Genomic DNA, 72,089 nt, shown 5'->3' with positions numbered 1-72,089 from the left:
CCTCGGGGTGTATTTTGAGCAAGTTAATTGAAACTGCTAAAAATATGTGTGTATCTTGAGCGAATTAATTAAAACTGCTAAAAAAACACTTAGAATAAATGGTAATAAAGAAGCAAATACATGCATTACGTGAATTGGAGTGTTATTTGGAACAAATCCTCTTTTGAATGGTTTAAGATACGATAATACCACAAATTAACACAACGAACTTTTTCGAAAATATAAAAAAATAAATGAAATCCTTATAACAAGCAATCAGTTTCATAGTTTGGCATGAATGAAAAAAATAATAAAAGGGTAGTTAAAGTTTTGGTATTTTGCTTACCTAAAATCCAATCATGCAAATTTCATACCTTATAATATGATTATTTTAAGAATAAAATGAGGCTTATTTTCTGATAGATTCTTGGTCCACAAAATGAGTGTTATATTAGTTAGTTACAGCTCATCAACTCTGGGGAAATATAACTGTTTAAATTAATGTAGGTTATGTAATAATCAACCAAATGGCATGAACAAAGACATGCCGTAAAAAGCACCTCTATTTTGGTTCAACAGTTCAATTTCCATCAGTTAACGTAACTTCAATTGACTTAAATTTGAAAAATTGTGCTTCATTTTAGTTATAGTTAAGTAGCTTATGACATGCATGACTTGAGTTCCCTTCTTTCTTCCAAAGTCAAATTAGAAGAAGACCTTTTTTGCTTTTTTTCCCCTATAAAAAACAATTGCTTGGAGTTTTTCCTTTCTTGTTTCACCTTCACTTGATTATATATATGGGCATAATTAAACCTCAAACGTTATGAACTTTATTTGAATTGTAGGCTAATAATAACAAGTAAATAAAGGAGGGGACCACCACAGGATATGGTGCAACGGATGGGGCTGTTCTTTCCTTAAACATAGTTTCCGATTTCGATTTCTGAGTATAGAAAATCCTTGATAGGGAACTCTTCTCCTGAATGGTGCCCTACGCGGCACAAATCATGATATAATCGGGCTCCAATGCGGGTACCGAACACCGAATAAGAAACAAAAAAAATAAAGGTGGGGAGAGTAGAGATTGGCTGCAAATTAAAGATTGGACATTTTGAGAGTTTATAGGTAACCTCTAAGTATTAAAATGCAATATCAGCCTTATAGCTACACGAGAAAGTAAAATAAACGAAAAAAATGCAATTAAGTGGCATTAAAAATTTACAGGTATGCTGATCAATATAATCTTGGGTTATTTTAATATTTGTATGAATTTATTTTCAATACATGATGGTAATTTATTTCTATTTCGTCATGTAAGGTTATCCATAAAAGCTTATAATAGTTCTGAATAATTTTTATTCAGTGTCGTACATTTTTAAAATTAAATGTTTAAATTCTTTCACAAAATATCAAAGCTATATTTTGGTAACCCTAGATTTTATCATTCTAACCTCCTCCCTCCCCAAAAATTAGCTCTAACTCATAGGTTAGAGATACCAGAGTAGAAGTGGGAACTAGCGTATTACTATGGACTTTGTGGTATTACTCTAAATTTTTCTCTCTCACAGTTTTGTTCATTGAGCTGCTAGCTTTACAAAAGTACACCTCGTGGGGGTGGTGGTATAGTGGTTGTAGGTAGGGGTGTTCATAAAAACCCGAAAAACCGAACCAAACCGAAAATCAAACCAAACCGACCAAAACAATCGATACTTTTTGGTTTGGTTTGGTTTTGATTTTGAATTTTAAAAACCGATCAACTTTGGTTTTGTTTTGGCTTTAATTAAAAAATAACCGAAAAAATCTAACCAAATCGACTGTAGGAATAGCTATTTCAAATTTATTATTACACCTATTTATATGTATATTTTTATACAAAGTTTCAAAAAATTTATGGTGAATGTTAATTGTTTGCACTTTTAGTATAGTTCTTACCTTTATATGCTAGTTTGATTGGTAGTTTTCTTTTGTTAAGTGTAAGAATCTATTTCATGTTAAAAAAAATATATTTTTAATTGAGTACTTAAATTATTCGTCACTATTTGATTCGATTATCATTAATATATTTTAGTAAATAATAGATTTCTCAAAGGGCAATTGATTTGATAGTGTTATGTTGAAAATGTGGTAGCCGGAATATGTGTTTGGTAGTGTATGTCTTATATTTAAGAAAAAACCAACAAATAACCGAAAAACCCAAAAAACTGACAAAACCCGACATAAACCGAATCGAGAAAAAACTGACTTAATTTGTTTGGTTTGATTCTATTATTTGAAAAATTGACTTACTTGATTTGATTTCTTTTTAGGGAAAAATCGATCCAAACCGAACCATGAACGATCGTGAACGCTTGTACGGGTGGGGGTCTGATCCAAAAGAACACCTGGGGTCACCAAAGTTGTGGTGTAGATAGTGATTACATGGTTAAATTCAACTCCATGAGTTAAAATGATTGCTCCTTTTTTCTTTTTGAAAGTCAAATGCAACTAACTATTCATTATTTTATTACCAGTATATGTTATTTCCTCGTTTCGATAGCGAAAAAACTGAACATGAAAGGAGGTAAAGGACGAGAAATTTGGAATTATGAAAATAAATTTAAAAACATTAAATTCTTAATTTTTTATGTTTTTTAAGGGAGAAAGAAAAAAAGGAAAAACCAATGGGAAGATGTACTATTAATTGTAAAGAAAACAAAAAAAAAATTAAAAAATGATTAAGTTCCAAGAGACAAATAGGTGGTACTACTTACTATCTAATTTGGAGGGCAGAATTAGAGCTCCTACTCCAAGTACGAACATAATTAGAGTTAAAAACTTTGAAGTAATTGGTTTCGATAGGTTGCCAAACTTATTTAAGTCCCTTTTAATTCTTGTCGACTCCTCTCTACCCTAGCAACCTTTGTTGGGAGGTGCACCAAAAACAAAAGGATGGTATAGATCAATGCAGAGATTGCAATAATAAGAAATTAAGCATAATTATTACATGTAATTAGAATCTAATCAGTCAACAAGATAATGTTGCGAAAATTTCACACAAAAAAGATCACCTAATATGTGTTATATTTTTATTATATATAATTCATTTCACCGTACAAGTTCGAAAAAATGTTGGATACTTGTTTCTGGAATAAAATATGTTGAAGGTGAGCCTTGGAGCAACAATGAACTTGTCTTTGTATGACTTGTAGGTTGGGTTCGAGTCGTGGAATCAGCCACTTATTTTTGTATTAGGGTAGGTTGTCTACGTTACACCCCTTGATATGCGGTTATTTCATGGACCCTGTGTGAACGCGGGATGCTTTGTGCAATATTTTTTTTTTTTTGGAGAGGGTAGATCTTTGAATAAGAAAAAGAAGAAGCAAGGAAAGGGAAAATGGCACGGCAGATTTTGAATGTCGCACCAATCGAGTGTAAAATGAAATTTCAATTATTAAATTGGAACATTAGTTTCCAATTTGAACTATAGATTGAATCCAAATTGCAAGTAAAATCCTATTTTCTTTGAAGATGATACATTATATTGATGCAACAAAGCCAGAAGAACCTTCCGAAATAAAAGCAAAAACAGTTCGTTAAAAGTTACATTGAAAAATTTATAGATTAGGGAAAATAGGACGACAAAGAAATGAAGTGCCTTAAATGTTGGGGCCAATTTGAATAGAATGCAAAGTGGTGGGGTTCTACCCGTATCTATCCTAATCCACTTTACAATAAAATTTGCTGCTATTTTTTGTTATAATTTGGATATGAATGAATACCTGGACTCCTCTTTTATTAAAACTAAAAAGACTAAAGAGGAAAGTAGAGTATGGGTTGGAAGTTCTTGTCTCCTTATGAAAACTATTCCTCTTTTTCTTCTGTTAATTATTACTCTTTGTCTAAAAGGACAATGAGTTCGGATTGAGGGTCCATGCATTTAATTTTAGTATGATTCGGAAATTAAAATGTTAATTTTTTAATAAGAATGTACATATTTAAGAATTACATAAGAATATCACACATTCGTACCAAACATGGTTAAACATTTATTGAGAATTTAATTTGAAAATATATTGCTACTACAGAAAAGAAAAAAGAAATATTAGACTTCACAAATAACAATGTTGTAAAATTTAAATGAGATGTACGCATGATGTACATATTAGGGAAAAGGTCCAAATTTATTATTTGTACTATATGAAATAGAACAATTTTGTTCTCGGTTAAATTTCTGGTTCATTCATATCTTTGGTATAAGCAAATTATCTCGTATTTGCCATGTGATGATAGGCTATAATTACGTATTTTAGTCGTTTATCACATTTTAATTTACTGCACTTTAATTGAGTTTGAACTTTAATTGCTAGTGTTTTGCACTAATTATGTATTTTATGTCTTGTAGGAGTGATTCCGAGCTATGCAGATATTATGGAATGAATTCAAGCGATTTGGAGCTTTGGAGTTTGAGTAAAAGACCAAGGAATCAAGCGGGATCGTGTTCGGGGATCAACGGATGATAGTTAAGAACGAAACGAAGAATCGAGCGGGTATACGATGTATTGTCTAGTAAAATACACATAACTTTTTGCTCAGAACTCCGTTTTGGCTCCACAATATATCGTTGCAAAGCTATTCAAAAGGGCTACAATTTTCATGTTTTGTATTTTTGCGAATTCCCCACTACCACACCGCACAGTGTGCCGCAGCGTGCGCCGCATCTGTGCAATTTTCCAACAGTATGTCAGAAAACAGCTCTCTGAACTTCCCCACTGCCGCGCCGCACAATGCGTCGCCCCATGCGGCGCGCCTGTACAAATTTTACAGAGTGATTGTCCTATTTCACGCAGGAGAAGATGTTTTAGTCTAGGCCCCACCCTACTTGGTATATATACCTGGAAAAACGTTATTTAGGTGACTCTTGACACAATTTAGACCTAGGAAGAGCACGGAGCCGTCGTGGAGACCGGAGATTCGACCTAAGGAGGCAAGAACACACTAGCAAGGGGGAGAATTCTACTAGGAGTTTTTCACTTCCTTCTTCTTACTTTCCATTATTGGTTATGAATTCTAGTATTGTATTTATGCATATTATTATGAATAGCTTATTTGTTATCTAGTGTTTTGATGGAACCTATTAGAGGATGATTTTTCTATTACGTTAATATAAATTTGTTGTAGTATTTTCTCTATTTGTTCAACTACGTTATTATTGTGGTTGGTTGAATAGCTCTCAATCGACTGTGCCTATTTAGTGTGTATTACTCGGGAGAGAGTGCATATTTAGGTAGTTGTTGAACAACATTATTCCTAACGTATATGAGGGATCAATACAAAAGGGTGTAAAAGTGGGGTTGGGTATAACAAAATCTTGGGTTCGATCCGAGTGAGTCGTACTTAATGCCAGCTAGCGTAATTGCGGGAGAATATGTCTAGTAAATTGTGGTAACACTACAACAAATGTGATATTTAGCTACAAAACTGTTGGCCACAACACAAAATTCGTCACTAATAATTCACTTTTCGTGACGCAAATTGTGTTTCGTATTTAAATACATAAGCCGCATACTTTTGGTGATGAAACATAAAATTTTGTAGCAAATGTTTTGTCCGCTAAAATTCCCACCAAAAACAAAAGTTGGCACCATTGTTGAATAACATTAGCCACGAATTTTATATCATCGGTGACATATTATTTTGTCACTAATGATATACCCAATTTATGACAAATTATAATTTGTCTTAAAAGTGGTAAAACTTTGGACACGAAAAAGTTTCGTCACAAAAAAATGATATTACAATAGTGACAAATTAAAATGTATAGTTAAACATTGTAAACTTTAGCTACCAAAGTTTATATTTAATTATGACCTTACTTTTTGTCACTAATTGTGCAAATAATTAGTGACAATTATTTAATCGTCTCTGTTTAACCTACAATTTAGTCATAACAAAATTTGTGTCACGAAAAATATGATTTTAAATGGCTGCGACTTAAATTTTGTAGTTGAACAGTACAATTATTAGCGACAAAAAAGATTCATAGTTAAAAACTAAACGACATACATTTGTTCATGCATGATACATAAAATTACTTTAGGACTAATTAACCTTACAACTGAAGCACCCATATTGAAAAATTATCAAGTTCAAAAAGCTTGGATCCCATTTTTGTAAAGTTGTACTATGAAGTCTATATGGCCTGCAAAATTGGAAAAAAATCAAATTAAAATCGTACTTATTTTGATTCAATTGTCATTTCTAATTTTAGAAAATAGAAAACCAAAAAACCAATTAAATTTTAATAGAACTGGCACAACCAAGGAACACGTACCTTGTTGCTACAAAAATTTAGCTTCCACTTCACAATTTTGGGAGAGAGTTACGATAGTCAGAGCGCTAATGATCGGTAGAGAATATTTAGGCGAATTTATAGAAAACGTAGCAGGAAGGATTCCGATAATAGGGGAAATCATAACTCTAGACCTCCTTAATCTTTTCTCTAACCCGTAGTATCTTTAGTTGTTAATCTACTACTTCAATTATTTAGTTAATTAGATATAAGAATCTTAATATTTATTATTTAGGAATTGTTCGAGCTTGTCTTCTTAGCAATATTAAACAGTTGTAGCTAAGTCTTAGTTCTCTGTGGGATTCGACTGCGGACTCGTAAACCGGATTATATTTTCAATGACCGCATAGTCCTTTTTATAAGGCATAGTTGGATGTGATCAAATTTTGGCCCTGTCTTTTTGGTGTGGTCGCGTCGTTGCCTTGTCTTTTTCTCTCAATCTCACCCTTTATTATTATTAAATTATTTTATTTTATCATTTACCCTATCTTTTTATATAATAATTTTACCTTGCATCATAATTTTTCTTTATAATATTGCAAGTTTATTCTTCATAATACTGGTGCGTGATATCATGAAACAATGGCAAACGACACAATCTATCCAAACATTATATTTATTGAACGATACAATACAATATAATACAGTACGATACGATACATTATTGAACGATGCGTAACAATCATCCAAACAAGCTGTAAGGGTCAAGCGCAAATCGAGAGTTTTCTCAACGACATAGGCAATATTAACCAAAAGTATAATAAATATATACAACAGCGCTTTATTATAGAAGCCAAAAAAATATCCGAGAATGTTATCGAAAAGTTTGATTATACTACCCTAATCGTTGGATATTGTTTTGTCTCCCCGTAATTAGTTCTGCAAAAAGCTCTTACAGCTGAATAAACACAATGATTTTTAACTAACCAGGAAGGTGACGTTATAAGTACCCATTACTTTGCTCTAAAGCAATTCTGCTCTTAATAAATTTTGTTTTATTATTAAATTTACTCGAGAATAAAATATAAAAAAGCTTGATAATTGATAGTCAAATATATAAGTTTCTAACTTTAAGCGGCGCAAAAAGATTCCATCTGTTTTACGTATTTGGCCAAAATTATATTAGTAGTACTTCTTTAATTAAGGATAAAAGTTTTGAAAATGATACAGTTGAATATAATGATTGTGAAAGATTGATCAAGTAATCAGTCGTGGTTGGTCTAATAAACAATTATTATTCTAATTGAAAGGTATCGTCGAGGGTGCATTAATTTAATCCATAATTAGTTAAATAAGACGAATTTTGTTCACCAAATGCTTTGTCATGGGGCCTTCTTCAATTAACTATAAATCTATAAATAAATTTTGTATTCTAATTTGTCTGTTACACTTATTGGTTTGATACGTTTTTGGAGGTCGTATTAGACACTGTATTAGATAATGACGTGTTTGGTATTCCCATTGACACTTCAAATTTGGCTGTATCAATAAAACATCATACTATACACTTAACAGTTTTTACAATATAGTATAATTTAATTCGTTGTATCAAGTTGATTGCCTTATATTTCAAGATACCAATATTACGTATTCTGGATAATTATATGCAATTATGTTTTAGGTGATATGATAGTGCAACTTTTTTTTTAAAATAAATAATTTAATATTATTAGCTTATATGAGTTTAGCTCTATTACTCATACACATCAAACGGTATGAAGCTATCAACTGATTTTGATGTTACGACACGAGGAAACACATTTAATTCTAAAATTGGAAAAAGAATTACGTTACTTGCGGAGCTAACGTACGTAGAATTATATTAAAGTTCGCATATTTATTGTTTTTAGTACAATGAATGAACACTTGGCTACAATTCATATTTTATCAATTCATAATTCGTGTATGATTTAATCTACTTAATTATGCCATCATATTATCCTATCTGCATATCAGACTACCATAAACGCCATACTGTATTGTCCATGCCATCCAGAGAAAAATACTAAATATAGTATCTAATTGGTGGTGATGATTGCCCCAATTAAGCAATTGGTAAGATGTTTAATTAGCACAATAATCAATGTACTGACAAACAACAACATACACAGTGTATTCTCACATGCGAGGTTTATATTAGGAGGGTAAGGTGTACGCAACTTAGCCTTATCCGTATTTGAAGCAGATAAAGAGACTGTTTTCGGTAGACCATTTGCTTATGGTACACATAATCAAAGCAGTAAGAAAGTAATACAAGGTACTTTATATTATTTTGTTTGCATAATTTGGTATCTTGACCCAGCTTGCACGTACCTCCCCTAATTCTATAGAGCATCTGTTACTTTCTACCAACGCAAGTATTTGGTAACTTTGTAGTACTTAGACAATGTATTTCATAGTTAGTTCTCAATTCAACCCCTTTTTATTTTTGTGTGGATCTTTTTGTTTTTTACTATTTCCTTATACATAATTAACATGAGCAGCAGTATTTTTTTTGTACTTGTAGCTATTTGCTGCATCACCAGCACTAGGTGTGATAGTGGGACTGCACATGTAATGTAAGTGTTACGTTACCCTTACCAATTGCAACTTGCAAAGAAGTGGTTGGATCCCACAAGCACTTTTGGTTCACCTTCCAATTAGTTTAACGTACTAATAATGACCATCTTTTACCGTAAAAGTAGCACGGTATAGCTAGTTTTCGGACTGATCATTCAAAAATAGTCAGTATTTACCAAGTCAATGAAAAATAGCCCCTATTTTGCGGCAACAAAGACCGGTCCATCATAATATACTGGAGTTCGGTGCACCTATGTATGAACTCCAGCATATTATGTTGGACAAAATACTTTGCTAGGTCCAGTATAATATACTGGAGACTGGAGCACTGGTGCTCCAAACTCCAGTATATTATGCTGGACCGATATACTTGCTGGAACTCCGGTATATTATGCTGGAGTTCGAGCATACTTATCCTGGAACTCCAGTATAATATGTTGTAGTTCAAGTATACTTATGCTAACTCCAGCATAATATACTGTCGTATTTTTTGGGGTTTTGAACAGTGTTTTCGCTCAGATTTATTTTGACATGAAAAATGGCTAATTTCAATTACTTTTGAAACTGAGCTATTTTTGAACGACCGATTGTAAATCTGATTATTTTTTAATTTCTCCCTCTTTTACCTGGGTCGAGCTCCGAGCATGAAAAAATCCTGCATGAAATGCTTTGTCTTTAATTTGATGGATTTTATGTAGTACGAATTTGAATTAGTAGGAACTCCAATTTGAATAATGGACATCGCGTCGAAAAATCCCCAAAAAAAAACCATCTTTATTTTTTCATTTCAGAAAGAGTAGTATTCGTATTAAGCTTTCAAGCACAAGTGGATCTTGAATTTAGATTAAAAGATGTAAAATATCACTATTCTTTTTCCCACTGTTAGTTTTAATTAAGTTTAATTGGAAAACAATGAGTTTGTCACAGTTCAAGATGCTTTAAAACAGAGTAGCTTATTATATAAGATCGGATATTTTATGCAAGTTCACAAAAATACTAGTCATTAAAGAGAGTCACTGCATTAGTAAATATCATTGAAACTATTCAATAATTCTAGCTCATATTAAATTTCGAATATTTAATTCTCTAGCCTTTTAGCATCTTTGTTTTGTCAGAGAGTCTTTCTACGTGTTTCTTTTTCCTTTTATTATATATATTTTTCAAGTATAGTTAATTTTAAAGGAATACGTACACAAATAATTGTGGTATTTCTTTTTTCCAGATTCCTGAAATCAACGAATGGATGATGTGGGGCCTCTTAAAAGAACAAATTGCAAACAACGAGGGTCCTAAATAGTAGAAATACATACAGTGGGGTCCTCAGTTTGTTGAAAATACATGAAGCTGGTGGCAAATGCAGATGCAGTTAGCACCAAATTTTTCTTGCCCCTCAACACCCCCTCCCCATTTTTTTTTTTTTTTTTGAGGAAACCTATGGGTCATAAATTCGAATACAAATAATCATTAATATTTGTATTAGATTAGACTGTACATATCATATTCCTTTAAATGCGGACCCTTTACTGTATTTTACGTGAATGCAGGATGCTTTATACACCCGTGACTCTTTTTTTGGATCTCCTTTTTCAGTACATGTGTGTGCGCGCGCCATGTAAGCATTGAAATATCTACCGATTAATCATCACATTTTATTACGACAGTTATCTATATATTAATAGTAATTTATATTAATATATGTTTGCATAGGCGAAAGGCTAATCACATGTTATTTCATACATATATGATAAAAATAAGAAGTCACAAAAGAAAAGGAACAATTTTATGAAAGAGTGATGTCATTTATATGTATAAAAAATCATAACCTAATACTTGTAATTTTTACTCTACACCTTAATGGTGCAGGGTTTGCACTGTTCATAAGTCCTTTCTTTTTCCTTTTAATCTTTTATTTAAGGGCACATCACAACCCAAAAGGTAGTACAAGAAGGAAAAAGGTAGGGATTGTGGTTTAAGGGTGTAGTACACAAAATAGTCCTCAAAGTGGATAATCTTGAATTATCTTATTGCTAGAACTTTAACTTTAACAAGTGTTGTTCCTTGCATGCTCAATGGGTTACATTTTTAACTAAATTTTGACCTTAAAATTTTACTCATAAAGCAAGCAGATGTCAAAAGCTAAAGATCACCCGAAAAAAGTGTCATATTTTTGCAGGTGGTTTAATGCCATGGGGCACTTGAAAAGCCAGAAGACACTAGTGATGATTTGGGTTGGATTTCAAATGGGCTTGTCTTGCTTGAAAGAGCAATGAGCCCACTTCATAATGATATTCCTAAGGGAAATTTTCGTTCCTATACCATATAGGAAATTATATTACCAAATATGTTCATAGTTTGCATATTACCCTTCATGCTAATAGTATTTCTACAAAATATAGATCATGCATTAAATAAGGAATCATTGTAGCTGTAGGCTTCCTTATTTAGGCGCGCTAAAATTGGGGGATTAAATATTCTTCTAGATCTTCTAAACGCAAATCACGCACATTAATCTTCTTCGTCAGTTTCGTTTCAAATTTAACGTCTCTACATCAAATGCAATTATTCTTCTACAATTCAAAAACGAATTGATTATTCTTCTACAATTCAAAAACGAATTGATTATTTCTCTACAATTCACAAATCAAAAACGATTAAATCTTCTACATCAAACACAATTATGTCCAAATTTCAGTAATACAAAGCAAAGGAAAAGAGAGCAGCAATTCCATCATTGACAACCATTAAAAAACTTTGAAGCTTTAAATTCAAATTTGGGTTTTTATTGTTTGGATTGGGTGTTGTTGCAAATAATTGAAAATATGGTTTGGAGTTTATATCTCAATTTTGAGGGGTTTTGGTGAAGATTAGACTTGGTTTTGGCTGAATTTCGGATTTAAACTCGAAGAAGAAGAAAAAACCATATTCCCAATTATTTACAATAACACCCAATCCAAATAAATAATGATTTTTGAAAACCCAAATTTAAATTCAAAGCTTCAAAACTTTTTAATGGATGTCAATGATGGAATTGCTGCTCTCTTTTCCTTCCCTCTTATATTACTGAAGGAATCCGAAATCATAACCATCAAAAGTTATTGTTGTGTATAAACTTTGAAGATTTTGACTGGTTGTAGAAGAAAAAACCTTGATATTGGACGTTAATGGTGTTGATACCCAATTTTTTCCTAGGTAATTTTATACCCAAAATATTTCCAAAATAGCATATACGTGCATATGTAAGCACACCCAACAGTTTTGGCATTTTTAATGATTTTAAAACCTACCTACTGCCTATTTTTACACCACAAAAATGCAATAATTATTCCAAAATTATAATTTTGGTGAATAACTCATTTCATTCTCACGCTTACGCCAAAATATAATTAAGGTAATTTTTGTATATTTTACAAATTTATTTGGCATTTTTAAAGCTAAATTGTATGTAATTGCAATTATAGCCTATTTTATGATTTACAACATTTTATAATTATTAAATTAATTTAAGCATTTTTAATTTAATATTTGTATATTATTTATTAATTTAGTACCTTCAATTGGTTTCAGAAAAAACCTTTTACTATTTTTTATAAAATAAAATGGGAAAATGGCTATTTAAAATTTAGCCCCAATTACATTTCAATTACAGCCCAATTTGCATCCCAATTCAATCCAATCCCAACCCCCAAATCAATTTCAACCCAATTACCTTATCCAATTGCCCAAACCCGCCCGTTTCTTTTTTAACAAAAATCTGAGTCGTTGATCATTTTTGATCAACGACCCAGATCTCTTCTTTCCTTTTTAATTCCAAACGACCCCTAAACCCTACCCCATTCTTTCAGAAGCGATGCCTCTAACTTCTCTCTCCTCTCAAACGCTCTCGAGCTCTCTCGAAACCCTAATCGCTCTCTGCCACCTCCAACCCCAAATCCGCCGGAATCCATGGTTGTTCTGACCATGGACGACCTATACTCACCCCCTACTACTCTCACGTCCTTGATACCTGAAGTTTCAAGGCCATACTTCAAGGGTCTTTGCCCAAACCTTCGTCGATTCGAGGTTTTCAGCCATCTTCGGCCTTGCTCCGGCGTGTCTTAGCCTCCTTAGCCTGATTCCGACTTTATCGACTCCAGATCTGATCTTGTTTCTTCCAAGCCTTTCTCATTTCTAAGGTTCTCAGAAACCCTAGCATATTCGAGGTTCTTTTTCGCTTATTTGTTTAGATCTGTGCTTGATCTGTGCCATATTTGATGTTTTATGCGTTTTCCCCAGATTTCCTTTTTCAAATCTTTTGATTTCAAACTAGGGTTTCTGAGTCTGTTTGTAATGTTTTGTTCGATTCATCTGCTTATCATCTCTAAGTTTGACTGGTGTTGAAAACCTATTTTTTGGAGATTTGTTTGAGTTTTTGAGTCTATCTGTTTGAATTACTTTGTGTACACCAGATTAGTATTGAAAACCCTAATTTTTTGGGGTTTTATTTGAGATTCTGAGAGTGTTTATTTGTTTCACTTGCTTATCACCTCTAAATGATTTCAAAAACCCTAGTTCTTTGGGGTCTGTTCGAGTTCTTGAGTTTGTTTGTGCAACTCGCCTGTTTGAAATCGCTCCGTCTGATTCCTTTACTTCAGCATCTCGTTTTCTTTATGTGACTCTTTTGGTTCTGAGTTCTTGCTACCTGTCAAACTCGACTATGATTTTCACTCGACTCTTTGCATGCCTCTGATCCTTTTCTCTATTATTAAACCACTGAAACCTGACTATCATGCTTCGAACGCTTGCTCTATGCTACTACTGTATGTTGTTTCTTTTGCCATAGCTTGGCCTCACATGTCTATTACTTGTGCATTCCTTTATATATTGAGTCCCTTCTGTGATTGATTTTCAAACTCATAACTGATTTCAAAACTTTTCCCTCTTACTCGCCTGTTAAGGGTTAATTGATTCTCTTTCTTGGTTTGGCCTTACTAAACCCTTTCCAAAAATAAGTACAATCCTGTACTTGGACTTAAATACCTATTGTATGATTTTACTGCTCCTTTTATGGCAACAACCATTCTGCTTACAGACTGATTTTCTTTCCTTATTTTTGATCCTGTTAGTATCCGTTTGAACAATAATCCCTTGATTAAAGGGAAGTCTTGTGTTAATTGATTCTGATTGTGATCATGCCCATATTTGTGTTAAAGCTATACTTGTTACCTTATTCTTTACTCGTTTTCAAAATTATAAATACATATACTCTTCTTTTTCAAAGACACGAACACACACAACATAAGTCACCACTTCTTCTCTCAATACACCTAGGTTTTCTAAAAAAGCATTCGAGTTTTCTCTAAACTCATAAGCTCTCTTCTCTGATTGTGTTTTGGCTGCAAGTATCCTGCTTTTCTTTGTGCTTACTTTTCTGCAATTGGTATGTCTCTTCTTGTTTAAATTCTGTCCTCTCTCTTATGTGTTTATGCTTCAGTCTTTTCTTTGTTTATTTTACTGCTTTCTGCAAGCATGTTATTCCTGCTCCTATATGAATCCCCATCCCTGAACCCTTTGTATGCTGAGTTATGGTTCAGAAAACATGACAACCCTTGACATTGTTGTTCATATATATGGACTGGACTCCCTGAGTCCTAAACTCTTTCAATTCTCATTCCTTTTCCCCCTTATATGTATTCTGAGATTGAGACCTTAGTCTGGCAATGTCCTAATCACTGCCCAAACCATAGTCTGACCTTCAATAGGTCTGTGCTCTTATTTGTTGGCTGAACAGGCTTGGTCAGGGGTGTGCCAGCCTACCTTGTGGCTAGGCATGACCACTAGCCTGCCATGGCATTCCCCAACCCCCTCTCTTGCACTTACACTCATTCTTAGAACCTAAGTTCTGCCCCTCTCTTGTGAGCCTTGCTTTGGGATCCATGAGCTCCCTCTGAACTTGGACACCTAAGGGTTGGCTCTTCCACACTGCACTGTAACTCTTTCTAATTAACATCTTGGGTGTAAGCACTGCCTGGAGTTCCTGAAACTCCTTGGATCTCTGAAACACCCTAGATAAGAGAAGGCTTTGGAAATCTTGATCTTGGAAGTGGTTCAATCTCATATTGTTAGACACTAAGTCTGATTTAGGCTGCTCGGATGTAGTTGTGATTTCTGATGTACTTTTAATTTTTGTCTTATTTTTATTGGCCTGTAATAATTTGTATAAACTCATGGGATTTTAGTGAAAAGGGGAGGGGGTTACTTTTCATGCACAAAAGGGTAGAAATCATGTCTATAGGTTTAATTTCTACACTGCGCAATTTCACACGTAGAGACCATGCCTATAGGATTTAACTTCTAAACTTTCTGCAACTATGCATATAGATACCTGTAAGCACGTGATTTTTGCCCTATATGAGAATTACTCCCAAAAAAATTCAAAAAAAAAATAATTTTTCTTGGTGTGCAATTTTGTGGTATTTTTTGATATTTTGAATAATTATTTGTTTTTGTCTGTGCATGTTTATTTGCTAAATTAATAAAAAATACAAAAATATGTCGCATTTTGCATGTAGGATTTAATTCTACAATTGTTAGGAATTAAGTTTGTTTTACAAAAAATAAAAATTACAAAAATAGGCATCTTTTGCATTTTTAGCATTTAATGTCCAAATATACAATTTTATGCTTAATTGCTACTTAATTATGCGTTAATTGTTATTGGGAATTAATATTTGCGCTTTTATAACTTAACTTAGCTCTTAATAATAATTTAAGTATTTTATAATTTAGTTCTAGAAAAAATAAAAGAAGAAAGAGAGCAAAAATACAAAGAAAAATCGGATTTGGGTCATTTCTTCAAATTTCAACCCCAAGCCCAAACAATTATCCAATCTTCCCCACGACCCGGTCCATTTCAAACCGGGTCAACCAGGTCCATAACCCAATACCCTATTATCTTGCATTTCAAAAAATAAAACAAAAGAAAAAAAAAATGAAAAAACCCTAAACTATCCTAAGCTATCCGCCCCCGCCCCCCGCCCCCCTTTCTTCTCTTTCTCTCTTTTCTTCTTTCTTCTCCAAACTCTAAAACACACATCCATGGCTGCCATGGCTAAGCTCCAGCAGCTTCGTCTCCTTTGACACAAGCGACACAACCATCCAATGATAGCCATGAACGAACAACCCCGTCGATGACCCACCCCGCTGCCTTCGGCTTCACCATCACCAAGGTCGCAACTGCTTAGTCTTCGACCATAAGCAGCCCAGGCAACCACGCGACTGTTTCTGCTTCATCTTCGTCGTCCGGCGTCAAGCTCGAGCTTGAGCTCGACGTCCATGGCTGCCTTCCTTCTCCCCGTCGCCGCAGCTGCTGCTTCATCGTCAACCTCCCCATCGCTGCTTCTGCCGATGTTTCTTCTTCTCCCCGTCGTCCTCTTCGACGGACAGCTGCTGCCATGGTCGCCGCAGCTGCTGCTGCTCGTCGCAACAGTTCCCTACTGCTTCATGCCGCTCCATCATCTTCGTCTTCGTCGTTGTTTTTGAATCGGTTAGTTGGTTTATGTTTCAAATTTTGTCCATATTTTTTGTTTGATATTTGTCGGACCCAAAATCGTTAAATGATTCGATTCTTGTTTTGTTTGTTCGTCGTTGAAATAATTTCCTAGTTTGTTCATATGTTTTGTTGATTAATTTTCAGATTTCAAAATGGAAGTTTAATTAGTTGTTTTCATGTTTATTTCATGTTTGTATTATTGTTTAAGTGAATATTTGTTAGTTTAATATTAGTTAGATACAAATTGAAGTTTAATTAATTGTTTCTTCAATTTTGTTTCATGTTGTTATATATTTTCCAGAACTTATTAATGTTGTTTGAGTCATTTAATCCGTCATGTTTGTTATTTTAAAAAATGGATTCACTCATGTTCATACTTTGTTTGGTTGATCTTGAATCCGAAATTTGTATAGTTTTGATTTCTTGTTTATCATTTATGATTATTTCTTGAATTTGTCTCATAATCTTGTTTAAGTTTAATATAGGAATTGTTTGTTGTAATGTTGTTAGAGTTGATTTTAAGTTCAATATTATTGGATTTAGAAATCTGAATATACTTGTTTGTTGTTGTTGTTGTTGAATCCGAAAGTAGGATTGTTTGTTGCTAAAATATTGTTCAATCAAATTTTAGTTGTTCTTTGTTGTTCAATTTGTGATTTGTTGTTGAAATGTTGTTGAAATCATGTTCATGTGATTTGTTGTTGAAATGTTGAAGAAATCATGTTCATGAATTTTGTTGTTTGAACATTGTTAGAAATTAATCATATTGTCTATATTTTGGTTGAGTGTGATTAATTGATGTGTTATAGCTGATGGGGTAGTTTGGTAATTTGGAGTACGTTCAGGGGTAGTTTGGTAATTTCAGTAAGGTCGGAGGGGTAGTTTAGGAATTGTACATTTTGTAATTGTTTATATGAAACATGGGGGATAAAATGAAATGGGGTGGGTTGTGATATGGTTATTTAATATAAAGGGGGGACAAGACAAAATTTAGTGGGGGGAATCTTGTATTTATTTATATTAGGCATGGGGGACAAAATATAATGGGGTGGTGTGATATGTTTATTTAATGTAATGGGGATGAGTGGGAAGATAATGAGTTGGGTAGAGAAAAAGTATTGATTTTAATTAATTGAAAGATTTATGGGATGAGTTATATATAAGAAGTCTTGAAATCAGGATAGAGGAGAAGAAGAAAATAGACAGACAGACGAAAAAAAATACAGATAGAGAGGAAAAAAATCTGACAGAAAGAGAATAAGAGAGAAAAAAAAAGGTTGAACATTTAAGAGAGAGAAAATTCCGAAAAAAAATATATTTAAACTTTCAAATAAAAAAAAATATTCTGCTTTCTTTCATTGTTTGAAATTAGCATTAATAATTGTTGTGTCATCAAAGCTTGAAGCTTTTGTTTTTGGGATTAATACTCCACCGGTTTGCAAACTCTGTTCCTGGGTTGTTACTGTTGCTGGATTGTTGCTGCTGTGCTGTATTGTTATTACTGTTGCTGATTCTCATCTTTCATTTTCTTTTGCTTCCAAATCAGGTACACAACTGACACGCTGGTTATTGTAATCCGAAATATGAAGTATGAATACGAAAAATGAAGAGTTGAAATTCTGAATAATATTTAATTATATTCTGAATTTTATTTGTATGTATAAATTATTTAGCTTGCAAAAAATCAGAATTATGTAGATATTTAATACATATAGTGAAACATCGGATGATAGCTTAATGGACGAACTACCTATATATTGCCTAAAAATAAATAAATGGTGTAGTAACTTCGTCTAGTTAATTCGCTATTGTTGGATGATTATCATGTCTCAAAAAACACGTTAGTTTATCAAAATAGACCATTTTGGAACTTGGAAGAATGTTGTTTAATTAAATATTATTAGTTAATTTCAGCCTGTAAATAAATTAAGACATTTTTTTATTTATTTTGTAGAGACAAATTTAATAGAGAATAATGTAGGCATTTTAGGATTGTCTTTTAAAAATAAATGAGACGAGCCTCGCCGAATAAAAAATACAAAATTGTGGGGCCCTCAATAAATATTTAATTGAGTATTTAGAATTCGGGATGGACTGTTTAGTGAATTCCACAGTCTTACCCATAAATAATAATACGCTAATCGCTTTAGGCACGATTTAATAATAATACATTCTTAAACACGGGTGCGCATTTATGCGACCCAAATCCAAATCCTAAAACATTGAATAAAAATACGTTCCGGATCGCGGGTGCATTTTATGTGACGCAATCCAAAGACATGTTTTTAAACGATGTTCACATTCTTGTAAAAATAATAATAACAATTATGAAAGCGGTAAAAAAATAAAATTTGCACATAAGTTCATATTTGTATAAAATCAGATAATCAAGCCGAATATAACAGTTGAGCGACCGTGCTAGAACCATGGAACTCGGGAATGCCTAACACCTTCTCCCGGGTTAACAGAATTCCTTATCCGGATTTCTGGTGCGCAGACTGTTAAACAAAGTCACTCTTTTCCTCGATTCGGGATTAAAATTGGTGACTTGGGACACCCTAAATCTCCCAAGTGGCGACTCTGAAATAAATAAATAAATCCCGTTTCGATTGTCCTTTAATTGGAAAAAACTCCCTTGTACCCCCTCGGGTATGTAAAAAGGAGGTGTGACAATACCGTGCTCATAGGGGTTTACATTTCTGCACATAATGATACCATTAGGCAAACTGTAGGCTTAATTATAAAGTTGCATATAGATACCATGTTTGTAAGACTCCTTTTAAAAAAGTGTTAAAATCAGTTAACGTATAGAAAGCATGCTTATAGGAACTTCGAGTCGGAACTGTCTCATTTGTTCAAAACAGCACCAACCGTTTAAATTAATATATACTTTGGTAAAACTGGCAGTCTTCTGTGATTTTCTGAACCTCGTAAGTTAACAAACATTTTCTAAACAAACTGGCATTTTTTGAAACTCTCTTTTTCTGATAAAGTTCGTGAAACTTTATTTCAACTAGTCTGCATGTCTTTTGAAGTTCCTTTCATTTCTTTTAGACCTCTTCAAAACAGAACACTCTTTTCTGAAACTCGTTTCACTCTGGAAAAAAAACTGATAACTCTTCATAACTATTTCGCTTTTCGAAATCGTTAGTTCTATCCAACACATAGCTGAAAGTGGATTAGTCTTTAACAACTGCATTCGAGCGAGCCTAATGCGACTTCCTATCTAAAAGTATGAGTTGAACCAGTCCGCTTATCACTTTAATTTTAAAGACCAAACCTGTACATGCAAGACATGCTAAGCTCTATGGCTTATCTGATTTAAGGAAGTTTACTTGAGCCTTACTTGCTTATCCGCCTCCACTTTTACTTGTATTATGTGTTTTGATTGACGCCTTAGTATTTTGCATTTGAAACTCTCAAAAGGCCCCAAATCCCTTTCTCTTTAGGATTAGTAGTCCTAAATGCCTCCGGGACTGATAGGATTGGGACGGGTACTAGCATGCAATAAGTAACGAAACTTTCCGCGCTTTAATATCTTAACGGGGTGGGAAGGGTAGAATATGGATATGATGACCGGTGCGCTAATATCACGTGCGACTCCTCTTCTGAGGAGTGATTGCTGGATATTGCATTGATGTGATCCATATTATCGGTAAACCTAGGACCCCTTTCCCTTTTACTTGTTAATTTTTAAGTTTTCTTTTAAAACTAATTTTCTAAACTCTCTACTTCTTCAACTCTTAAACTTGTTTGCAAAACTATGTGAAGTCCTTTGCTTTATTTTTTCTACTTGTCTTCTTAAAGTCACGATAGTAACATGGCCGGGACCACACTAGTGGATCTTGAGGAGTGCCTAACACCTTCCCCTCGAGATAATTTCTAGCCCTTACCCGAACTCTGGTTCTTCATCTCAATTCTTTCTTAAAGTGTCCTAATGCACTATAATCATTAGGTGGCGACTCTTCAACTTCTAAGACCCAATTCTCTAAAGGGAATAGAGTTGTCCTCCCAAATGTCGTATACCCGATTTCGACTCTTAGAAAAAGGGGGCGTCGACAGTCACTCCTACGCGCATCATCACCTTCCCGAGACAGCGTCTGATTGCTTGTCGCTTTGGTTTTAGTGCCATTAGGGTGTGGGGTTGGGAGAGAGAAACGTGGGGGGGGGGGGGATTTGGAGGAATATACGGTACCATAAATTTAAGAGTGATATAAGGTACAATTAATATACAGTTAAAACACCTTATGGTATAGAATTGGTAACTAGGTATACTAAATGTAATTATATCAAACCTTAAACATTGATGGTAATATAGTTTCCTATATGACATAGGAATGTAAAAATTCCTATTCGTTCCTAACTATCTAAACAAAGGAGCAGCGTCAAAATTACGAGAAGAAAAGGTCACACTAACTTATGCTCTCTTCTCATATTTCCTTTACATGATTTTGGTTCTAGATAATTCGGGAGAAATTCAAAAATAGCCAAATTTATAAGTGGTCATTCAAAAACAGCTACATTTTCAAAAAATAATCGAAATTTAACCACTTTTAATGTAAAGATAAATTTGAACGAAAATATTGTTTAAAATCCGGAAAATACTCCAACATAATATACTAGAGTTCCAACATAAGTATACTGGCACTCCAACATAAGTATACTGGAACTCCAACATATTATAATGGAGTTCCAGTATAATATATCGGTCCAGTATAATATGATGGAAGTTCATACACAAGTGCTCCAATCTCTAGTATATTATGCTGGAACTTTTCGTATATTGAAGTTTCAGCATAATATGTTGGAAGTTCATATGCAGGTGCATCGATCTCCAGTATATTATGCTGGATCGGTCCCTGTTGCAGCAAAATAATGGCTATTTTTCAATGACTTTGCAAACGCTGCTATTTTTGAATGACCAGTCCGAAAACTAGCTAGCCCGTTCTATTTTTACCGTTAATTCCTTTTTGGGCTGTTGGCCTGATAGTTTTAACATATGCAAATGCCTAATGTACCTTACTGGCAGTCGGTAAGTCAAATGAATCTAATTTTATATTATTGAAAACTTGTCGAATGAAGAATCAAGGATTAGGCTAGTAGGTAGTTGATCATTTTTTTCTTCATATTTGTATTTCTTTTCTATACTTGTAGTACTAGTATTAGTCTCGTTATTACCACATGTTGTTGCTTTTGCTTCGATTATCTTATTTTTATGGCTATTGTAACTGCTTCTTTTCTTCTCCACTACCATATTTATGCTTTCCTTGAGCCGATGGCCTAATAACCTCTCTACCTTCATATGGTAGGGATAAAGTATGCATACACGTTACCCTCCCCAAACTCTACTTGATGGAAACATTGTGTATGTTGTTGTTGAAAACCTATTAGACATATATTCATGCTATATTTGCATATAACTGTCACGTCCTTAGTTTTGAATCAGAGGCGGACCCAAGATTTTAGCACGACGGGGGCATCACTATATGCTAATTACTAGCGATAAAATTCGGTGTGCAACTCTTTAAAAACTTAATGATTATGATGACTTATCACTCAAGTATAAACAAGAAGAAGTTCTAAAGAAAAAGAAAGCATTAAATAGAGAGGGAGATTTCTTTGCAAAATGGGTGTTATGCGAAGGGAAGTTGTTTGATAAAGCATGTTTCATACTTTAAAATTTCGAGTTTTCAATTAAAAAAAGGGGTCAACAATCAAAAGAGCGTTCAAACTTTAAATTATCAAAAACTTACTAAAGAAATCAAGATCAAGGGTATGTTGATAGTCAAAGAATTAGTTGTTAGTGCGTCAAAGTAATGTTGTTGCAGAAAGATTTATTTTTTTTCTACTTGTAGAGCGATAAGTTGCAATTTGAGACTTTTAATTTCAAGGAGAAATTTGAAAAAGAATAAAATAAAGTTGACTATTATGTATTAATGCTAAACTATAGTTGAATTTAAAAATGTAGAAGATAAAAGTAAAAAGTAAAGTAGTTTGCTATGAAGTATAAATTACATTATATTAAAATAAAACGAGGAGAAAAAGTAAAATAAAAAAGGAGGAGCAAAAATTACGTTGTATTAAAATAAAACGAGGAGAACAACTAAAATAAAAGAGGAGCAAAAGCTGAAGAGGGGTTCGAACCCACGTCTTCGAGCAAAGGAGGGATTTTGAGCGACCAAAGCAACCACTTCTCCTGTCTGCGCTTTTCTGTTAAGGGTCACACTTAAAATATTTAAGGGGTCCCATATATATGTACATATATATATATATATATATATGCAGGATTTTTGCCAAGGTTTTGCCCAAGGCTAACATAGTCCCGTGACCCCTCAACCAACAACGTAGGTCTGCCTCTATCTTGAACTAAATGCACATGCGATACTTGACAACTTGCTCACGATCTGTACAATTCGATCACGATCTTGTTATGTGAAGTAAGCCTAAATACTACACTCAAGATCACTAAGGAAATATTAGATAGGAAAGACAAGAGAAATTTGCCAAATAAAGCTTTTTATTATAGAGAACTTGATTGTTTTTCTTGGTGAGTTGCAAATAAATTCTTTATATACTAGTCTCATAGGGGCTAGTTAGTAAATGAAAATTATTACACAAGTCCCTTATTATTTACAACTAAGTCCCCTCTCTAGAATTCTCTATATAGCTAGAATCTTTCGAGGATTTTCCTAACAATTTCATAGGATTCTAGGGTCTTCCTAGAAAAATCTCTATATTTTTCTAGAATCTTTCTACAAGTGCTAGTCTCTTTCCTATGTAAGCTTCCATATGACAAAAAGATATGCTTAGTGACTGTCGCACCTCCTTTTTCCGCGCCCGCGAGGGTGCAAGGGAGTTTTTCCAATTAAAGGACAATCGAGACGGGATTGGTTTATTTATTTCAGAGTCGTCACTTGGGAGATTTAGGGTGTCCCAAGTCACCAATTTTAATCCCGAATCGAGGAAAAGAATGACTTCATATTACAGTTTGCGTACCAGAAATCCGGATAAGGAATTCTGTTAACCCGGGAGAAGGTGTTAGGCATTCCCGAGTTCTGTGGTTCTAGCACGGTCGCTCAACTGTTATATTCGGCTTGATTATATGATTTTATACAAATATGAACTTATGTGCAAATTTTATCTTTTAACCGCTTTATTATTATTATTGTTTTTAAAAGAAATATGAACATCGCTTAAAACACGTCTTTGGACTGCGTTACATGAAATGCACCCACAATCCGGAACACGTTTTATTTGATGTTTTGGGATTTGGATTCGGGTCGCATGAAATGCACACCCAGGCTTAAGAAAGTAAAATATTAAACACGCGCCTAAAGAGACTATCGCGTTATTATTTTGGGGAAGACCGTGAAATTCGCTAAACGGTCCTTCCGAATTCTAATTAAACCATACATTTTGTGAGGGCCCCGCAATCTATACGTTTTATTTGGCGAGGCTCGTCTCATTTTTATTTTTAAAGGATAAACCTACAATGACTATATTTTCTATTAAGTTCGTCTCTAAAATAAAAGAAAATCTCTTAATTATTTACATGCTGAAAAACGTAACTTATTAGTTATTAGTTTACGGCTAATGCGAATGGAAAATTGCGATCGAGTTTGTACAAAGAAAAACTGCTTTCATTTTATATTCTGTTATTCAATAATACTAGAACATGAGATTGACCATAATATCAAAACAGATTAATTATTCTCCGTAATTTAAACTAACATTATTAGATGAAGAAAGTATACATATACAACCTCATTATTCATTAATCATTCAACTACATCTTTATACGAAGAAAGAAAAATTATATTCAACCATAAATCTAAACAGGAGGAATTCAACTGGAACAAAGCCTGATTAATATTTCATTTTTTGCTTCAAGCCGAGATTGTACAAATGTGTACCTGGAAACAGCAGTACAAGAACAGAAGAAGGAGAAGTCAGCAGCAGTAATAACACAGCAACAGCAGATTCAACAACATCGCAAACCAGTACAGTAGGAATAGCAGAAAACCCAGGAGACTATAAACGACTCCAAGTATAGTGAAGAAGTAAAAGGCAGGAAGGTTCTGACTATTTCAGATCTTAAGCGAGGCAATGAAGCAGTAACTATTCTTTTTCAACTTCAAAACTCTCCAAAATGAATTCTGCCCCTGTATATTCAGTGTATCCAGAATGTATATCGGGTGTATACTTCTCACTCCGCCCCCTCTTTTTTTCTTCTCTCTATCTAGTTTTTCCTCTTTTTTTCCCTTCTTCCTAAATTTTCTCTTCTATTTATAGCAAAATTTTCGAAATTTTCAGATTTTTTTTTATTTTATTATTTTTTTAATTAAAAGAAATCCCACTTACAAATTGCTTTTATTTTTTTAGAAAAAGAAATCCCACCTTTATTTACTTTTATTTTTAAAATTCCAACTTTAATTACTTTATCTTATTTAAAATCCCACTTTTTATTTTTTTTAAAAGAGAATCTCACTTTATTTAACTTTTCTTTAAAAAATAAACCACTATCTTTTCTTTTTCTTTTAAAAATGCTACTTTCAATTACTTTAAATTTTTTAAATTTTCAGATATCTTTATATTTATTTTTTAATTCCAACCTTCTTTTACTTTTAAATTTTTTAAAACTTTTTACTTTTTTTTTAAATTTTCTACATTCTTTTACTTTTTTTTATTTTTTTATTTTTTTAAAATCATTTCCGAAATTACTATATATATATATATATTTTTTTTAAATAAAAATAATAAATAAAATAAAATATTTTCGGATTTTTTTTATATATATAAAAAAACAAAAAATAAAACTATTAATAGTGATAATTCACTTTTTATTTTTTATTTTTTTTTTGGTTTTGTTTTGTGTTGGACAAAAATGAAGAAGGGGTGTTGGGTTAATGGACTGGGTCGACCCAGTTCGAAATGGACTGGGTCGTAGGGTAGATTGGGCCATTTTTGGGCCTATAGCTTGAAATTGAAGAAGAGGCCCAATTCCGACTATCTTTATATTTTCGCTCTCTTTTCTTCTTTTATTTTTCTAAAACTAAATTATAAAAATACTTAAACTATTATTAAGAACTAAATTAAGTTATAAAGGCGCAAATTAACTCTCAATAACAATTAACGCACAATTAAGTATTAATTAAGCATAAAATTGTATATTTGGACATTAAATGCTAAAAATGCAAACGATGCCTATTTTTGTAATTTTTAATTTTTGTAAAACAATTTTAATTACTAACAATTGTAGAATTAAATCCTACATGCAAAATGCGACATATTTTTGTATTTTTTATTAATTTAGCGAATAAACACGCACAGACAAATACAAATAATTCTTCAAAATATCACAAAATATCACAAAATTGCACACCAAAGAAAAATCATTTTATTTTTGAATTTTTTGGGAGTAATTCTCATATAGGGCAAAAATCACGTGCTTACAGTGACGACTATGTGGTATGACTGATATGTCGGATTATGACATAATGCTATAAAAGGTTAATGGATACAGTGTTATTCTACACACATCGACATAAAATCCTCGATCCAACACACTGTTGGAAATTCAGTCCTATACCAGTAACAAACAACCAAATTAACCTAAATTTTCATAGTTTAACTTTACCTCCAAGCATAAAAGCCTTGTAGACAACAGACCTAACCAATTTAGGCCCTCCCCATGCTATCTCAAATTCTTTAACCAACTTTTCTGGTAACAAATCCACCCCTTTTTCCTTAGCTGTATTAATAGATGACCAAGACTTGAGCCATCTCAAAAACCCTTCAAATGACATCTCCTTTTGTATGTCAACAGGAATTGGATTACCTTCTGAACCTAATCCCACACTCTCAAAAGTAAACGGCAGTGTTCTGTACCCATCGAACAGGAATTTAGCATTTGGGTGCCAATAAGCAAGTGTTGAATCAAGAAAACTCTTCATTTTTTAATCAAATTCAGGGCTAACACTCATCATTGTGTATCCCCATACTGCTATTATACCTCCTGGTTTCCTTAGCACACGATTCACAATTGAGTAAAACCTGTTCAAAAGATTTAAAACGAATTTAAAACATACGTTTTCAAAAAATCTTTAATGGGATGTTCGACAGGGAGGCTCGGAGCAACGGTAAAGTTGACCCTATGGGACCTATCTTGAGCCGTGAAAGTAGTCATTAATGCTTGCAAGGCTATTTACATTACACCCCTAGGGTGGGGCCCTTTCCGGACCCTGCGTGAATGCAGGATGCTTTCAGTGGCGGATCTAGAGTGATATTACTGGGTTCCCGGAACCCAATAACTTTTGCATAAACGCTATATTTCTATTAAGAATTCCACTAAATATTTATAAATATATAATTGAACCTAGTTGTTATTGTATATTAATTTAAAATTACGATAGAAAACCATAAACTTCAAATCCTTAATTCGCCTCTGAATACTTTGCCTTGGCCAGGCTATGTTTCTTTAATGGGGTGCTCTGATAGCTGTATAAATGTCATGACATATAAGATTATAAGTTAGTTGAACCTTGGGAGGTCGAACCAGTGAACTGCAATAGCAACCGTGATCAAATCCACAGAGTTTTCACCTCCAGCTATAGTCGCGAGTTCCTCGTCGGACATGGAAAGTGGAGTGTGAAAATATTGAATCCTGGGGTGTTGTAGTGCATGATTTAATTGAGCTTGACTAACATTTGTTGCTATAACTTTTTTGTAATGCTCTACTACCTGAAAAATAAAGTAAGTTACTTGCTACTACAAGTTAAAATATACTGATAATGTAAATGAGAGAGGGAGGGATCTGACTCCGATGGCAGCTTGGCCGTTGCCGGTGCCGACATCCCAAGCAAAAGAGTGGTTGGTGGCGCGTTGAGCCAGCATTGAAAACCATTCGCCGGGATAAGTTGGCCGTGAGTCGGAGTAGAACTGCGCCTGTTTATCGAACAATCCCGCCATTATTACTCTGCTTCAGCCTTCTCTTATGGAATTTAATTAAAATCAGCAATATGGATTAGATCTTAGAATTTAGCTATTTAAGGGATGGATTGTGTGATTTTCAAATTTTGGTGATTGAAAAAATATAGGCCACTAGTCTATATATTAGAGATGTCTCTACAAATTATATTAATCTTTTGTGCTTTTACAAATTTTAAGAATTTAAGTTAAGTTTTAGAAAAAAAAGCTTAACTTTTGCATAAGATATTTTCTATTAGAATATTATAATTAATGTTGCACTAAAGATATATTAATTTAACACAGGATCCTATTAAAAATCAAATTACCTTGGAGAAATATCTATAGTTAGAAATTGAGTAAATTTCACCAATAGTCATGTAATTATGACTTTTTTTCACCAAAGTCATATAACTATATTTTCTCATACAAAAATTATAAAATTTTTACTAACTCACACAAAAATCATAGTGACTGAAAAACACAACTTTCCGATAGTATTTTCTTATTTCATATTTTTTTTCCAGTCTAATAAATAATAACCCAACAAAAATAGGAGAAATTTATATTCTTAGCCGTTCTAATATATATATATGAATAAAATGTTGGTTTACAAAAATAACCTTTAATATTATGCATTATAACTCACAATAAAAGGACATAACCGGAATTCCATAATACTACAATCCTATATGATTACTTTAGGAATCCTATCAATATAATTATTATTTTCTCTATAAATATACATACAAATTAATATATCTATAGCTTATCACCGGCAACGAAAATCGACGGTGGCTGGCGATGGCATTGGCAGTTTGGCACCAGGTCTATCACGGAAGCTGAAGAAAGCGCTGGAAACTCGAACAGACACACTGGATCTGCTCGCATCGCTGCATACTCTCTCCACATTGTACACCAAAAACACACGTCATTCTTGTCGTAACCTCCGATCCACTATTAAGAAGCGTTCTCTATCTATATATGAAGAGTTCCTTTGAATTGAGTTTCCTAAAATAGCCTTAACATATTAAACAGAAGACGAAAAAGGGTTAAAAATGCCCATAAATTATTGGAAAAGACTTAAAAATACCCTTCATCTACCTATTGGTCTAAAAATATCCATTCATCCACTTTTTTGGTTCACTTATGCCCTTTGACCATTAGGTCAATGCTGAAATAAAAATAATTATTACTCTTTTTGTAAAACTTAAAAAATAAATATTTAGCAAAATAATTTCATTTTTTTAAACTAATGCACCAGTGGTCCACTAATTTAGTAAAGTCTTCTTTTATTTTTTCAGTTTTTACAAAATAATTTTTTTTCAGCTTTTTAAATTTTTTTTTGTAAAAACTGGAAAAAAAACTGTAAAAACAGAAAGAAAAATTTGTTTTAACAAAATATTTTCGTTTTTAAAAAACTAAAATAAATATTTTGGTTTTTTGATTTTTTTTTTAATTTTTTCAAAGTTTTTTTTTTTTTTTTTTGTAAAAACTGGAAAAATAAATTTGTAAAAACTGGACAAAAAATTCGTTTTTTAAAAACTGAAATTTTAAAAAAAAATTGAAAAAATGAAATAAGGGTCGAATTGTGGGTTTTTTTAAGACGGGTCGGGTAAAAAAAAAAGAAATGGATCGTTTTAATATGGTGCTGCCACGTGACACTCCATCCAAAATAGAAGTATTTTTGTTCCAAAGTATGACAGTAGGGGTATAGATAACCCAGAGTTAGATGGAAGTGGTGCGTCTTTTTTTTAGTTGAACTTTTTATTCGGGTCAGATCAATGTTTGGGAAGGGGTAGTCCGAAAAACGGTTAGATATGGGTTAGTCTTTCTAATAGTTTAGATGTTTTAATTTTAACCAATAAAAAGTTGCCACGTGGAATTTAAATAATAATTATTTTTAATTCAGCATTGGCCTAACAGTCAAAGGGCATAAGTGAACCAAAAAGATGGATGAGGGATATTTTTAGCCCAATAGATAGGTGGGGGGTATTTTTAAACTTTTTTCAATAGTTTAGGGGGTATTTTTAACCCTTTTCCGAATAGAAGAACTCATAGCAAAAAGACATAGCTGTAATAACCTATTTTTTGGATTACAATAACTTCTATATTAATTTTTTTTAATCTTTAAGATTTTAAAATTAATACAATCTTGTCTATTGAATTCTTATTACAAATATATAGGAAGGTTTAGTAAAATCAATTTCATAAGAATCCTCCATATTGGTAATACATTACCACTCTGTAATATTCAATACTGAGAAAAAATAAAAGTAATGTTAAACGGACTACATAAATCTTTAAGATTGAGAAAAAAATCTCCACGATAATATATTATTTTATTATATTTGAATTGCTTTCCTACTCAAATAATATTTTTTATTATTAATTTTTAGTGTAATATTAAAAAATATACCCAATTATTAAAGAACACCTAAGAACATTTTTAAGGATATAAATGTGTGAGAAAGAGAAAGAAAGAGGTTGGTAAGAGTCAATACCACTAATAATTTTGCAAACATAAAGATCTAAAAGTGGAATATCAGATCGATCTTTTTATTCTTTGGAAATAAAATTTATGATAGATAAAATTATAATTACGATTAAATATTCAAACATGAGATGAACTAATATTAAGAATCTGAATCAACAGAAAATAAATTTTTTTTATGTTAAACCCAAATAATCAAATCTTTCAATTAATTATTTAGCAAGAGAATCTAATTAAATTATTTTTTAAATTCATCATATGAGTAAAATTATTTTTCATGTTAAAAAAAAAATCTTAGGGTACATAAAATTAATTTATATAAAGAGTGTTAGAGATTAAAAAAATTATATCACAAAGTAAAAAAGATACGTATAATATTAAAGGCTATACAGGTGTTTGAGGAAGCACACAAAGCTAAATCTTGAACAAGATTAAGCTTTCAAGACTATATTATAAAAAATAGACTCTAGTATATGGATTATCCTTTGTAGATGCCTCCAGCGGAATCAAAATAATATTCCTATATCATGCATTACTTGCAAATGTCAGATCAAGAGACATGATATTGTTAGCAATAAAAATAAGTGGTGTACCATCAACGATTTTATTATGAGGTTGTACAATTCACTTTAGATTTGATATACCTCTCCAAATAACTCAAATAACCATCACAAATATATCAAAGCAGGGCAATAATGATAAATTTATAAGGAACGCTAAAGTGATGATATGGGATGAAGCGCTTTTGACTAAGCGTTAAACGATCGAAATAATTGCCCATAGTTTTAGAGATACATTGGGTATCACTGAACCATTTGGTGAAAAAGTAATTGTTTTGGAAGTGATCTCCATCAAGTACTATCAGTAGTTCCAAAATTGACGAAAGCAGAAACTGTAAAAGCTAGCATGCCAAAATTATACTTAGGGTCTCAAATGACAAGAAATATAAAAGTAAGAACAGATCCAACATTCAATGACTTCTTGCTTAGTGTCGAAAACAAAGAAGAGCATCCAATAAAAGATGATTTGGTTATTCTATAATACTTGATTATCAACCCCAATGGTAATAATAGTGTATTTAATAAGGAAAATATTTCTATCATTAGATTAAAATGCAATTTATGCAAATTACATGATAGGAATTAAAGAGCTATCTTAGCTAGCAGAAATGAATATGTTGATCAACTAAATAAAAGGTTGATTGCTAAGTTTTATGGTAAAAACAAATATTTTTCAGTTTTGACTTAGCAAAAGATGATACCAACAATTACTACCAAGAAGAATACTTAAATACTTTAATACCAAATGACCTTCTACCATACATGTTTGTTGTCAAGTTCATTATTTCTTACATATGTTAGTGTCACCATATATATATAATAGCCAAAGTTAAAATTGATCTTCCATTGCATCTAGGTTGATTTTGAAGAAAACATATGCCCGTCATACTACTGAAAATTTAGATGCGCTGAATAGCTTATGTAGTAGTACATATACATATGGTATGTAGAAGTTTTGAAAATAACGTCATACATAACTTATGATACTGGTCAATGTGCTTCTAAGTATGTGTTTATCCCCGAATTCAACTTCCTTTTCCGAAACTAAAGAATATTATTTTAAATTTGTGTGAAAATAATTTTCAGTATGTTTATGTTTTGTAGTTATAATAAATAAAGCACAAGGACAAATATCCTAAATATTTGACTATATTTACAATAATATATTTTCTTACACGAATAATTATATGTTGCACTTTCAACAGAGATATCAATATCGACAACAAGAGTTTTGGTTATGGCAGAGCAACCAAAGCATTAGAAGGAAATATAGACAAAAAAACATCGTGTATAAAAAAGTGTTCGGTAAGATACCATCACATTAGATACCTTTAAACTACAGTACATAATTATCTACTTAACATAACTAAAAATTTGTCATTTGTGTAAGTTCTGATAATATCCTTTCATTTTAAATTCACATATTATGCTAATGTAATAATATTTTTTGGTATTTAGATGATTGTTGTATTATTATATATAAAATTTCTCTCATTAATTAAATATTTAAACCATCATGTGCCATTAATAACGTGCAATGCACGTTTATAGATACTAGTATATATATATATATATAATATCACCACAAAAGAAGAAGACATGAATTAAAAATATTAACTCACGGAAGAGGGATTATAAACAATAGTGAATGATTAATTAAAGCATCCTATTATAAATATAATTTTAAATAATATTATATTTGACCCATTTATTAGTTGGTGAACTATTTTAAAACTTGGTGAATGGCGGAAATTGACATGGGAGAATAAAAATGTCAATTATTCAACTTTATGGGAGGTGTTTGATTTTTAAGGGGAATCTGATAGGGATGATAATAACTTTTATCCTATATAAACAAATGAAAAACACAACAGTGAAAATTAAAGTAGTGCCTAAACTTAAATACAAAATCATAATTCGGTCTTCTTATATTCGCATTAACCTTCTTTAAACCCTAGTACTAGTACAAGAAGTAGACAAATCAAAATTTGGTAAAAACCCTTAGTAGAAAACAAAGAAAACCCTTAGTAGAAAACAATGAGGATTAGAGTGGATGAACACATTAGAACCCTAATAGAGAATGGGGTTAGAAATCGTCACCGTTCTATGTTTGTCATGATTGGTGACAAATCCCGTGACCAGGCACGCACTTTTCGTTCCTCTATTTTATCTGCTTAAATGCTGTTAAAAATTTGAACTTTATTCTGATTCTTCACTTTTTTATAAAACAGATTGTTAATTTGCACTACATGTTGAGCAAAGCAGTAGTGAGGTCACGGCCTACTGTGCTTTGGTGCTACAAGGACAAACTTGAACTTAGTAGGTTGGTTCTCTACTGACCTGAATTGATTCCATACTATAATTACTCCCAATTTTTTTTTTTGAATTATGGATATAGTCGTTTTTGTTAATTTTTGCCCTTTATTAAAATATGAATTTGTTAATTCTATGTGGAAGTTAGATTACAACAACAACATCAGAACCAGTGTAGTGTGTAGGCATACCTTACCCCTACCTTTAATAAGGCATAGAGGCATAGATTAAAATTTGTAATTTGAATAAACTGCCATGGATTTTATTTGACGTTGAGAAACTGTGAAAAATCTATGGAGCTGCTTGACCAAAATTCTTGACTTTGTTGTAGCAGTTATTCTGTTTACTCGGAATATGATAAAATGTAGGCTGATGTTTGATGTTAGGGAATATTATTATTATTGTTATTTTTAAATATTGGAACTTTACTTACTGCATCCTATGCTTTTATTCTAGTATTGTTATGATAAAATGGATTTTTAAATATAATGCATTCTAGTACTTATTATTACTATTGTTATTTTGGATAAATATTGCCCTGCGATGAGTTTATATGGAGTAACATGGTCAGTGACGATTCATATAGCCGACCCCAACTTGTTTGGATTGGGGCGTAGTCGTTGTCTTGAAACTTTAGTCACTTTGTTTGTTGCATGAAAAGTTAGTTTCAGCTTTATATCTGGAGTAAATTTTCAGGCACCGGAAGGAATGCTAGGGTCATTCTTTTGTGGACGTTGTTATATTGTGTTGATTATCTTGCGAGTGATTAGTGGGGACTTTGTTCTGTTTTTTTTTTCTCACTGTGTTCACCTCAGTTTGTCAGTATATGTTATTAGTCATTTAGACAGTTGTCGGTGATAGATGCAATCGTCTTTTTGCAGTCACAAGCAAAAGAGAAAGAAGCAAGTGAAAAAATATATGCAGAGGGGACTACTGGACCCTGAAAAAGTAGAACCTTTTGAACTTTTCATTGAAACTGGAGGCGTCAGCTATTGCTTGTATAGAGATTCAGAAAGAATTCTAGGAAACACTTATGGCATGTGTGTACTACAGGTAAATGAGAGGTTTTAAATCTCCACGTACTATTTGCAGCAAATCGACTTCCTATTTCCTCTTTTAAGCCTCTATGTAAATGTAATCGTGATCTTTTGGAAAATTTCATTTCTTTTCCTCTATGATGTTCTAGGATTTCGAGGCTTTGACACCCAATCTTCTTGCGAGAACAATAGAGACAGTTGAAGGTGGTGGGCTAATTGTATTGTTGATTCGCACTTTGTCCTCTCTTAAGAGCCTCTACGCCATGGCCATGGTACACTTCAGTCCCAACTGCCCTGCTTTCTAGGCTGGAAAACTTTGAATAAGTAGTAGATTCGTGATGTCCCTTCCTTTTTACTTCTTATTTGTTTTTACTTTCTTGCTCTTTATTGTTAAATAAGATTTCAACTGATCTCACACGCACATACTCACACTAGAAGAAGAGTATTTGAATGAAGAAGCTGCTACTGGTTTGCAGATTGCTAATTGGTTTTCTATGCGTGCTTAATCTTAAGACTCACTGAAGTTTCGTGAAAATGCAGGATGTTCACAACAGATTTCGTACAGAATCCCATTCACACGCTACCCCTCGCTTTAATGAGCGTTTTATACTCTCTATTGCATCATGTGAAACATGTGTTGTCATGAATGATGAATTAAAAACTCTACCAATCTCCTCCCACATGAAGAATATTACTGCTGTTCCTGTTCAAGAGGTAAAGTTCTTCCCGGATCAGTTCGGTCATGAGTCGTACTATTTACTGATTTCTATATCTTAGATGATAGGCATTGATTCAGATGATAGTCCATGTAAATTATATTTCTCATATATAATTACACCATATCGATGTTGAACTGCGAAAGAATTACTATTTGGAGTCACTTTTAGTACAGGGTAACTATCTTTGATAATCTCTTGATATAAGCATTCATGATTCTTACTTTGATAAAGGATTCTGAGGGGCTTTCAGAAGCAGAAAAGGAATTAAGGAATTTAAAAGAACAATTGAATGAAGACTTCCCTGTCGGTCCTCTTATTCGTAAATGCTGTACCTTGGACCAGGTTAGTTACTTATGCTTGAACTGTAAAAGTTGACATTTGTTTTTCAATTGTTCTCTAAATATGTCATTCATAGCCATTTGCTAGACTATGTGGAACTAACCCCAGGATAAAGAGTTACTTGCATGCAAGGTAGATGTTTAACAGAGTTATTGTAAGAACACAAGATTAACAGGAGATAATGACTTGATACTTGGTAAAATTTACATTTACGGTGGACACTTTGTCCTTTTCTTTTGTGGCGGAATGTTGGATTGGTTGCAACCACTGGTAACTAGAATCACTAATCAGACAATATCCAGTTAATAGGAGGATTTAAAAAAAAATGGATAGCATAAGGGGGTAGTTCGTTGGGATTTGAGATCTCAGAGGAACCTACAACATTGGGAAATGGAAGAGTTCCACAACTTGATCGAGTTATTGTATGGGTTGGATTCGTCAAATAATATATCCGATATGTGGAGGTGGCGATAGAGTAGGGAGGGTATTTTCTCTGGTTACTAAGGAGAGAGGAACACAGTTTTCCATACCGTTCTATTTGGGTTCCTAAGGTGCCTAGGAAGGTGTGTTTCTTTGTGTGGTTGGCAAAGAGGAGTGATTTTGATAGCGGAAAATTTGAGGAAAAGGAAGATCACCCATGTTAGTTGGTGCTTTGCAAAGGATTGGACGAAGATGTCGATCATCTCTTGTTACATTGTCAAGTGGCTTATCGGTTGTGGAGGTTGGTCATTAACTTGTTTGGGATGCAATGGGTGATGGCAGGCACAGTGAAGGAGGCGATGCATAGTTGGGCTCACATGAGGGGTGTAGGAACAAGATTTTAGAAAACTGCAATATAGTCTTTTATTTCTCGTTTATTTTTGGTGTAATCATGAGGTTGCGGTTTGTATAGAGGATTGGGCCTCTTTTGTGGAGAACCATATTTTGGTGTAGGTTCTCTTCTTTTGGTATATGGCTTGTATACGGGGTTCACCCCAATTGTTAATAAAATTATTTGCCTTATTAAAGAAAAGTGGGTGCTGTAGTAAGTACAACCATACATAAGAACTTGTCGAAAACTTTGAGCTTGCTGATTTAAAGCTTAATCATTATTGGTGCTTGTATTGTTTTTTTTTTTTGATTGAAAATTAACTGTCAACAAGTCAAAATTGTGAGAGTTGTCAGCACTTAAAAGTTCTAAATGATTTTTTCTTAATTTTTGACGAAATCACCAAAAGTAGATTTCTCCATCCAAAGTGTTTATACTGAATACAGACTAAAGAAGCCGCTGGTTGAATTGTGCAATCCTTTTGTTGTAGAATCATGCAGTTCGGTTGGGCCAACCGCTTATAAAAAGCTTCAAGACTTGTGATAAATAAAACAGAGCTTCACTTACTGAGTAAAAGAATATGACTTGCTGATAAAGAAATATCAATTTGTGGGTTTTGAATCTTGAAGTTAGTAATTTTACTAGCACGTTAAGTCCTCATTGCGTCAATTATTATCTGTTAGAGTTCCGCATTTCCCTTTCATAAAAAATGACTTCTTGTTCTTCCATGCTTTCATTAAATAAATCTTAAGTCTTTTCTAATTGCTTAGTAAATTGTTGAAAGAACTATTTTTACTAGCTTAAATGGATGGATTCAATATCTAACTTTGTAATACCGAGTTCACCATAAATAGCAGTTCTCTGTCCACCGCAATTTAGACTTTTTTGTCCTGTTACTGTAAGGTGCTATTAATCAAACAGTATGAAATAGGGAAAAGCAGTGATCACATTTCTTGATGCTATCCTGGATAAGACACTCCGCAGCACTGTTGCTCTGCTTGCTGCTCGTGGCCGGGGGAAGTCAGCTGCTCTTGGATTGGCAGTTGCAGGGGCTGTTGCTGCAGGATAAATCTGGTTTTGGTTTCAATATTTATTCCTCTCTGCGATCTTACTTTTTTTTATAATGGTGGTGTCCGGGCCAGCTTGTGCGCACCTCGACTAAATAAACGGGGTACGTCCTACCTCCTCACCAGCAACAGGTACCCAGGTACCAGGTAACTCTGTCCACCGAGGCTTAGACAGATGAGAAGAAATAACCTAGTGTTTTTTGTCTCAATTGGGGTTTGAACCTGAGATCTCATCGTTCTGCACCCACTTCATTGACCAATAGGCTACACCCTTGGGTTCCTCTGTGATCCTACTTTGTGCTTTACTAACTTCTATAGTTTGCTGTTACAGGTATTCCAATATTTACGTAACAACGCCTAGTCCTGAAAATCTGAAAACTCTGTTTGACTTTGTCTGCAAGGGTTTCACTATGCTCGAGTACAAGGTAAGAGGCAGATATATCTGTTTGAGCAGGGTCGATTTTCAGTCTCTATGAAATCTATCTTTTCCAGGGATGTTATTTTTCCTTTTGAGTCAGTCATTTGGCCCTTCAAGTCCTTTTAAGTGAGAAAATGCTTCCCGTGCTGAAATATGCGTAGAAACATAAACATGGTATAAGATCTTAAAGTTCTCGTGTAAGGGATTTTTCCCTGTCTCACATATAGTTGGCATCTGAGATTGATTTCACATTCTGCTGATCGTATATAGAGATGTTGTATCTTACTATATGCTTCTTTTACAGGAACACCTTCATTATGATATTGTGATAAGCAATAATCCGGAGTTTAAAAAATCTATCGTGAGGATCAACATCTATAAGCAGCACAGACAAACAATTCAGGTCAGTAATATTGGGGAGGAGTTATATCATGATAATGGCTCTTCCATTTTCCAAGCTCATTCATGCGGGGAATAATCCTGGAATCTGATGTCACTTTCTGCACCTTCTGTTGTCCCTGAACATTAGATGGCATTTTGAAAGCTTGCTCTAATTTAATTCCTCTTGGTGGTGATTTCTGTATGCTGGCTAGATTTCTTGTATTTCTCTCTTGTGCTTCTGCGTTCTCTTAAGGTTGTCAATATATTGGTATTATTAAACTAATATTTTTCCTATTCTTACAAACATATGTATCTTTTACACCCGTACTGTTCATTATTTACAAAGCGTTTTTGCAAGTATCCGATCATTGATGTACTTTATCATGTGTAATGCAATTAATTTTCCTTTTGTCTGAGTTTCTGATATTCTCTGCATCATTTATGCAATGCCAGTATATACTACCACATGAGCATGAAAAGCTATCACAAGTGGAATTGTTGGTGGTTGATGAAGCAGCAGCTATTCCATTACCTGTTGTCAGATCTTTGCTTGGTCCATACCTCGTCTTCCTTGCATCAACTGTGAACGGGTATGAGGCAGTGTTCTGCTTAGTTTCCATCTAGTAATGTTATGCTCTCCAAAGAACCTCCTTTTCCAATATATGGTGCTTCTTCTAGTTTTGTTTCTTACACCAAAGAACCTGCTTTTACCAATATATGTTTCTTCTAGTAGTTTTGCTTCTTACTCACTTATACAGGAAAAGAATATTTCTGAACCGTCTTGTGTTTTTACCCTGGGGTTAACGGCGCTGATGATGAATCTATTCTTGTTATCTTTTTAAAGCTATGAAGGTACTGGAAGATCCTTATCATTGAAGTTGCTGCAGCAACTAGAGGAACAAAGTCAGAAGTCCAAAAGTGCAGACAATGCACTTTCAGGTATTTCAGCTCCAGTTTTGCTAGTCATCACTCGACTTATGGTGTGTAGAGTCCATGTGGCCTGAAATTTAATGTCAGGAGGAACTATGTAAGCAAAGAAAACTGAGATGAGAGAGCACTGCTATTGGGTTCGGAACTCCTTATAGTTACTAAAAGCCAGGAGATACATCTGGAATTGTGCTTGTTTTTGTGAAATAACAGTCTTTCTTATCTTAATTCATGCCTTAAATTGTGCCTTGGGCAATACAGGTCTATGACTGAATGTTTGCAACTAAAACCGAGAATTTTGGTGAATAAGGCTGGAGTTATTCAAAGTAAATACGTATAATACTACAACAACAACCTCCCAGTAATAAATACTTATAATACATGCTTTTAAAATATTCCAACTCCAAAGGTCTTGCAGGTCCACTTGTGAATTTAAATGATGGAAAGTTTCCTATGACTGGACGTCCCAATTTAATTAAATGCTGACAATATGCTCTTGTCTTTAAAAATATTGCATTCTCTAAGGGCTTTGTTCATTCATAAGTGTCACTCTTTTTCTATGATGTAGTTTTGCCTCTCATGATTATCGATGTTTGAAGTAGTGGAATGATCAATTGTCAAAGGTCTGTGCAAAATCTTGTTTCTTTCATCTAGTTGTTTAAAATCTAAGTTTTCCCCTCAAATGTAGGTCGGCTTTTTAAAAAGATAGAATTGAGCGAATCCATTAGATATGCTTCTGGCGATCGCATTGAACGATGGCTTAATGCTTTGCTCTGTTTGGATGTTGCAAATACTATCCCAAGTATCAGAAGGTAAAACTTCTTTGGCTTAAGTCTTAACCTAGTTCCTACAGAAGTAAACCATGCTTTATCTCCAGTTACAATTCTCTTTTTTTCACCAGGTTACCGCAACCGGGTGATTGTGATCTCTACTACGTTAACCGGGACACACTTTTCTCTTATCATAAAGATAGTGAGTTATTTCTGCAGGTAAATCACCTTTCCTCTTGAAGTACTGTATTGTTTACCATTAGGCTATTTTTGCTTGGTCAACTTTGATATATTGTGATCCTTTTGCATTGAAACATTTGCAGCGAATGATGGCCCTCTATGTTGCTTCGCATTACAAAAATTCTCCAAATGATTTACAATTGATGGCTGATGCTCCAGCTCACCACTTGTTTGTGCTACTAGGTATGATTAAAACCAGTTGATACTTTTTCAATAGAACATAATTGATTAATTCCGCATTAAGTAAATGCAAGAGCGCCTAACTATTGTTTTCACAGGCCCTGTTGATGAATCAGAAAATCGTCTTCCTGATATTCTATGTGTCATCCAGGTTAGTGGTTTTGTTTGATAAGTCAATCATGTAAGGTTGATTTTGTAAGTCCTTTCTGATAAGGACCGTACTCGTTGGCCTCGATCCCAGACAATGACATTGTCTGTGTTTATCTCTCACGATATCATAAGCCTTATTTGTTATACTTGATAGAGATTACTTTTTCTTTGTGCTCTTTTTTCTGGTTCAATTTAGTTCTTCTGAGAATTAAACAGGTGGTATTTATTTCAACTTAACAGTTTCTTTGAATCAAAGAAGCAGCACTAAGAGTTTTTGATCTACGTCTTAATTTGACTTAAACACACAGGTCTGCCTTGAGGGGCAAATCACCCAAGAGTCGGCTAAAAGAGCTCTGAGGGAAGGTCACCAGCCCTTTGGAGATCAGATACCTTGGAAGTTCTCCCAGCAGTTTACTGATGATGTATTCCCAAGCCTTTCAGGTGCCCGCATCGTACGCATTGCCACACATCCGAGTGCCATGAGGGTAATGCTTACCAATTCAAAAAATTTATGAAAAACTTCTGAGACCTCCATCTAGGTTTATCTGTGTAATATTGATCTCCTTCGTGGTTTAAGATGTTAGGGTAACCTCCTTGTTTCGCCTTAAAAGACAGATAGTTTGATATTGCAAGAAGAGACCAAGGAAAAGAGAAACTTTCAACTTCAAGAATTTCATTCTACATTTCGTATTAATATTTAATTACTATTCTTCATGCACTTGATAATATGGCAGGATACTTCTATTAAAATTGCATATACTGTTGTATTTGTCAAATGTAACCAATTTAAAACTAAAAAAATTAAATTCACTTACATGTGTAAAACCAAGCAAGCCAAAACATTACATCCTAAAGAATAGATTACAGTATAATTATAGTACTTAAACAAAAACCTTAAGAAGGCAACAACAGTGTTGGAGGAAGCGTTGAAGCGGTAAAGCTAAGGGTAGTCTGCTTCAGATGACTGAGGCGAAGTGGTTTTAATGAAGCGAGCGTTTCGTCCACTGGAGCATGAACCGTGTGCAGCTACTTCAGTGAGGGAGGCGTGCATTTTTTATTTAAAAAAGGTGGACTTTTTATTTTCTTACAGAGAAAAGGAAAAGAATAATTTCTTCTTCTTTTATTTATTTGTTTGTCTTTTTGTTTTACTGTTAATTTAATTGAATTCTTTAAATTGTTCTATTTTTTTTTTTCAGTTTGTTAATTTAATTGAATTTATTTATTTATTTGTCTTCTCTCTGTTTTTTTCACTTTGTTAATCTAATTGAATTTTTAAATTATTCCATTTTTTTAGTTTGTTAATTTAATTGAATTTTATTTATTTGTTTTTCTTCTTCTCTCTGTGTTTTTCATGTGCTCTAAGGTTTATTTTGATTTTTTTTTAAAATTGCACTTCATTTCAATGAAGGTAGGGCTTCGCTTCACACTTTGAGCGAAACGAGCCCTTGTCGCTTTTTGTTGCTTCACACTCTCAAAATCATTGAGCAAAAAATGTTTATTGCCGACCAAATACAGAAGTACTTCTCGGTCCACTGAACCCATTGTCATTGTTTGTTGATTTATTCTATCCATGTGGGAAAGAAGATTTTATTTTACATTTTGTTATTGGTAAAGATATTAACTAAGTTTTCACACCAATTTTGTAGTATAAAAAGAATTTAAGGGGATTTGCGATACAAAATTTAGCACTAATAATTAAAGCTGCAAATAGATAGATTTAGAATATGACAGAAGTCTTGTCATCTTAACCCATCTCGTTGAAAAACGTTTAAATTGGGGGCAGTCTGCATACCTTACGACAATGGAGGTTTGTGTTTAAAAGCAGACATGGAGGGAGGTTTTTGATAATTTTCGATCAGTTTATTTCCTTTATCAGCATGTCCAAGTCTAACCATGTCTCACTGTGGTGTTGCAGATGGGTTATGGTTCTGCTGCCGTTGAACTCCTAACCAGGTAGCTTCAAATTTCACAACAATGCTCACATCTTCCGGTTTCCATATGATTTTGATAGTTGCTTTGATCACCTTTGCTTTCTATAACTTGTGAAACATTAAGCTACTCCACAGGCCGTTGTACTGGTGCTGCATGCATGTACGTACACACACACACACACATATATATATATATATATGAGTGGGGGTGGGGGGAAGAGATAGAGAGAGTGTAGTAGGTTAGCACCATAACAACAACAATATGCCAGTGTGACCCCACTAGTGGGGTCTGGGAAGAGTGAGGTGTACGAGACCTTTCTCCTACTTTGTGAGGTAGAGAGGTTGTTTCCGATAGACCTCTGGCTCAAGAAAAGCGTTTACAATCAGGTTTGAAAAATACAAGAGTAAAAAAAAATTAAGATGAAAATACTAAAGAAAAGAAAAGTATTGACAACAAAATAGTTGAGGTAACCAAAGTAAAAGAAACAACAGTAGTGATATAATTGAAGCATAAGATGATGATGATGATGATGATGATAATAATATAATAAGAGGAAGAGGGAGCAAATAAGGTGCTCTAAACTAGAATTATGTCTCCCTTAGAAAAGAGAGAAAACGCTCGACTACCTACTAACTTTTTATCCTAATATTCGACCTCCATACTTTCTTATCTAGGGTCATGTCTTCGGTGAACTAAAGATGTGTCATATCCTATCTAATCATCTCTCCCCAATTCTTCCTCGGTCTAACCCTACTTTTTCTTAGACCTATCACTGCCAACCTCTCGCACCTCCTCATTGGGGCATCTGTGCTCCTCCTCTTCGTATGCCCGAACCATCTTAGTCTCGCTTCTCGCATTTTGTCCACTACGGAGGCCCCTCCCACTTTGCCCGGTGTATCTTCGTTTCTAATCGTATCTCTCCTAGTATGCCACACATCTATCTAAGCGTCTTCATTTTCATTACTTTCATTTTCTGAACGTGTGAGCTCTTGACTGGCCAACACTCTGCCCCATACAACATAGTCGGTCTAATAACCACTTTGTAGATCTTACCTTTAAATTTTGGTGGCAAATTCTTATCACATAGGATACCGGATGCAAGTCTCCATTTCATCCTCCCCACTCTGTTTCCTTGGATTATTGACCTAAGAAAATTGAAGCTTCCTCTCTTGGAGATGACTTGTATATCAATCCTCACTTCCATTCGCCTCATGTGATGCGTCATTGAACTCGCACTCCATGTACTCCCATGTACTCGGTTTTAGTCCTGTTCAACTTGAAACCTTTAGATTTTAGGGTGTATCTCCAAACCCCCAGTATATCGTTAACTCCATCCCGTGTCTCGTCAATCAATACTATGTCATCTGCAAATAATATACGCCAAGGTACATCCCCTTGATTATGTCGAGTCAATTCATCCATCACCAAGACAAATAATTTTTTAAAATGGAGAAAAGAAGCCCTCATGTTATCAAGGGAGAGCGCTCATGTTATCAAGGCAGCTTTTGGATAGCTAGAAGCCCTTTTCTCCCATACATTGAACTTAACAGTAAACTCTTTGTTTGACTGTCATCATTCTATTAAAAAAAGGAGTAATCTCTTTGTTTGGGTAATCATCAAGAATAGTTTGTTCATGGGTAATCATCAAGACTTTTATGAAAAACTATATAAAGGAAAAAAAGTCAAGTTAAAGGGACTATAAAGCCAAATGGTAATCACTTCAGATCCCTTCAATGGTCAGAGAAGCAAAACGGAAAGAGAGATTTTAAGTAGAAATGCCCTAAAGAGAAAGAGAGTTCAAGTCATTATCACCTACTTTAATTCTCCAGTCAATGATGTGACAGTTCTAAGTAATTCCATCCTTTCAGTTCATATGTTTGCACTGAAAGCAAGTATTTTCTGATATTTATCAAATTTTACTTCGCAGAAATTACTTTTACTGTAAAAAGGGTGGCATTCATCTTTCAGTGATTATCATTTGATACCAAAATGCTCTGAGTTTGTGTCTTTTAATTTTTATCTAATGTGAGAATAAAGAGACTTGAACTGAAACCTGAGTGGAGCTTGCCGTAGCGGCGAGAAATTCACAAGGGTAAGGAAAGAAAGAGACGGGGGATGAGAGAAGAATAGAGGTGGGTTTGTTTGGTTTTTATTTATCTAATGAAAGTACAGAAAAGTCCTCACTTTTGATAAGATAGTGAGGACATATTAGGTAAATAGAAAATAAGGATGGTGTTACATATTAGGTAAATAGAAAATAGTGAGGATATATATATGTATCAAAATTAAAAGCCAGTTCTTCTCCACTCTGTTTTTTCCTTCTATTCGTCGTTCACGTAGTAGGTTATTGCTTATCTTTCCTGCACGGATTTTTTGACGCACAATAAGTTAATTTACTGTTAATAGGTACTTTGAGGGTCAGTTGACTCAATTATCTGAAGTAGAGACAGAAGATACTCTGGAGACTCCGCAAGTCAATGTAACTGAAGCTGCAGAGAAGGTATTCTTATTTGATCTAATTTTGCAACTTGTGCTTTAGGTTATGGGCTTTCCTGTTATCATTTGGGTGTTCGAAAACTGCAAAAGGTACTTCTTTTTAACAATGTTAAATCATAACACTATTCCTCACTGAATCTGTCTTTGCTTCATGTTGATGTGGTTTGTCTGCGTAGCACTTTGTAGTGCATGATATAATATGTTAAGGCCTTCTGATTGACCATTTTCTGTAATATGGAAAGTGAGATGGTTGAAAAATCTTGAAAACTTCTATCTGGAATTAGAACCTTTTTAGGTAATTGTTCTTGAATTCAAACTACCTTCCTTTCAGTTCTCTTTGCTCGAAGAAAATATAACATCGAGAACAGATCTTCCTCCTTTGCTTGTCCCATTACGTGAAAGACGGCCTGAAAGGCTCCATTACCTTGGGGTCTCATTTGGACTTACCTTGGATCTCTTCCGCTTTTGGAGAAAACATAAGTTTGCTCCATTTTTCATAGGCAATGCCCCGGTAAGTCTTGGAGTCCTTTGTTCCTGAAATTCTCTTTAGATGTTTGCTATTGAGGACTAATTATGATCAGACATATGATTGGATGAATCAGAACAGCGTAACTGGCGAATACACATGCATGATCTTGAAGGCTTTGAGAAATGATGATGTTGAAGCTGCTGGGTCAGATGAGTGGGGCTTTTATGGTCCCTACTACCGAGGTATCAGTTGCTTTTGTTCTTCTCGAAAATTTAAAGGAGATGGAAGAATCTTTTGCAATTATAAAAAGGAACAAAAATTTTATGATTCCTAATATATGTTCCCTAGTTTTTTTACATTGTCAAGAGAGTAGTGACTTCTTATTACAAACAACCTCTGGAATTATGAAAAATCTCATCGAGGAGGTGAAAATTGTCTTCCTCACTCCGGTTCAAATTTTGGAGAAAACAGAGATATACAAGTTTTCATGTGGTGCCCCCTCACTTTCTTATCTCCCTTCCTTTCTATCCGCTTCCCGTCAATCTAACTAGCTGCAGATCTTGTAGTAGCTAATATTTATTCTATTAGTTCTTTTCTTCTTCTTTTTCTTTCGATATATTGATGTTGTCTATAACATTCTCAGAATACAAGCGAAGGTTAGTCGAAATGTTGGGTTCTACCTACCGGAAGATGAACTACAAGCTTGCGATGAGGTAAAATTGAATATTTTGGTGTTTAGTTAATATGTATGTCTCTTTACATATTCTTATGATGGCCATAATCGTGCAGTGTCTTTGATCCGAAGATCAACTTTGTCGAGCAGGACCCTACTGCTTCTGCTTCAAGTGAATTCTTAAACTTCATGAAGTTTGTTTTGGAACCTCATGAGATGAAGAGGCTTGAAGCTTACTCAAATAGCCTAATTGACTATCCCTTGGTAAGAAATGAGTTGCTTAGGGAAGAAATACGTTATATTAAGTAGTGAAGCAAGATATCATGTAATGCAGTGTTAAGTCGGTGGACGTCCTATTACCAACAGTCATATTATAGAAAGAACCTGAGTACTTTGAGCCACTCAAACAACCTGATTGACTTCTCCTGGTTAGATCTCAATTAGTGATGAGAGTGAAAATATGCTATATCAAGTAGTGATAGAATATTCTCTGGTGGTGCTACCATTGAGATGTATGTTTCAGTATCTACAATCATATGGAGCTTGTGATTAAGAAGAAAAACATAATGGTAAACATGCTTGAACAACTTGAAACACCAAAAAGAGCTTCAAGTTGTGCATCTCTCCAATTTGAAGCACCATTAATCAACTGGAATTCACTTCTAGGTTACTCATATTGGTACATATTACTTTTGGTAACAAGAAAATTCTGAACCAAAAATGATATGTGAAATATGTCGGTTATATTTCTTTATAATTTAATAGCAGGTCAGCAGGTGCATGGTTGTCCTCTCTTTGTCTGTTTTGTGTCTAGGTCTTCAGTTATAAAGGTTGAAGTTCTAATTTGATACATGGGAAGAAAATCCAATAATTAGACATTTGATATCTGAAGAATTTTAAGCATGGAGATCATGAAGGGGCATGTTATCCGGTGCATAGAATTAGAAAGACGAATAATAATACTGGGGAAAGAAATGAAGGATAAAAGATGTGGCCACAAAAAACCCTTCAAAAGTGCCCAATATTTTGTCTGTGGACATAACATCTAAGGAGGATAAAACTACCTTTCCTTTAATTCTGCGATATTTAAATATCTCAAAAGCGCCTGACATTTGTTTTTTTTGCTTATTTTACATGTTAATTGTTTGCATGATCGATTTTTTCACAGATTCGAGATGTTGCTCAAAAACTTGCACGTGTGTATTTTTTGGAGCATTTGCCAGTTTCACTTTCATATGCCCAGGCTTCCCTTTTGCTTTGCTATGGCCTGCAGCACAAAGACATCCCTGAAATAGAGGTTTGCTGGTTTGCTAGTCTTTGTTTTAATAGTTTATTCCACTCTGTCAGACCGTGTGCAGTGAAATACCCTTCTCCTTTTTGTTTAGGCCGCTAGTTATCCTTTGCATCCAAAATAAGGAATTCCAGTGCTCTGAGTTTACTCTTTTTAATTCTTATTTTACAGGGAGAAATGAATTTGGAAAGGCAGCAGATATTATCCTTGTTCATGAAAGTCATGAAGAGGCTTTGCAAATACCTAAATAATTTAACATCGAAAGAAATTGACTCAACTGTATCTCGGCTTAAAGCGGTAAGTAGATGAGTTATATTTCACTCTCGCGTACGTCCTATGCTAAGAGCGGTTGAAATAATCTAACTCTAGCAAGCGAACAATATCTGCATGTGCCATAATGCTGTGCGTCAATTGGTCAACATAAGCAAATATTCCAACATTTCTTGTGTTAGTTTGCCTCAAAATATGAACAATTTATTATTAATCAAAGAGCAGTTGAGGCCCTGTATCTGCTTATCTTCTGATCATCTGTCTTTGCTGAACATTTCTCTTTTCTTGCTTGTTTTTAGACTAAGATGGAACCACATACTATATCTGTGGATGAAGATCTCCGCGATGCTGCAAAGAAAGTCCAGGTTTGAAAATACTTGCTAATGTCTCTGCAAGTTTTCCCCCGCCTGGAAAGTTCTCTACTTACCTAAGATTGTATGTAGGATGAGATGAAAGCCAAGTCGGATGGTTTGTTGGACCCAGAACTAATTCAGCAGTTCGCTATAGTGGACAGAGAAGCTGATTTTGAAAATGCTCTCCAGAATGGTGGTGGGAAGATAGTTCCTGGTGGTGTAATTAGTGTAAAATCCAACAAATTCAAGCTTGAGAAGCATTTCGAGCCGGAGACAGAAAAGATTGGCAAGAAAAGAAACAAAAACCATTCTGGATTAAAATCAAATAAGAAGATGAGGAGTTGATCTTGCTGGCACAATAAGTTCTTCCCTCTCGTTTTCAATACACCACCACCATCACCAACAACAACAAATCCAGTGTAATCCCACAAGTGGGGTCTGGAGAGGCTAATGTGTACGCAACCTTACCCCTACCTTTTGACGATAGAGTTCTCTCTCGCTTTCAATGCCAACTTCATTTCCTCGGTGGTCTCTCCTATTAATTTATGGCAAGGGGGAGTAGAGCGCGATTATGCATCTCATTGCATATTACCATATTTATTACAGCCATCGCCACTATTTGTGCAATAATTTATAGTTCTACAGGTTCTGTTGTTTCACCCCAATTTTGTGAAATTTTCTTGGAAAATGTAAAATATTCTTGGAATATCTTTTGACTATGTAAATAGGATAGGAATACTAGTTGTCTTGTCCTTCAGTCTTATAGAAGCTCTCCGTAGAATTTTCAACCCCTCTTAATTGACTCCAATTGTTTTATTTTAACACCTCATCTCAGCTTTGGTCCTTTTGAACACTTCACCCTCATTTCTAATGTGTCGTTTAAACACAAAAAACTTCACATTGGGTGAGTTTCCTCACCTGGTAAGCATGTGAGGGCGTATTTTATATTCTCTCCGCCATAATTTACATGCACTTTTTTATCTCTAGTCAATTCCAAAAAAAAAAAAGACATCTTTTAATATTAGTAACTTAAATTGGGACGAGGAAAGTATATGTTTTCGTATCATTTTAATGGTAATAAAATTACTGCTGTTTATTTAGGAGCATCTAACGCGCAAGCTCCTAAATTGGTGTAGGCTTTACTTCTATCTTAATTATTTTCTTAGATGAGAAAATTGGCTTGTTGAGTGTATATTTGGTAAGAAAATTTCGAGTTCCTGCAATAAGTCAGTGAATCAAGAGGATAGTGACTGCGACAATAAGTTTCAACTCGTGTCTTTTCTTTGTTTTTTTCCCTTTTTTTCCTGGGCAAGCACACAGATACCCATTTTCAGGGATGCTATTTAGAAATTTGCCAATATTTATTTTTGTCCTAAAATTTTAAATTAAAAATCTTAACTTTAGAAAAATTTAGGGCATTTTTGTCCTTGAAAATTGAACGGAAAAACTGAAATTCAGTACGCACTGGCTAATTTTTAAATAGCAGTCTTTTATAGTGGCTACCTGGTGTCATTTCTACCTTTTTTCCTGCTTCCTTTTGGGCTACAATTATCTTGAATCCTAGGTAAAAATAGCGTATGCATTTGCATCTATACCTGCTTTTTGGGTTACGTTTTAACTTATACCCGCTTTGCAAAAACAATTGCAAGCGTACCCACTTTTCGCGTAACTTCAGGCATACGAGCCTGAAGTAGCAAAATCTTTTGCCTGAAGTGTAGCAAAACGTCAGATATTTTTGCATGAAGTTTGCATGATTAAGGCAATCATGCAAACTTCAGTTCATAGTGCAAATGGCAAACTTCAGTTCATGTGTTGGCTGAAGTTTTTGTTTGTAATTGCTGAACTTAAGCATTCTAGTAACTGAAGTTTTCTTCTGTATTTTCTGAACTTCAGCATGTTTTAGCTGAAGTTTTGTTCTATATTTGCTGAATTTCAGCATGTTTTAGCTGAAGTTTTGTTATGTTTGTGATGAACTTTAGGGCTGAAGTTTGTTTTGTATTTGCTAAACTTCAGCATTCTAGGAGCTGAAGTTTTTGTTTATATTTGCTGAACTTGAGCATTCTTAGGAGCTCTTAAAATAAGGCTATACATCCACAAGAATATCAATAGTTTGGTTCAATATGCAAAAAAAGGCAGATTATAAAGAATGATAACATGTTATAGATGAAGACAAAAATTACGTATAAACACTAATGTTTTTCACCCAAAGACTCCAATCTTTGGTCACTATTTGAGAGCAAGCCATTTTAATGGTATTATGCATATGAGTTGTATTATAGGTAGATAGAGACAAGAGAACTTTTAAGTTAAAAATTCATAAACAACAGTGTTGTTGAACGTTGACAGTATTGTAATTACTAAACATAGCAGCACCAACAACAGCAGAAAATTCATCCCTATGAACTGAAGTTTCATAGCAGCACCAACAGCAGCAGAAGCAAAGAAGAAGAAGAAGGAGAAAGAAAACAAGGAGGAGAAGGAGGATGAGAAAGAGTAATGAAGTTATTTACAAAGTGGGTACAAGTTAAAACTTTAAAAAAAATGGGTATAGGTTAAATGGGGGTGATCAAATAGGGCGCCCGTGCAATTTTAGCACGGGCTAACCAGTTTTCGGACTGGTCATTGAAAAATAGCCAGAGTTTGCAAAGTCATTAAAAAATAGCCACTATTTTACTGTAATACGAAAGTTCCAACATAATATACTGGAGATTGGTGCACCTCTGTATGAACTTCCAACATATTATGCTGGAACTTCAACACACAAAAAGTTCCATCATAATATATTGGAGATTGGAGCACCTGTGTATGAACTTCTAGCGTATTATGCTGGACCAGTATATTATACTGGAACTCCAATATATTATATTGGAAGTTCAATATATTATACCGTATCGGATCAAAATAACTAAAATCTCAAACAAAGCAAGTTATGAGTTTCAAGCTTCAAAGTCCTTCAATGATGGATTTAAATTTTTGTACAAAAAATCTCCAAAAACCATCATCTGCCAATTCTCAATCTATACGACAGTGTATATATTTAATTCATTCTTGAAATCTGAAAAAATCACTTATTTTGGACCGGAGGGAGTACCTCACTAAGCAGTTACTCCTACATATTATCAACGTAACGTGCGAAAAACACAGTTAATCGGTAGGCGAGATATTATGACAACGACTACGAATAATCTTGCTATTTAATTAAGTCCCATTTCTCCTATACTGTATCGTTGCATTGTGCTCGAATCAATCAGAAAGTGATCTGAAATAGGAGCTATCTTGATCAATAAGAATTGTCTTTCATTTTCTTTATATTTTATTTGATTGATTTCTTTACTTGCTGTTATTATCAATTTTTATTATTTATAATACATAAAGTGAGTCAAATTGATTGTTTGTGCCCTAAAAATACAAAATTAACTAATTTGGCCTATGAAACTAATTTTAGGTTAAATAACTTTTGCATTAACATATTTTGCTGTATCGAAAAAAATTTCATATATTCCGCAGTTGATGAAATGATAGAAAATCAAGTTGAAATTCTAAACTTCATGTTGAACCAAATACAATCACGTATAATTAAAATTGTGACATTAATAAAGGACCCCGTTGAAAGGTGATATGAACCGCTAACTGCAGGGCTGTACAAAGGAAACCGACAAACTACATCAATCCGATAATTCGAGTCAAACCGAGAAAAAAAAATTCGATTATGATTTGGTGTTGGAAACAAAATTCGACCATAATTGGTTTGGTTTAATTTTAATTAAAGAAAGTCAAACCGAAACCAAACCAACCCGACATTACATATATAGAAATTTTAGATATATTTAATATATAAATATACTTATTGTGATGTAATTTATAAATATTTCTTAATTTTTTTTTTATAATTTTATCTTTTAAGGTATTATTTCAAGGTTGGACTTAGAACTTTTAAATGTTCCAATAAGTTTTATAGCCATTAACATTAGTAAATTAAATAATGCTAACAAAGTCCCAAACCAAAATCAAATCAATATTAATGCTAATAAAAGACATTCAATTTAATACTACGAACGAGAATGTATTGAATATCTATTTTTTTTGTTTTGCAATAATTTAGATAAAAATGCATAACCTATTTTTTTTATTTATCGTTTAGTCATATAATTAATACTCCCTTATTAGTCTACTTAATTTAGCATGACTTAGTACTTTTAGATAATGTTTATTTTTATTATGACTTTTTAATTAGCAATATTTACATTACATAATTTATTGTCTTTATTGTTGAATATTTTAGGATAATGCCATGACACATCTCATATTTTGTATTATTTTCTTGTAAAATATTTTATATAGTTGTATCTTACTAGGATTAAAGAAATATTTTAAGCACAATTTATATATTTTGTTCTACGAAGATTTTACCGGAAAAAATCCGAAAACCCGAGAAAAACCGAGAGAAAAAAATCCGAGTTTTATTAGTTTGGTCTTTAAATTTAATAACCCGACACAATTAATTTGGTTTGATAATTGTAAAATCCGAACTAACCCGACCCATATACACCCCTATTGCTAAGTAATGAAAATGATGTTAAGCACTTTGATATTGGCAACTTTTATGTTTAAAAGTCAATGAGATACTATTAAATAAGTAGCACTTAGAGTATCGAGAGAGTGTATAGGTAAGCTCTTTTTTTTTTGTTTTTGTTTTTGCAATTTTATACGGTGAAATCGGAGGGTCCAATTCCTCATCATCGGCGTGCCTCAGAAGATCATCTCGAAGCCTCGAGCCTACAAGGCTATAGTCGAGTTTCCTCCCTCGAGGTTCGTCGACGCCCGACTTTGGGATAATGTTGACCACGACTATGGTAGAAATGGGGAATTTTCAAGGTACACGACTAGCACTGACAGAGCCTAGTAGACTACCCTAACCTTGAATCAGGGTGTCATCTAGCTGTCTCATCCCCATATCTTTGCAATCAATGCATTTTTGTAGTATGTTGGGACTTCCCTCCTATATAAAGGGGATCCTTGTCATTTTATAAACCTCTGTTGCTTCAGTTACTCCACACGAAATATACAAGAACATTCTCTTGATATTATTGCTTCCGTTCATTATCTTCATTATTGTTCATCATTTATTGCTTATCATTGGCCATAAAGAGCCTTCGTTGATTTTATTATAACTGTTAGCCATACTTCGACCACCTTCGATAGTTCACAGCCAAGCTCCGGAATCGACCTCGAGGCCCCGAATCGACGAGCTCAAGACCCCGAATCGACTAGCTCGAGGCCCCGATTGTTAACTTACCGGTTCAGTTATCACCTTATCCTTAACTCTTATTTCGTTTCTAAGTCTCACATACTTAGCACCAACTGCTTAACAACTAGCATAAAAATAGATCACGTATTTGTAGAGTCCCATAATCAAATTTAATTGTTATTACCATTTTCATGGTAAACAGTTTGGCGCCCACAGTGGGGCTAAAAATAATAATGATTATTTTCTTGCTAGTTTTACTACATAACGCTAGTTATCTTTCACACTTTCTCTTGTCCAAGATCTTCGATTTCAGGTTGAAATGTCTAACTCAGTGAATGGAGGTGAAAACAACAATCTTGAGGAGCACTGAGAAAACGGTGTGGCTGCTCCAGGTGTTGGTGTGCCATCACGAAACCTTGAGAATGCACCAGGACCAATTCCGGCGGACACAGTCTCGAGCGACACCCAACAGGTCGACATAAGCTCCCACACTGATAGGAGCGTTCACCAAGGGGATCAACAAGAAGCTCAGAAAACCCCAACTAGGGAAGAACGAGAGGTTAGCCTTCATGTTATTTTTGAAATGTTGCAGGCACAATAGCTGGCTATTGCTCAACTTCAAAGTCACGAGAAAACTCCTAGCACGGTAGCACCGGGGATAGCTCCCCCAGCTGAATAGGTACCGGAGAGATCGAGCAATAACCGGTCGATGGCCAATCCCGTCATCGTAAAAATGCTCAAGGACCTCACCAGAAGGATCAAATCGGGCGAGAAAATGATAAAAGCCAACAACAAGAAGGTCGAGACCTACAACTCCAAGGTCGACCAAATTCTGGGCGCACCCCCGGTCCTGAAAGGTGTGGATTCGAAGAAGTTCATACAAAGACCGTTCCCAGAGGAAACGACTTCGAAACCCCTTCCAAAGAAGTTCAGAATTCCAGACCTCCCAAAATACAACGGGACCTCAGACCCTAATGAGCACGTTACTGCTTACACTTGCGCAGTTAAGGGCAATGACATAAAGGACGAAGAGATCGAGTCCGTCTTACTAAAGAAGTTCGGGTAAACACTCTCGAAGGAGGCCATGATGTGGTACCACAACCTAGCTCCTAACTCCATAGACTCTTTGCCATGTTGGCAGACTCCTTCATAAACGCACATGCTGGGGTCATCAAGGTAGCCACAAGGAAATCTGACGTCTTCAAAATCAAGCAAAGAGAGAATGAGGTGCTGTGAGAATTCATGTCTCGCTTTCAAATTGAAGGAATGGAACTACCACCGGTCTCTGATGACTGGGTGGTACTGGCCTTCACTCAAGGTCTGAATGAAAGAAGCTCAGTGGCTTCAAAGCAGTTGAAACAGAATTTGGTCTAGTATCCCGTTGTGACCTGGTCGGACGTCCACAACCGATACCAGTCAAAGATCAGGGTCGAAGATGACCAGCTAGGAGCCCCCCTCGGGCTCAGTATACACAAGCAGGCTTCTGGCGAAGGAGCCAAAGCCAAACAAAGAAAGATATCAGTCATACACCGAAGATAGAAGGAACGCCCCGAGGCGCAACCCGCCTCGCAACGATCGAAGGATAGACCAGGGACTGAATCCTCGGGGACTCGTCAACAGAGCCGGATTCAATAGGAATGCAGGGCCAACAGAGGCACCTCGCTTATCAGAATACAACTTCAACGTCGATGTATCAGACATCGTGTTCGTCATCAGTAAAATTAGGGACGCCAGATAGCCCAGGCCTGTACAATCAGATCCTTCACAAAGGAATCATAACTTAGTATATGAATTTCACAACACGCACGGCCACAGGACCGAGGATTTCCACCAACTCCGAGAAGAGGTAGCCTAACTACTTAACAAAGGTCACCTCCGGGAATTCCTCAGTGACCGAGCCAAAAATCAGTTCCGAGAAAGAGAGGCGGCCAAGAAAAACGAAACAAATGAGCCACAACATGTCATCCACATGATCTTGGGAGGCATCGATTCCCCACAGGGACCCGTGATGAGAAGGACAAAATATCCATCATCAGAGAAAAGCAAACCCAGGGGTATATATCCGAGGATGCGCTCACATTTAGTGAAGAGGACACCGAGACCTTGTCTCAACCCCACAATGACGCACTGGTAATCTCTTTCCTTGTAAATACTTTTCAAATAAAACGTGTACTCGTGGATCCAGGTAGCCAACATTATCAAGTCGAGGGTAATAGAGTAGCTCGGACTTCTTGACCAAATCGTGCCCGCCACTCGAGTCCTCAACGGATTCAACATGGCAAGTGAAATAACGAAAGGAGAAATCACCCTTCCAGTCAACGCCGCCGCACAACCTAGAATGTCAAATTCCATGTCATCGAAGGAGACATGAGGTACAACGCCTTATTTGGGAGGCCGCGGATACACTGCATGAAAGCAGTACCATCCACCCTCCACCCTCCACCAAATGGTGAAATTCCCAAAAAAGGATGGAATTAAAACCGTCTACGGGGAACAACCTGTGGCAAGAGAAATGTTTGCGGTGCACGATGTGGAACTGACACCAATACCTCTACCCGCAAAGGGGCCAAAGGGTAATCAAACTACATCTTAGGTTAAGCCCGATTAAACAAAGCAAAGGACCGTACCGCATCCTCGTCACAAGCGAGTAGAACATATCAGACCTAGAAATGTCGCCGGCAGATCCCACATTAAGGTATAACCCTTTCCCTTTTCATTTTATATTTCACACTAACCCTTATGCAGACGCCCGACCGAAGCAGTCAAAGCGCTAACCCAGCGCGAAAACCTTAAGGTTCTAAAGCATCCGTTGCACTCTTTTCCTTCGACCGAGTTTTTATCCCGGAAAGGGTTTTTACTAGCAAGGTTCTTAATGAGGCAACATCCACATGCTACCTAAGGGAGACTCAACAAGTATTCAAGGCTTCTTTTGCAATCAGCCTCGAACACTGGGGGACATCCCCTCGGAAGGCCATCCACCCGGAAAGACCAAGAAATGCCAAATGGGGTCCCAATAGGAAAATGATGTACCAGGCCAAACGGTCGAACGAACCATGTCCGTATAGTCGGGCCCCCGACGGCGAAAACATGTACACTTAATCGAAGAATATCTTTTATCAAAGCATCTCACACTCCAAAAGAAACTCGGCACCTTTGCGAAAATGACTCCTCCAACAAAATGTCCCCAGCACGAGGACTGGCGTCAACAATTCAACAACTAAACGACCTCCAGGTCGAGACTCCAAACTCATAATCTCTCAGCGAGGCAACATGAAAATCATGAAACGTCTCCAAGGCCGAAAGTGTCCCGAACACTTGGGGACTGGCGTCAAAATCTCAACAATCGCATGACCTCAGGGTCGAAATCTCCTAAATCGTAAGCCCTCAATGAGGCAAAACCAAGTTCATGAAGTAACGACTCCCGAGCCAAAATACCCTCGATGACTCGAGGATTGTCACCAATTACAATTCATAGAAAACCCGAGGCCATAAGACCCCAAGCGGGCAGACTCTGTCTCGTAAGACCTACATAAGGCAACAACAATACCTGTAAGACCTCAAGCAAGGCATGAACAATACTTGTACCAAGTATCCAAAACTGTAAGACCTCAAAAACATGTAAAACTGTAAAACCTCAAAGGCATGTAAAACTTGTAAGACCTCACTAAAGGCATAAACCCGATCTTAAAGTTTCGGCTATATATCGAATTTGTAAGACCCCTAAAAAGGCATACCCTCGATATAGATGTCGAAACTACTTCATTCAGGACTTAAAGGCTCCGGTCGAACACAAATGACTCCGGCCACAAGGCTGTACCAGCCGAACTAATGCGACTTAGGGACGCCCGACCGTCGCTACAAAATCACAGGCCTTCAATTACTTCGAATCTACTTCGAAAAGAACCGGTTAAACAGGCTACCCTTGATACAAGAAAAAGAGCTTCGATCATGTCAGATCCTAAAACATCGGCTTCGAGATACTCAGCCTCCGAGCCAAACCTCTCGAGATGCTTGATCGTCTCCATATAACGACTCACAATCGAGGCTTTTTATTAAGTCGTCGAAGAGTCAGGCAAACACTATTTCAAAAAATCCTTATCGAGGGAAAAATAAAGCTTACATAAAAGGTCATATCGACCCAATGCATAAAATCCATTGTCGCCAGCCCATACTAAAAGATCGTATCGACCTAAGGTGTAGAGCCATTGTCGCCAGCCCACACTAAAAGGTCACTCCGACCCAAGGTGTAAGAGCCTTTGTCGCCAACCTACACTAAAAGGCCGCATAGGCCTAAGGCGTAAGAGCCATTGTCGCCAGCCCGTACAAATACAAAACTTGAGGGTCGAATGAGCTCGAGTCGAAACCCGGTTCAGAGACTGAACCCAAAATAGTTAACTAAATATGCCTAAGAGCAAGGCGTAAGAGCCATTGTTGCCAGCCCACATAAAAGGTCACATTGACCAAGCGCGTAAGAGCCTACGGGCCAGCCTAATGAGCCCTAAGGCCATATCACGAATCTAAGGATTCCTACCAACTCAAAGACCAGTTCACCTGGCCAAATTCGAGATGGAAAGAGATACAGAAGAAATAAAGCCGCAAGGTTTTCTTTTATACACATATGCGAAAAAACGCAATATCCATCTACAAACATGCTTTGAAAATGCTATATACAGATGGAGAAATCTACATCCCCTGGGAGCTACGGCCTGCCGACCTCATCTTCGCTTTCTTCGGTGTCGGATAGAAGTAACCGAGCATTATGCTCGTCCGACCTCGCTCGTGTCAACTCTTCCGAGAGGACGAAACCCCTAGCACAGATCTCCTCGAGGGTCTTTCTTCGAGATTTGCAATGAGCATATTCTTCAATCCTCTCTTCGCGGTCGAGGATCCTTCTCAGCTTAGCTTGAGCATCGGTAACATCCTTCAAATAGATCGCCATCTCCTGGCCAGTCTTAGTTCGACTCATTACGGCTTCAGCCTGGGCATCAACTATCTCAGCCCTGACCTTCGAAAGCTCGGACTCAAGCTTCGCAATCATATCCATTTGATTGAAACGTTATCACGAGCTAAACAAAGTTGAGCCTCAAAAGCAGGAACTTTAGCCAGAGTACCTTTCCCCTCTAAAGCCTGAGCCTCCGCCCGAGCTTTTAGCTCATCATGCTCACTCTTGGCTCGACCAGCTTCATCCCGAAGGCGCTCCAGGGCCTCCATCTTTTTCCGCAGCTGGAATAAACGAAGCGTTAGCCTTAGAAGCTAGAAGGCGGAATGCACGCTCACCCGGGACAGAAAATTACCTGCTCCTTCAAGTGGTTCTCATAATTCAAGCTCCGACTCACCTCATGCCGTAAGTGTACCAACTCGACTTCCTTTTCATCGAAAATGAGCCTAAGTGATCTCTCCTCATCCGGAGCTTTCTGCAACCTAGCTTCACGATGAAGCAGTCCAGACTTAAGCTTGTCGAAGGCCTGAAAAAGAAAACCCAATAAGGAAGGGAAGACGCAAAGCTCGAAAGTCCTGTGCTGAAACTCACCACGAAGTGAAGTTGCTGGGCTTCCTTGAAGGTCGAGCGCACATCTGCCAACATAGTTCCCTCAGCTCTGAAATGGTCGACTCCGGTCGAGGCATAATTGCTCGGTGTATGTGACCTCGGGTTTCTAGTATCCCTCGAAGTACTGTCAATGAAAAAAAAGGCGATAGCAATGGGGAAACCATCTTTCTAGAACTATGAACCACAGACATTGCAGTCTCGAACGATGCTTCCGCTTCGAATCCCCGATCATATTTTGCCTTGCTTTGAGCACCATCGCCCTGAAAAAGCATATATCGCTTATTGTTATTGTTCTTTAGCCCGGAAGCTGGAAACCCTTCCCCCTCTCCAGAGGAGCGCAGACTCGTCTGGGAAGGCCCTCCGATACCTACAACAACAAAATTAATACGCATAAAGGGAAAATGCCTCTCCAAATAAAGGAAGGGAAAGGAAAACATAGTACAACACGCACCATGATGTTTTGCTTCCCATCTGCCCCGGGACAAAGTTCACCACTTGCGATAGTCATAGGTTGAGTGAGTCAACAACTTCCGAACCCAATCCGACAAATCAGGAATGTCGCTCGGTGCCCATGAAATCGCTGCAGAAAAAGAAAAGAAGGCACAGTTACGAAATCGGATTTCGCCATAGGCAAAACTGAGAAGGCACTGAATGCACCACTTACGTGTATAGTTCCATTCCTCAGGGAATGTCATAAGCTCTACGGGGATAATGTCAGCGGTCCGCACTCGGATGAAGTGACTCATCCACTCCCGGTCTCCATCTTCCTCATCATCAACAACGAAGGGCGTGGTCGATCGACATCGCAAAGTTAGTAGACCTTGATGGTGAAAGGGCCGGTACAACCTAATAATATGACTGAGCATAAGTTCAAGTGTCGCCTTCTCCGCAAAACATCTCATCATCAACACTGTTCGCCAAAACGATGGGTGGATTTGCACCAAGATAACCCGATACTTTAAACAGAAGTCGAGCACAACCCTATTAAGGGGGCCTAGTGTGAAAGGGTACGTGTACACATTCAAAAATCGATTGGCACGATCTGTGATGCCCTTATCCGGGGAAAATATATGTAACACTACTTTCTCCCCCCATCCGCAGTCTTTTCTCACTAACTCAAGGTGCTCTTCTCCTATCGAAGAAGTAACCTTCAAGTTATACTCTTGTTGGTCCTGAATACCGGAGGCAAAACTCTCTCCTCTCTACTAAACAGACCCCGATATAGCAATCATGGCTATGGCAAAATTAGAGAACTAAAGCAGGAATCCGTGCAAATACATTAGTACTGAAGTAATGAAATACTTAACGCAGAAAAAGAAGGATAACTACTTAGAATGGTGAGATCTCCAAAAGAAAGAGAAGTTAGGTTCTAAAAAGGCCAACACCTTCATCTCTAGTCCCGAGGTGGTACCTGACCTCGAGGACCTCCACCAAAGAGAAGTTAGGCCCTAAGAAGCCAACAATATAATTGCCAGTCTCGAGGTGGTACCCGACCTCGAGGACCTTCACCAAATAGAAGTTAGGCCCTAAGAAGCCACCAATATCATCGCCAGTCCGAGGTAGTACCCGACCTCAAGGACCTCCATCAAAGAGACATTAGGCCCTAAGAAGCCAACAATATCATTGCCAGTCTCGAGGTCGTACCCGACCTCGAGGACCTCCATCAAAAAGAAGTTAGACTCTAAAAAGCCAATGGCATCATCGCAAGTCCCGAGGTGGTACCCGACCTCGAGGACCTCCATTAGAAAAAGGTTAGGCTCAAGGAATCCAGTGACATCATTACAAGACTCAAGGTGGTACCCGACCTTGGGGATTTTTGTCAAAAAGGAGTTAGGCTCCAAGGAAATAATCACTTAAACTCTACCCGTATGGGCTTGGCCTCGGGGTACCGTATGAGTTCGGACAACCCCTCTACCGGGATCTATCTACAATGCCTTAAGGCTATCTACGCTAAGTTCAGATCAAGTTTCCAGGGGGTCCGGTTTTGAACGAACCTCCACTCGGGGACTGCCCTCGAAAGCTCAAAGGTAGTCCCTATCCCCGGGCCTCCGAGCAAATTTCCCCTCAAAGATTACCGTAGAGCCTAAGTGATAAATCACGGTCTCAAGGATCAAAGCGTTACTTTCATTCAACTCAAAGTAAGGGTCCCGACGACCTGAGTTTATCGGCCCAATCCAGGCTCGATCCAAGGGACCACAAAGGCTTCCGCAGGAAGCCGTATTTGTAAAGCCCCAGAAGATTTTGCTAAGTAATTTATGATTTTGTGGTGCTAATGTAGGCTAATTATTTTAACTTGCATGCAAATGAGGATTCATGATATAATGGATATCAATTGGATGTGTTAATAAGCGTATAAGTCATATTATAAGTGATTTGGGGTCTAAGGAGAGGCCTAGGTCTAAGCCAAGTTGGAAAATTTCATAATAGACTAAAGTTGTAAATGATTATGCACAAGACCTCACTTTGAAAAAGCATATCTCCATTTATATAAGGTGTTGTGCGATGAACAACCTATCAGATTAAATCTCTTTGAGTCTAGTTTAACGCATTGAACCGTTCGTCATTTGGAGGTGTATACAGAAAGTTATGACCGTTTTCGTGTCCCTTCCATCACCAGCATCCTAGGTAGCGCCGAGCGCTAGCCGTGGTGCCAGAAATTTTTGAGATACTGGAATCAGCACCACATGTAGCGCCCAACGCCACCTGTGGCGCCCAAGATATTATATACTCATTTCGGGGTTCATTTTTACCCATTCATCTTGGCCGAACTTTGGGGTCTTCCTTCACCCTCTCAAGACCTTCAACTACCCCAATCTTCAAGGTAAGAAACCTCCATTAACTTGGTGTGAAATTCCATCATTCCTACACTAGTATTGATGAAATCTACTCATAAAACACATAGATCTTCAAGAAATTCCTTCAAGAACTCAAAGGAGGGTTTGCAAGATTTCTTCCAAAAGGTAAATACTACACCCTTAGACTTACATATATAGATATATTATGGGAATATGAGTATGAATTAAGTATTGTAACTCATGGGATGGTGATTGGAAGCCATAGGTGTCTAACTTAGGTTGTGTTGGTGTTGTAGAGATTGTGAGATGGGTTATTGAGGTATGATTCTTGGGTGTAATAGTATTATGTATACATGCATGTACAAATTAGGTTTGTGGGAAGATGTTTGAATATAAATAAGTAAAGATTGGGTTGGGGAATGAAGGAAATCTTGTAAAAGAGATTTGAAATCAAGATGCTCAACTAGTATTTGATAAAATGCTCAAATGAGCTGAAACCATGAATACTTTCCTAATTTGTGTTCAATTTTGTTATGTCTCAAGTAGATTGGGATTGCTAAAATCTTCGGAACATCTTAGTAAATTAAGGAAAGCTTAAACAAGGTAAGTATGGCTAAAACCCCCTCCTTTTAGAAATTGAGGCTCCCATGGTGCCAGTGCAAATGTTGTAAGCCCGGAATTCGATTGATGTGGTACTTGTTATGTCAAATAAATTGATGTTGCAAAAATGTATGTGGAAGATGCTTCTCCATGTGTTTAGTGTGTTATTCTTTGTAAATTGAGGATGTGTGAAAAAACATGAGCTATGTGCTAAATGCCTAAATGCCAAGTCAAGGTTACATTGTGATTAATATGTCAAAATAGATGAAATTCTCTCTATGTTTATAACTTAAATTGCTTTTGTATGTGCCTATGATCCTAAATGGCAAGATAAATGTTGAAAATGGGAATAATGCGAAATGTGAGTTATGGAATGTGGTCTAATTCATGTGAATCCAAAGATTAAAGTGAGATGATTAACGAAAAAAGGGTAACGTCTTGGTAAGACGGCTTAGCCGATCGGGCCGTGATCGGACGCCAAGTTATACACACATGGTGGTAATGTATTGATAATTGATACTGAAAAGTGAGAATGAAATAAGAGTAACATCTTGGTAAGACGGCTTAGCCGATCGGGCCATGATCGGACTCCACTCAAGGAAGCGGTGGTAATGTGGATGATGATGCAACGATAAGGAATTCCCCAACCAAAAATTTCAGAAATTATGTGAAAACTATGTGGACCTCTTATATTATTGATGTGAAGCTTATTTGAAGCTTTGTTGTCCTTATGATTTCTTTTACTATTGTATGGTTGTTCTTTCTAACTAGATGGCGTTTAGTTATACATACTAGTATTATTCCATGGTACTAACATCCCTTTTGTCGAGGGCGCTATATTTTTTTAATGAATGTTGGTGGCTCCATAACGGATAGTGCCGATCGCGCGTAACGGAGCATCATCCTTTCGAAGTCCGGTGAGCCCCTTTCTCCTTCAAAGGGGTTATGTTGTACATCCTTTTCTATAGATATCCACTTTTGAGGCATAGTCGGGGCCTTGTCGCTGGAATTGTCATACTTGTCTTTTGCATCCTTAGAGGCTCCGTAGACATATGCGTGGGTTATGTACGAGTGTTGGATGGGTCTACGAACTATGTTGTAATTCTAGCTCTCGTTTCTCTAAAGTGTAATTGTATGGAATTTTGGAAACTTAACTACGGTTTAAGGTTATGATATAAAATGAGCTAACCGTGTTGAATGTACTATCTTTCCTATTGTCTAAATAAATGAAAGTATGGTTTCCTTATTCATATTAAGATGGGTAGAAAGTGTTTGATAAGGCTTGCTCAGTTGGGTTCACTCGATTGAGCGTCGATCGCGCCTCCCGAGATTGGGGCGTGACAAACTTGGTATCAGAGCCTAAGGTTTTAAGGTGTCCTAGGATGTCTCGGAGCCGTGCCTAGTAGAGTCCTTCTTATCGGTGTGTAGTCGACCACATCTATAAGTTGAAGGCTACTTGGGCATTTAGGAATAACACCCTTCTTTGATATTCTAGATCGTGCGATACAACTTGTTAGGAAACTATTCCCTCTCTAACTAGTGCATTGTCCTATCTTTCAGTAAATGACACCTAAGAGGAAAGCGAGAACTGGCCAAGAAGCCAATGCCACCTCAGGAGTGGCTGACGATTCATTGCTTGACACTGCGGGTGAGGGTAGTCGCCCTGCTATCACCCTACCTGGTTCTTCTATTCCAAAGCAGACTATCCCAGTTCCTACACCTACGGAAGGTACTTCTATCCCTCCCATTGATACTCCTATTCCACCTCCAGCCCCAGTTTCCGGTTCTGGTATTTCTAATGGGGATCTTAGGGGAGCTATTCAGATGTTGACCTAGTTAGTGGCCTCTCAGGCCTAGAGGTCAAATGTTGCGCCTAGTTCATCCAGCCAGCAAGGGGATTCCACCAGTTCTAGGGTGAACAGATTTCTTTAGTTAGACCCTCAAGTATTTACGGGTGCCAATCCAGAAGAAGACCCTCAGAATTTTATTGATGAGATGCACAATACCCTTAGGGTTATGTGTGCAACTGAGACAGAGGGAGTAGAGTTGGCTACCAATCGTCTGAAAGGGGTGGTCATATTCATGGTTTGAGTTGTGGGAAGATTCCCGTGAGGAGGGGAGCCCTCCGGCGAGGTGGAGCGAGTTTGCTGATGCCTTTATAGATCATTTCCTGCCTGCCGAGACAAGGGCAGCCCGTGCAGCAGAGTTTGAGAATCTGAAGCAGGGTAGCAGAAGTGTGTGGGAGTACCATATGGAGTTTGCTCGCCTGTCTCAATATGTTATTCATATGTTGCCCACAATGGGGTTTAGGGTGCGTCGGTTTGTTCAGGGTCTCAATCCTTTAACTATTAATGAGGCTTCTACATCTACATTGAATTCTGACATGAGTTATGGGAAAATGATGCCATTTGCTCAGGCTACAGAGAATCGTAAATTGAAGAATAGAATGGAGAGAGAGGGTAACAAAAAGACCCGGTCTGCAGGCAACATGGGTGAGTCATTCGGTGGGGGAAGATCAGCTTTCAGGGGAGGATCATCAGGGTCGTCCCAGTCTGTTGCACAGTCTTCAGCCAGTGCACCGCCATCAAGGCCTAGCCAGTAGTAGCAGTGGAGTCGTTTCAGGCCCAGTCAGGGCAACAGAGGATCCTATCAGCGGGGTCGGTCAGGAGAGAGATCCCAGCAGCAACAGAGGTCTCCATGCCCCAAGTGTAGGAAGTTGCACTCAGGGGTTTGCTACTTGGAGTTACCCGTATGTTATGGATGCAGGATGAGGGGCCACATTCAAAGGCATTGTCATACATCCCGCCAGAGAGCGGGTAGGGGCACAACATAGTCATCTAGTCTAGCAGCTGCTACATCCTCAGCCCCCTCTCCAGCTCGAGGTACCGCAGCACCCGCAGGGCGTGGTGTAGCTAGGGGTGGTGCGCAGAGTTCAGGAGGACCCAGCCGGTTCTATGATATGAGTGGTCGCCAGACTGTAGAGGCTTCTCTAGATGTTGTTATGGGTATTTTGACTGTCCAATCTCATGATGTATATGCACTTATTGACCCCAGTTCCACCTTGTCCTATGTTACCTCTTTTGTTGCTATGGAATTTGGGATAGAACCGGATCAGCTTCATGAGCCATTTTCGGTGTCTACTCTGGTGGGTGAGTCTATTATGGCTGCTCGAGTTTATAGAGGTTGTGTTGTTACGGTACGGGGTAGGGATACCACGACCGATCTTATTGAATTAGGGATGGTCGATTTTGATGTAATAATAGGAATGGATTGGCTTTATTCATGCTTTGCCAAACTTGATTGTCGGACTAAAACCATAAGGCTTGAATTTCCTAATGAGCCCGTTGTTAAGTGGAAGGGAGATAATGTAGTGCCTAAAGGTCGGTTTATTTCTTACCTTAAGGCCGCGAAGATGATCAAGAAGAAGTGTATCTATCATTTAGTTCGGATTGCGAACACCAATGTCGAGGCGCCTAGCCTTGAGTCCATGCCAGTTGTGAATGAGTTTCCGAATGTCTTCCTAGATGAACTCCCTGGAATTCCTCCGGACATGGAGATTGATTTTGGGATCGATGTGATGCCAGGTACGGAGCCTATATCAATTCCACCTTACAGAATGGCACCGGCAGAATTGAAAGAGCTAAAGGAACAATTGAAGGATTTTCTAGAAAAGGGTTTCATCCGTCCGAGTGTGTCACCATGGGGTGCACTGGTCTTGTTTGTAAGGAAGAAAGATGGGTCGCTACGGATGTGTATTGACTACCGGCAACTCAACAAGGTCACAATCAAAAATAAATATCCTCTACCAAGGATAAATGACTTGTTTGATCAATTGCAAGGTGCTACGTGTTTCTCAAAAATTGACTTACGGTTTGGGTATCATCAATTGAAGATAAGGGAACAGGATATTCCAAAAACAGCTTTCAGGACTCGGTATGGGCAGTTTGAATTTATGGTGATGTCTTTTGGGCTAACAATGCCCCGACAGCTTTCATGGTTCTTATGAACCGAGTCTTCAAGCCTTTTCTAGACTCCTTTGTGATAGTATTCATTGATGATATTCTTGTATATTCTCGAAGTCGAGAAGATCATGCTAACTATCTCAAGGCATTTCAACAAACTCTTCAGCAACTTTAACTGTATGCAAAATTTTCGAAATGCGAATTCTGGCTTGAATTTGTCGCATTATTGGGTTATGTCATCTCTAGGGAAGGAATTATGGTTGATCCTCAAAAGATTGCAGCAGTGAGGAATTGGCCCATACCTACCACTCCAACAGAGATTCGCAGTTTCTTGGGTTTGGCTGGGTACTACAGGAGATTTGTGGAGGGGTTTTCTACTCTTGCCTCTCCATTAACTAAATTGACCCAGAAAGTAGTTAAATTCCAATGGTCCGATGCTTGTGAAAGGAGTTTCCAAGAATTGAAATCAAGACTGACTACAACGCCTGTATTAACCCTGCCAGAGGATACATAGGGATTTGTGGTGTATTGCGATGCTTCAAGGATTGGGCTTGGGTGTGTGTTAATGCAACACGGCAAGGTTATAACCTATGCTTCTAGGCAACTAGAGCTTGCGGTAGTAGTGTTTGCACTAAATATTTGGCGACATTATTTGTATGGGGTGCGTGTGGATGTATTTACGGACCACAAGAGCCTTCAATATATTTTCAAGCAGAAGGAGTTGAATTTGAGACAAAGAAGATGGCTAGAGTTACTCAAGGACTATGACATTGATATTCTCTATCACCGGGGAAAGGCTAATGTTGTAGCGGATGCTCTTAGTCGAAAATCTATGGGGAGCTTGGCTCATTTAGAGGCATATCAAAGGCCGTTGTACAGGGAGGTTCACCAGTTGGCTAGTTTGGGAGTTCGCCTGGCGGACTCTAATGAAGGATGAGTGATTGTGTAGAATAGGGCTGAATCATCACTTATGACGGAAGTGAAAGAGAAGCAATTCAACGATCCATTGTTAGCACAATTGAAAGAGGGGATTCACAAACACAAGACAATAGCTTTTTCCCTTGGCATGGATGATGGTACCCAACGGTACCAAGGCCGCCTATATGTTCCAGATATTGACGGTCTTCGGGAAAGGATCATGGCAGAAGCTCACACTTCTAGGTATTCCGTGCACCCAGGTTCTACGAACATGTATCATGATCTCAAGGAAGTTTATTGGTGGAATGACATGAAAGGTGATGTGGTGAACTTTGTGGCTAGATGTCCGAACTGTCAGCAAGTGAAGGCCGAACATCAAAGACCTGGTGGATTGGATCAAAGCATAGAAATTTCAATGTGGAAATGGGAGATGATCAACATGGATTTTGTGGTAGGGTTACCGCGCAAGTTCGACTCAATTTGGGTGATTGTGGACCGACTCATGAAATCAACGCACTTCTTGCCAGTTAAATCTACCGACACAGCAGAACAGTATGCTCAATTGTATATCAAATAAATAGTCAGGTTTCATGGCACTACAGTCTCAATCATTTCAGATCAAGGGGCTCAGTTCACTGCCAACTTTTGGAAGAAATTTTAGCAAGGTTTGGGTACGCAGGTAAATCTTAGCACAAGTTTCCATCCCCAAACCGATGGGCAAGCAGTACGGACTATTCAGACGCTTGAGGACATGTTGCGTGCTTGTACTCTTGATTTCAAAGGTAGTTGGGATGACCATTTACCACTCATAGAATTTGCTTACAACAATAGCTTCCATGCTAGTATCCAGATAGCACCATTTGAGGCATTGTATGTTAGGAGATGTAGATCTCCCATTGGGTGGTTCGAGGTTGGAGAATTTGAATTGATAGGGTCGGACCTTGTGCATCAGGCTATCAAAAAAGTCAAGATTATTAAGGAGAGGTTGAAAACTGCTTAGAGTCGCCAAAAGTCTTATTCGGACATTCGTCGTAGAGATTTGGAGTTCAAAGAAGATGATTGGGTATTTTTGAAGGTTTCCCCCATGAAGGGCATCATGCGATTCGGGAAGAAAGGGAAATTAAGTCTGAGGTATGTCGGACCGTACAGAATCATTCAGAGGATTGTTGAGGTGGCATACAAGCTCGAGCTGCCACCCGAGATATCGTTGGTACATCCGGTCTTCCATGTGTCTATGTTGAAGAAGGTAGTGGGAAATCCATCCACTATTGTGCCAATTAAAGCTATTGAGGTTAATGAAGAACTATCTTATGAAGAAATTTCAGTTGTCATTCTTGATAGGCAAGTCCAGAAATTGAGAAATAAGGAAATTGCCTCCGTAAAAGTGTTATGGCAGAACCAGCAGGTTGACGAAGCCACTTGGGAAGCCGAGGAAGAAATGAGAAAGAATTACCCACATTTGTTTGCATAGTTATGTAATAGATTTTATGCATTTGGTTCCTATGAACTCTTATCTTTTGATTTGATCTATGTTAAACTATTCCATTTGGTTATATATGTTGCCTATGCGGCCATGGTTAGTGTTGTACAAGTTATATTATGTCTATGGAACATGTATATGCTCTTAGGATATGTATCTGGGGCCCTCTGACAGGTGGATAGGCCTAGTTACAAAGGAAACTCTAGCAAAATTTTCGAAAATTTAAGGAGTTAGCCAAATTCGGGGCTGCTGATATATTTCATGATGTGAAAAAGATGAAGTTACATAAGTATGGCTAATGAATGAACCTTGATCCTCATTCGAGGACGAATGATCTTAAGCGGCGGAGAATGTAAAGCCCCAGAAGATTTTGCTAAGTAATTTAAGATTTCGTGGGGCTAAGGTAGGCTAATTATTTTATCTTGCATGCAAATGAGGATTCATGATATAATGGATATCAATTGGATATGTTAATAAGCGTATAGGTCATATTATAAGTGATTTGGGGTCTAAGGAGAGGCCTAGGTCTAAGCCAAGTTGGAAAATTTCATAATAGACTAAAGTTGTAAATGAGTACTCACAAGACCTCACTTTGGACAAGCATATCTCCATTTATGTAAGGTATTGTGCGATGAACAACCTATCAAATTAAAGCTCTTTGAGTCTAGTTTCCAACACATCAAACTGTTCGTCATTTGGAGGTGTATACAGAAAGTTATGACCGTTTTTGTGTCCCTTCTGTTGCCAGCATCCTAGGTAGCGCCGGGCGCTAGCCGTGGCGCCAGGAATTTTTGAGATACTGGAATCAGCGCCATAGGCAGCGCCCAGCACCACCTGTGGTGCCCAAGACATTATATACTCATTTCGGGGTTCATTTTTACCCATTCATCTTGGCCGAACTTTGGGGTCTTCCTTCACCCTCTCAAGACCTTCAACTCCCCCAATCTTCAAGGTAAGCAACCTCCATTAACTTGGTGTGAAACTCCATCATTCCTACACTAGTATTGATGAAATCGACTCATAAAACACATAGATCTTCAAGAAATTCCTTCAAGAACTCAAATGAGGGTTTGCAAAATTTCTTCCAAAGGTAAATCCTACACCCTTAGACTTACATATATAGATATATTATGGGAATATGAGTATGAATTAAGTATTATAATTCATGGGATGGTGATTGGAAGTCATAGGTGTCTAACCTAGGTTGTGTTGGTGTTGTAGAGATTGTGAGATGGGTTATTGAAGTATGATTCTTGGGCGTAATAGTATTATGTATACATGCATGTACAAATTAGGTTTGTGGGAAGATTTTTGAACATAAATAAGTAAAGATTGGGTTGGGGAATGAAGAAAATCTTGTAAAGGAGATTTGAAATCAAGATGCTCAACTAGTATTTGATAAAATGCTCAAATGAGCTAAAACCATGAATACTTTCCTAATTTGTGTTCAATTTTGTTATGTCTCAAGTAGATTGGGATTGCTAGAATCTCCGGAACGTCTTAGTAACTTAAGGAAAGCTTAAACAAGGTATGTATGGCTAAAACCCCCTCCTTTTAAAAATTGAGCCTCCATGGTGCCCGTGCAAAAGTTGTAAGCCCGAAATTCGATTGATGCGGTACTTGTTATGTCAAATAAATTGATGTTGTGAAAATGTATGTGGAAAATGCTTCTACATGTGTTTAGTGTGTTATTCTTTGTAAATTGAGGATGTGTGGAAAAATATGAGCTATGTGCTAAATACCTAAATGTCAAGTCAAGGTTACATTGTGATTAATATGTCGAACTAGATGAATTTCTCTCTATGTTTATAACTTAAATTGCTTTTGTATGTGCCTATGATCCTAAATGGCAAGATAAATGTTGAAAATGGGAATAATGCGAAATGTGAGTTATGGAATGTGGTAATTGTGGCCCCAAGTGTCGAGAAACTAATTCATGTGAATCCAAAGATTAAGGTGAGATGATTAACGGAAAAAGGGTAACGTCTTGATAAGACGGCTTAGCCGATTGGACCGTGATCGGACGCCATGTTATACACACATGATGGTAATGTATTGATAATTTAAACTGAAAAGTGAGAATGAAATAAGAGTAATGTCTTGGTAAGACAGCTTAGCCGATCGGGCCGTGATCGGACTCCGCTCAAGGAAGCGGTAGTAATGTGGATGATGATGCAACGATAAGGAATGCCCCAACCAAAAATTTCAGAAATTATGTGAAAACTATGCGGACCTCTTATATTATTGATATGATGTTTATTTGAAGCTTTGTTGTCCTTATGATTTCTTTTACTCTTGTATGGTTGTTCTTTCTAACTGGATGGCGTTTAGTTATACATACTAGTACTATTCCATGGTACTAACGTCCCTTTTGTCGAGGGTGCTACATTTTTTTAAATGAATGTAGGTGTCTCCATAGGGATAGTGCCAATCGCGCGTAATGGAGCATCCTCCTCTTAAAGTCTTGGTGAGCCCCTTTTTCCTTCAAGGGGGTTATGTTGTACATCTTTTGCTATAGATATCCACTTTTGAGGCATATCCGGGGCCTTGTCGCCGGCATTGTCATACTTGTCTTTTGCATCTTTAGAGACTATGTAGACATATGTGTGGGTTATGTACGGGTGTTGGATGGGTCTACGAACTATGTTGTAATTCTAGCTCCCGCTTCTCTAAAGTGTAATTATATGGAATCTTGAAAACTTAACTACGGTTTAAGGTTATGATATAAAATGAGCTAACCGTGTTGAATGTACTATCTTTCCTATTGTCTAAATAAATGAAAGCATGGCTTCCTTATTCATATTGAGATGAGTAGAAAGTATTTGATAAGGCTTGCTCAGTTGGGTTCACTCGATTGAGCACCGGTCGCGCCTCCCGTGATTGGGGCGTGACAGTATTAATCAATCAAAGGTCAGGAAAAATACTCACATTTGGGCTCGATATTGGCAGCAGCCGATAGAATCATGCATTAAGAGTCTCCATAAACGCAAATAAAAGGGAATATAGCAAACATCAAAGACAAAACTGAAGAAACATCATCACATTCATAAAAAATTGATTACAAAAACCCACGAGGGGTCGTTACATATGATTACAAAAGCCCACAAGGGGTCCTTATAGAAACAAAGAAGAGAAAAAGTACACACGTAGCGAAAGACAAAAGCCTAAGCTATTCTCAAAGGTTCATCCTCGGCAGCAACATCTTCAAACACCACCTCCTCGGGAGTCTTATCTCGATCCTCCAGAATGGAATCTTCAAAAGGGAAGATGAAGAAGAGGAAAGCGATGGAGAAGAGCAAAGTGACACGGAAAAGGCAGAAAGGAACAAAGAAGTGGCTGGGTGAAAAATCTAGCTAGTATGGATTTTGCCAGCACTACTATTGCGAAGCCACTTCTTGAGGTGTTACCCGGTGCAGGATGCAACAGTTAGTAGATAGTACCACCTCACTCCATGGAAATCAAATGGAGTGAGGTGTCGCACCAGGTAGTTGGGGGAGGTGAGCAGCGGTGTAGAGTCCGAACACCCCCCTGAGCAACGGTATAGAGTCCAAATATTTCCCCCGAGCCAGGAGAAATCAGCCCCCTACTTCATCGTCCCGAGCCAACGACGACAACAACAATAACAACAACAAAAAAACGGTATAGTCTCGCTCGACAAAAGAAAGTCCGGGAGATAGGCCGTGGCACGACTAATAGAAACGCCATCGTATGATCTTGAGGCCATGGGCCTTAAACATGGTGAACGACAATGGATAAAGATGGCGAGAAGAAAGGGATGGATAGATATGGGAAGACATTTGGGTGAAAGGTTGATCCTAGGAGGCTCCCATTTATAAAAAGGGAGGCAGCGTAACTGACGACGCCATTATTGCCCTCGAAAGACATAACGACAGGCACATTTAATGTGTCCTTGGGAGCTGAACCGGCGACGACATTATAGCTTTGAAGAATGAGAAACCGTAATGCATTGAATGACCCTGGAGAAGTGAAACAACGGGACATTTCGGTTATCACCGAGGCTTGCATCATCGGCATGACATCATCGCGGGAAGTTCGAAAGGTCGGATGTTAAATTCATTTCTTGTCGCTCCTCTCTAAGAAACGTGGGGACTATCTGTATATGGTGAAATCGGAGGGTCCAATTTCTCATCATCGAGGCTACAAGGCTATAGTCGAGTTTCCTCCCTCAAGGTTCGTCGACGCCCGACTTTGGGATAATGTTGACCACGGTTATGGTAGAAATGGGGAGTTCCCAAGGTACACATCTAGGGCTGACAGAGTTTAATAGACTA

General features: G+C 36.5%; 2 pseudogenes; one reads left to right on the top strand and one right to left on the bottom strand.

Moving 5' to 3' along the window:
* Positions 1-25,770: 25,770 nt before the first annotated feature.
* Positions 25,771-27,578, bottom strand: LOC107798332 (uncharacterized; annotated as a pseudogene).
* A 4,718-nt stretch (positions 27,579-32,296) lies between these two features.
* Positions 32,297-48,097, top strand: LOC107798340 (RNA cytidine acetyltransferase 1-like; annotated as a pseudogene).
* The last annotated feature ends 23,992 nt before the right edge of the window (positions 48,098-72,089 follow it).

Source organism: Nicotiana tabacum, chromosome 16, assembly GCF_000715075.1.
Source record: "Nicotiana tabacum cultivar K326 chromosome 16, ASM71507v2, whole genome shotgun sequence".
Taxonomy (NCBI): domain Eukaryota; kingdom Viridiplantae; phylum Streptophyta; class Magnoliopsida; order Solanales; family Solanaceae; genus Nicotiana; species Nicotiana tabacum.
Note: the sequence above shows the minus strand (reverse complement) of the source record. Positions and strands in the feature narration are given on the sequence as shown.